This window comes from Marmota flaviventris, chromosome 20 (genome assembly GCF_047511675.1).
Source record: "Marmota flaviventris isolate mMarFla1 chromosome 20, mMarFla1.hap1, whole genome shotgun sequence".
NCBI classification, from domain to species: domain Eukaryota; kingdom Metazoa; phylum Chordata; class Mammalia; order Rodentia; family Sciuridae; genus Marmota; species Marmota flaviventris.
The window spans coordinates 10,440,083-10,501,030 of NC_092517.1; the positions used below are offsets into that span (position 1 = coordinate 10,440,083).

Genomic DNA, 60,948 nt, shown 5'->3' on the forward strand with positions numbered 1-60,948 from the left:
ATAGATGTCACCTTACAGAATTATTAGCTTTAGGGTTGGTGGAGGCTAGAAGTCAGCTAAGCTTAGTGATGTATTCTAAAATATTTATCTACTAATTACCAAATGATTCTTAGAGTCTAAGATAGCCTAAGATAATTTTGGCTCTTGACTTCCAACATTCCATCTCTCCACAATCCTGATGTTCTAGTCAGCCAAGTTCAGGCATCTGTAGGAGTTTAATAGAGCAGCTTCTTTGAAGAACTTCAGTTCCTGGTCCTAAATGCCAACAGTGTTCAGGATGTGGCAATCTGATCTCCACATTCCTTTCTCCCCCGTCCCCCTTTTTCCTCCCATCCCTATTTTCTACCTACCTCTCTCTCCTCCCTTCTTCTCCTCCTACTTCCACTACTAGGGATTGAATTCAGGGGTGCTTTACCACAGAGCTACATTCCCAGTCTTATTTATTTGTTTTGAGCTTTATGATATATTGTAGTTGTGTTTATTTTGACAAATTTATACATGCATGGATTCCCCAGTCCTTTCTATTTTGAAACAGGAGGCTTCAGCTGACCTCCAATCTGCAATCCTCCTGCTTCAGCCTCCCAAGTTGCTGGCATTACAGGTGTGGGCTACCATGCCTGGCCATGATTCTCTTTCCCATAAATATTTAATATCATAATGAAACCAGAGTTTTGAGATGGAATTTGATTCACTGCCTGTCACAAGCTGTGGGCTGTGTGTGGACTATGTTGCACATAGTAGCCTAATGAGGGGATAAGTCTGGCATTGGGAACCACCTATGGCATCCCCACAGGGATTGATTGCCTAATGCAGGTGAACCTCCCCCTTAAGCTCTGCCAGAGATCCCACACAGCACCTCAGATGGGTGTGACCTGACAAGATATCAATCAACCTGCTGACTGCAAGAAATCTTGAAGCAAGACTCTGCCCTGGAAACCTTATCCCTGTCTTTGATATTCCCAATATAAAAAAAAAAAAGCAAGCCCGGGCTCCATTTTGCCAGAGTATAGAAGCTCTATCCATATGATTGGCTATCCCATCCTGCCCCCAGTTTTTTAAACTACTTTCTGTGTCCTGTGTTTTTTTTTTTTTTCAACCTTCTATTTTTCTTTTATTTCTCAGCCGGTCCATTCCACTGAGGGGAACTCCATTCCCACCACCCACGTGGGATGCCAGGGAGAACTGCATTTGCTGGCAGGTGGGGTCTGTACAAACCACAGGCCTCTGTAGCCCAGAAGTGTTGCAGCACTTAATGGCAGGCCATGTCTGCCAGTGTTGCAGCAGATCCCAGCAGCCTCCCATCAGCTTCCTCGTTCAGGATTCTTACCTCCCGAATTGGAAGAAAAAAAACCCCACAGACCAGGATGAATCAGTGTAAGAGTAGGATTTATTAAAGACTAGATCCGGGGTTTGGGGTGTGCCTGCAAGGTCAAAGCCAGCCTCAGCAACTTAACAAGGCGCAACTCAGCAGGACCTTGTCTCTAAATAAGATATAAAAAAGGGCTGGGGTTGTAGCTTACTGGTTAAGGGCCCCCGGACTCAAGACTCAGTACCAAGGAGAAAAAAAAAAAAAAAAAGAAAAAGAAAGAAAGAAATACAGACCGAACTCTTTAGAGTGCAAAATGGAACTCCAAAGGGCCTCAAGTGTGGTTTATGTAGTACTTGGTTCTTGGCTATTGGTCCAAACTTATGCTAATTAGAGTTTGGAAATGTATTAACACTATGGTCATTTATCCAGTCTGAGTTCCATTCCTTATGCCCCATTTCATTTTCTCCAGGAAGTGGGAGGTTGAGGCCTTTGGATGGGGCTGTGTTGCTGCCTGGAGCAGGCTTTGTAGCAGGTGTTCATGCTGTGCCCAGGCTTGGCTGCCCGAGCATGACAGGTCTGTGTACCCTGGCTTGCCTTGGCCCTGGCTGGTGGGCCTCAGGCCTGCTGTGCCTATATGGCGGGCTCCGTGGGGTTGCAAGCTATGCTCGCTGCACACGTCAACCCACGCGGCTGCCACTCTGCTGCTGCCTCTTGCAGGGCCCAGGAGGCCAGCTCCATTGCTTTGGCAGCCAGGGAGCTGGGTTAATAGACTGTCAAAGATGAAAGCGAATTATGTCTGGAACCAACTACTGGAGTACAGGGGATTTCCAGGTCAGTATGATGTCACAATGGTAGATACTTGGATATTCTGCAGTTGACCAAACCCACGGACCAAACCATCATTAAAAGTGAAGGCCAGGGGCTGGGATTGTTGCTCAGTGGTAGAGAAGCATGTGTGAGGCACTAGGTTCAATTCTCAGAACCACATGTAAACAAATAAATAAATAAAGGTCCATCAATAACTAATAAAAATATTTTTTTTAAAAAAATGAATGTCAATGTGAACTATGGACCCGAGTTAAAACTATAACAGCATTGGTTCAATGGTAATGAGTGCAGTTGAGGAAACTGTGTTGCAAGAGGGTATATGGGAATTCTGTACTGTCTGCACAATTTTCTATAAATTTCAACATTCTCATATATATACGTGTGTGTGTATATATGTGTGTGTGTGTGTATATATATATTTTTTTTTCCACTGGTTGTTCAAAACATTACAAAGCTCTTGACATATCATATTTCATACATTAGATTCAAGTGGGTTATGAACTCCCATTTTTACCCCAAATACAGATTGCAGAATCACATCGGTTATACATCCACATTTTTACATAATGCCATATTAGTAACTGTTGTATTCTGCTACCTTTCCTATCCTCTACTATCCCCCCTCCCCTCCCCTCCCATCTTCTCTCTCTACCCCATCTACTGTAATTCATTTCTTTCCTTGTTTTTTTTCCCATTCCCCTCACAACCTCTTATATGTAATTTTGTATAACAATGAGGGTCTCCTTCCATTTCCATGCAATTTCCCTTTTCTCTCCCTTTCCCTCCTACCTCATGTCTCTGTTTAATGTTAATCTTTTCCTCCTGCTCTTCCTCCCTGCTCTGTTCTTAGTTGCTCTCATTATATCAAGGAAGACATTTGGCATTTGTTTTTTAGGGATTGGCTAGCTTCACTTAGCATAATTTGCTCTAATGCCATCCATTTCCCTGCAAATTCCATGATTTTGCCATTTTTTAGTGCAGAGTAATGCTCCATTGTGTATAAATGCCACATTTTTTTTTTTATCCATTCATCTATTGAAGGGCATCTGGGTTGGTTCCACAGTCTAGCTATTGTGAATTGTGCTGCTATGAACATCGATGTGGCAGTATCCCTGTAGTACGCTCTTTTAAGGTCTTCAGGGAATAGTCCGAGAAGGGCAATAGCTGGGTCAAATGGTGTTTCCATTCCCAGCTTTCCCAGGAATCTCCATACTGCTTTCCAAATTGGCCGCACCAATTTGCAGTCCCACCAGCAATGTACAAGAGTACCCTTTTCCCCACATCCTTGCCAGCACTTCTTGTTGTTTGACTTCATAATGGCTGCCAATCTTACTGGAGTGAGATGGTATCTTAGGGTGGTTTTGATTTGCATTTCTCTGACTGCTAGAGATGGTGAGGATTTTTTCATGTACTTGTTGATTGATTGTATGTCCTCCTCTGAGAAGTGTCTGTTCAGTTGCTGAGAAAAAACTTTTTAGTTTGAGTAAGTCCCATTTGTTGATTGTAGTCATTAACTCTTGTGCTATGGGTGTCCTATTGAGGAATTTGGAGCCCGACCCCACAGTATGTAGATCGTAGCCAACTTTTTCTTGTATCAGATGCCGTGTCTCTGATTTGATATCAAGCTCCTTGATCCATTTTGAGTTAACTTTTGTGCATGGCGAGAGAAGGGGATTCAGTTTCATTTTGTTGCATATGGATTTCCAGTTTTCCCAGCACCATTTGTTGAAGATGCTATCCTTCCTCCTATATATTATTTTAAGAGAATTATCTGCCATGAATGGTGGTACATGCTTATAATCCCAGTGACTTGGGAGCTGAGGCAGGGGAATTTTAAGTTGGAATCTAGTCTGGACAACTTAGCAAGATCTTGTCTCAAAATAAAAGAAAGGCTGGAGATGTGGCTCTTTGATAAAGCACTGCTGGGTTCCATCCACAGTACCAATAAATAAATACAAATACAAACATACATGAATAGAATTATCTCCTTTCCCATGCAGGACTCTATTCCTGAATCTTTCAATGAGGATGCTATGATGATAAGATTTTGAAACTAATAGGTGGTTTGGTTTGGTTTTGGAATTGGAGATTTAACCCAGAGGTGCTATACCACTGAGCTACATCCTTTAGAATATAGTTTCATTTTATTTATTTATTTATTGCCAGTAGAAATTGAACCCAGGGACACTTAACCACTGAAGCACATCCCCAGCCCTTCTTATTTTTTTTATTTTGAGGTAGAGTCTTGCTCAGTTGTTTAGGGTCTCACTAAATTGCTGAGGCTGGCCTCAAATTTGGGATCATCCTGCCTCAGCCTCCAGAGCCACTGAAATTACAGACTTGTACCACCATACCCTGCTGAAAGAAGAGGTTCTTCTCTAAACCTCTAAGAGACCTAAGCAACTGAGCAAGAACCTGACTCAGAGAAAGAGAGTCCCTGAGTTCAATCCCCACTACTAAAATGAATAAATAAGTAAACCCTTCATAGATAAAGGAAACTGAAACCCAAAGAGAGAACGTTACTTGCTCAAGACAACATAGTTATTTAGTTTTCAAAGACAAGATTTTTTTTTTTTTTTTTAGTGCTGGGAATTGACCCAGGGTGTTGCACCTGCTGGGCAAGTTGTCTACTTTCGAATTCAAGGTAAAACTTTTCATTCCTAGCAATATAACTTTTTTCATTCTCAGAGAGCAACCTTTATATAACACACATGTTATCTGTTTTCTACCTTTGGAATTCTCATCTGATTGGCTTTTCTTAAAACGGGGTTGACTAGTTCAGGTTTTAGAGGGAGGATATTACTTCTAAAGAGAACTGAGCGGGTTGGGGTGTGGCTCCGTGGTGTAGCACTTGGCGAGAGGTCCTGGGTTTAGTCTCCACAGGACAAAAACTGGTATGGTGGCACATGACTTGTAATCCTCCTATCTTAGTCTCTGGAATAGCTGAGGATACAGGTGTGCACTTCCACACCCAGCCCTGTTTTCTGATAGGTAAAACTTGGATGGTGTTCAGGGATTTATCCAGCTCTGATGCTGTAAAATGTCACAGTTCTTATATAACAACTGCATATCTCTTGCCCTGTCCTTTGTCATGCTCATTCCCATGGCTCTGGGATTCCCAACTCTTATCCATTCATATCTTGTAAATGGGTCTATGTATCTGAGCACCTGACTTTGAATTCCCATTCTTCCAATTTAAGCCTAGACAAAATTCAAAGGGAATAGTGTCTCTATAGGACTTTGTACACTACTGAAGTGGCTTTAATAGAAAGTGCTTCCTGATAGGAGCAGTGGCATATACCCTTGGGAGACTGTTGGGAGGCTGAGGATCACAAATTCTAGGCTAACTTGAGCAACTTAGTGAGACCCTGTCTCAAAATTAAAAATAAAAAGGGCTGGGGATGTAGCTCAGTGGTAAAGTATCCCTGGGTTTAATCCCCAGTACCTCAAAAAAAATTTTTTTTCAATTAGTGCTCCTAATTGAAAACATCAAATAAGGGTGGCATCCTTATCCCTGTTTTATAGATGAGAAACTGAGCTCCTAAATTGTGCAGTAATTGTCCTGAGTCACTGTGTTTCAGAAATAATAGCTAGCATTTAGTGGGTGTTGATGCCTTGCGTGGCTCTAAGAGCTTTATGTGGAGTCATTCATTCACTTCTTTGAATAGTCCTATCTTTATAGCACATGAAGTCCTGAGAAACCAAGTACTTGTACAGTTCACCCAGCTGATTGGTAAAGGAGCTGGTATTGGAATCAGTCATCTGACTATGTAAGCTGTACTCAGAAACTGTATCACCTGCCCCTTCTCTTTTGATACTGGGGATTGAACTCAGGGGTGCTCTACTACTGAGCTACATCCCCAGCCCAGCCCTTTTTGTGTTTTTATTTTGAGACAGGGTCTTGCTAAATTTCTGAGACTGACCTTGTACTTGCAATTCTCTTGCCTCAGCTGCTGGGATTACAGGTGTGCACCACTACATTCAGTTTTGTCTTTATTGTTAATAAAATGTATTTAACTATACATTAATTAATGAAGCTATACAGTAATTTTTGCAAGATGTTCCCACTTTTGTAAATAAAAGAATGCTTAAGAATGGGGTGCATTGGTGTGATCTCAGCTACCTGGGAGGATGAGGGAGGAGGATCACAAATTCCAGGCCAGACAGGTAGCCAGGGCAACTTAGAGAGATCCTACCTCAAAATAAATAAAAAGGCCTGTAGCTTAGTGGTACAGTCCCTGGTGGGTTCAAGTCCCAGGACCAAAAAGAAAAAGAACCAAAACTGATCACTTCAGAGGTACAGGGTTAAAAATGCTCAAAGATGGTTTACTTTTGTTTAAATATACTTCTCTATTTATTTAGTATGGGGGACTGACCCCAGAGGCATTTTACCACTGTGCTGTATCCCTAGTCCTTTTTATTCTATTTATTTCATTTATTTTGAGGTAGAATCTGGTTAAACTGCTGAAGGCCTTGCTAAGTTGCCCAGAGTTGCTAGGATTACAGTTGTGCACCGCTGTGCCTGACTGTTTTATTATTATTCTTATAACCCTTTGGTTTTTATGATAAAAAATAGTTTGTAATTTCTTCTTTTTTTTGTAATGCAAAATCAAATTCCACAGTTGAGCAGTGGATTTTCCATTGGCTAGTGATTTTAGAAGTGGAAAGAATTACAATAACTGTAGATGAATGTTCAATTCCTCATTTTAAAATTAGCTTGGGATGGGGATATAACTCCGTGGTACAGTGCTTGCCTAAAGTGCAGAGCACTGGGTTTTATATCCAGCATCTAAATAAATAAATAAAATGAGCTTTTTTTTTTTTTTTCCACTTGTTCATTGTCCGTCTCTCCCACTAGAGCAGAAGTTATGTGATAACCAACACCTACATGCTTCCAACAGCCCAGTCCCAGCAACATTCCCTAAAGCAAAGCCATAGCCTGCTTCTGCTCTTGCCCTCTATATTCGTTTGCTAGGGCTGCCATAAGGAAGTGTCGTAAACTGGGCCGCTTAAAACCTCAAATGTCTCACAGTTTTGGAGGCTAGCCATCTGCAATCTCAGGGTCACAGGGCCTTGTTCTCTCTGAAGCCTCCAGGAGAGGAGAATCTGTTTGCTGCCAATCCTTGGTGTTCCTGGGCTTACAGGTGCCACATTTTGATCCCTGCCTTCTTTGACACATGGCCATCTCCCCTCAGCTGTCTGGTCTCTTTTCTTATCAGGACAGGAGTCATAGAGTGTCACATGATTCCAGTAGGATCCTATATTTCCAAAAATGGTCATGTTCCTTTTTTGAGGGGGGATGTGCTGGGAATGGAACATAGGTCCTCTTGTCTACCACGCGGCCTGCGCAATGGTTTCATTAATGAGGTTCTAGGCATAAAGTTAGTTAGAAGAGATCGAAATAAAACACACAGACACAGTTACCTTATTTCTATTGCCAGGTCCGAGACGGCTCCCCTCTCTGGCTACGACCTCTAACCGCCCAGCAGGGCAGCAAGGATTACTCAGGGCTAGCAGGAGAGAGAGAGAGTGAACACGCCAGGGAGTAGCCTTTTATTGGGGAACAAGAAATTCAGGGGATAATTCCATCCAATGAAGGTTGAGGGGGGACTGCACTCCAAGGTCAGGGTCAGTGATTGGGCCCCCGGGGTCAGTGGTCAGTCACACCCCCACACGGACGGGTTCTCTCATCAGGAAAGGGCCGGGAAAATTCCGACACAGCCAGAAGCCTCAGACCCTTAACGGGAGTCGCCCAGTCACGTGTCAGGATGGCTTCCCACATATTCCCCCTTTCTATTCTTAAAAATGAGGCGGCGGTTCACTCTTTGGAGTTTTTGTATTCTTGTTCCGAAGACTCGCCATCCTATAATTATAACACAAAAGAGAATTAACAGCAAAGAGAATAATCCAATAATGTACCAGGCCGAGTGTTTAAGAATATTTCCAGGGTTGAATCCATTTAACTCCTTTAATATTTGGTTTGTCAGAGAAGAAGGATCTGAAAAATCAGCTTTATTATTTTGAATGTCTTGGATATGGTGATGAAGTTCCAGAATATCCAAGCTATTATTACTATTTTGTCAAATACCTAATAAATGGTTTTTAACCTTTTCCCAATCCCAGAGAGAAGCATTGTACTTGGCAGCTGTAACACAAACATACTTATAATTGGCATGGCATTTAAGCCTTTCCTTAAATTTTAAGGCTGAAAGTTCATTACCTATGTCTATAACAGTCGCCTCTAAGGCGTTTAATTTAGTCTCAATCCTTTCATCAATATTTACTTGATTACGCAGAGCCTTGGAAGTATTTTGAGCTAAATTATTAAGAAATTTGGCATGTTGAATATTTTGAGACAATGTCAGAGACGCAGAGACAGTTGAGGCAATAAAGGAGACTAGCGCCAAAACACCAACAATTATAACTCCAATAGCACGTTTTGGTCTTGCTAACTGGGCATGAATTTGCTGTAAGACTTGTAAACCAGTATCAGCATACCATGGCTCTGAAATATTAGCAGGTAATAAAACAAAAGAGGGCTGATGAAGTATCAGCACTCCTTTTCCTCCATTATATCTAGTAATACAATTGGTTAGGTTACATTTATTACAAGTAACAATATATCTGTCATCTATCCATTTAACTTTTACATTTCCAATAATTAAAACATAAGGAGATTGGACACAGGCTCGTAAGCCATAGCAAGATCCCTCTTTACAGTTCTTGCCAACAAATTTTGGTAAAGGTTTGTCTGTAAAATGTAAGAATTCTGAGGCAGCAATTAAACGCCAAACATCTTTCTGAACTCCTCCTTTACTATAAGTCAAAATATTACTAACAAATCCTGCAGGTGTCATAGCAGAATTTCTTTGTAATTGTCTTTTATCAATTTTTGGAGACCAGTCTAAAATATACCCACTATCTTTAGACACCTTATGTTGTACAGGAAAGGTATTTACACAATCCATCCATCTAGGAAAGGTGCCAATCTCAATTGTAGAACTATTTGGACAGTGGGGCATCCGTGGAGGTTTTGCAGAAATGACTGGCTTGTTATGGGAAAGTCCCATCTTAATTACTGATCTAGTATAAGGTCTTAAGTCCCCATAAAAAGAATTATTTGTCAGTCTATGTCTACCAATCGCTGTCTTTTCTTCGAATGATACTTTTAGACAGCCGGCATGTTTATCATGTGACCAACACAAAGGTAATTGGGCACTGTAGCCAGAATAATTAAATCTAGTCACATGATTGGGAGTAATATGGGTATCTGTAAATCCTCCCATCATGAATGAGTCATTAGTAAATACTGGAATAGATTCTCCAGTCCACACAGCTGGGTGTACCAGGGGTGGATCTGGGAAATATGTCCAGTAAGTGTCTACTTGATCCCCCTTTACCTGACAGCCCAACAGGGCAATTACTGTTGCTACCATCATCACTGGGGTCCTGTTCTCTCCTAGGTGTCGAAGTATTCGGGAAGCCTGGGTTGTTAGCTTCTTCAAGTCTTCCCATGAAATCAGCTTTTCGGCTGGGTCAATCTGGTCTTTCTTCATCCTTTTCCGATATCTCCTCCTTCTGGATAGGGCCTCCTCCTGGTCAATCCTCAGTCGCTTGAATCTGGGTTCTATCTCTTCCATGTCTGATAGCACGTTCAGGTACCCAAATAGGACGAAATGCACCTTCTGGGAAAATACAAGCATGACCTCTACCCCACATTATCACTGGGTCTGGGCCCTTCCACTGACCAGTCTGTAAATCTTTCCACAAAATTCTGCCTAAAGGGCCTGTTATTGAGGGAGACATTTGTCTCTCAGCAGCAGTGTGACCTTCTGCGTCACAGTTTAAAAAATTTAAAACAAACAAGGCATGATTAAGGCTATTTTGGGGAGTCATAAACCTATTCCCCCCCTTTAATTTTTGTAATTGAAGCTTAATAGATAAATGAGCTCGTTCCACAATGGCTTGGCCTTGAGGGTTATAAGGAATTTCTGTTTTATGATTAATTTTAAACTCTTGGCAAAATTGTTGAAAAGAAGAGCTTACATAAGCTGGAGCATTATCTGTTTTAATCTGTATAGGGCACCCTAAAACAGAAAAAGCTGTTAGGCAATGAGAAATTACATGTTGAGTATTTTCCTTAGTACGTGCTGTGGCAAAAATAAATCTAGAATAAGTGTCTACTATGACATGTACATAACATTGCTTACCAAATTGAGGAATATGAGTTACATCCATTTGTCATATTTGATTTGGTTTTAATCCACGGGGATTTACCCCTGATGGCAGAGATGGAGTGTGAATAACACACTTAGGGCATTGGCTTACAATCTGACGAGCTTGTTTTCTAGTAATATTAAATTTTTTACGTAAGCTAGAAGCATTTTGATGATGTAAGGAATGGGAAGCTAGTGCACAGTCATATGAAGACATCTGTTGACAAAAAGCTACTAATTTATCAATCTTGTCATTACCAGAAACTAAGGGTCCTGGAAGATTAGTATGAGCCCGTATGTGTCCTATGAAACATGGGTACTTTCGCATTAGCACTGTCTTTTGTAAATTATGAAATAACTCAAATAACTCTTGTGATGAAGTATACCCAATAACTGAAGTTTCAATATTTTTAGTAACTCCGACTGCATATAAGCTGTCAGAATAAATATTAATAGGCTCATTTGAAAAGTAATTTAAGGCACAAATCAGAGCTTGAAGCTCTGCTCTTTGGGCAGAAGTATAAGAAGTTTGTATTACCTCTGTGTGAACACGACTATAAAAACCTGCTTTACCTGAGTTAGAACCATCCGTGAACACTGATAAAGCTTCATCTATAGGATGTGCACGTACAATCTTTGGAAAAATAAGTGACGTTAATGATGCAAATTGTATAATCGTATCACGAGGATAATGGCTATCTATCTGGCCAGGAAAATCAGCAAAAGCTATCTGCCATGAGCTAGAAGTTTGAAAAAGCCAATTAGTCTGTTGAATAGAAAATGGAATAATTATGATATCAGGCTCAGATCCAATTAATTGTAAAATCCTAGTTCTACCTTTAATTACTAATTGAGCTATAGAATCATGAAAAGGAATTAATGTCTTTTGAGGAGAGTGGGATAAATAAATCCACTCAATAACTCCTAATCTTTGCCATATGGCTCCTGTTGGGGTATGTTCAGTTGGAAATATTAATAAATACACTATTTCTTTAGGATCAACTCTAGTAAGCTGTGCATTTTTAATTGCATGTTCAACTCTCCTTAAAGCCATTCTAGCCTCTAAGGTCAGCTGACGTGGAGAGGTTGGAGAGGGATTTCCTTGTAATATCTGAAATAAGGGACTTAAATTAGAAGTAGTTAGTTTTAAAGATGGCTTCAGCCGATTAGTATCTCTTAAAAGCCTTGAAAATCATTAGGGGTTTGTACGGAAACTGTTCGTTTCGCTCCGGTAAAATTAAAGATGGCGGCCCCCATGGTCGGCGTGATGACGTCACATTGCGCGACCACCTACTTCCTCATTTTCGGCCCGGGGGCGGGCCGACCGGAAGTTTGTGTTCCGGCCAGGCGGAAATGATGACAAGAAGGCGGGCTCATCCGCGCCATCTTGATCCGCCGCATGGGGCTGAGCCTTGCAATATCTATTATCGCCAGTAGATGGAGCCCTGAACTTAAAATTGCGCATGCGACACTCCCGCGCAAAATGATTATTTCTCCCGCAAATGTAACATTTTCCGCGGGGTTTTCGTACTAAATCCTGTGGTTTCAAAGTTTCTTTTATTGCTGCAGCTAGGGCCACTGTTTGTAAATGAGTAGAGTCTATGTCAGAACATAAGCGAATAAACTCAGAAACTGTCCCTTTTTTACGGTGCGGTCTAAGAACATCCTGACAGTATTTATTTGCGTTTTCGAATGCCAATTGCCTAACAATGAACTCACTCGCTCCCGAGTCCCCGATTGACCTGTTTGCAGCCTGGTACAACCGGGCTACGAAATCTGAGTAAGGTTCACTCGCACCTTGCCTGATTTTGCTAAGAACTAAATTGGACTGGTCCTTGGAGACAATCTGCCTCCAGGCCCGTTTTGCACAATCAGTTATTTGATTGTACACTACAAAATCATAATTTAACTGTCTTTCTAGGTCAGTAATTTCACCTGTCCCTAGAAACATTTCTACTGGCGTTTCTATATCCTGTCTTTTGTTCTTTTCTGCCTGTTCAGTACAGAAATCAGTCCAGTAAGTCCTCCAAAGTAAGAAATCTCCCTCGCTAGGAGGAAGGGGTTGTGAGCAAATATTTTCTATCAGGCTCTGTACAAAAGGCGAATTGGGACCATACGTCTCACATGCACTTTTTAGTTCCTTAATGGTTTTAAATGGGATTACAGCATGAACTCTAACTCTCTGATCTTGTTCATTAACTTGCTCAAAAACTGGAAAAAGTTGAAAACCGCTAGTATCCTCCCCATCTTCCTGTGCTTTCTTAATACCTCGCTGGAACGGGGTAAGAAAAGTCATTGTTAACCCAGCGTACCTGTTAAATTTTGTCCTTTTAGCAGGTACCGGCCGAATTCGAATAGCCTGGACAGGCGGTGTTAAACGCAGCCTGTTAAGATTCCTCTGTAAGTCCTGAATTTCCATGTCTGAATCTTCTCCCTCAGATTGCAAGTCATGGTCAGACTCTGTACTATCGTCATTTTGAATTTGGGTTTCTAAACCACGTGGCGGAGAAGAACTCTGAGCCCCTCTAGGAATCTCTTCCGGATTTTCCTCTGTAGGAAGATCCTCTACCTCTTCCTGAGGGCTTTCTAAGATCTCGGAGGTTTGTCCTCTATGATCTTCGTCCCTAGAATCTCCCTGCGGGCTAGTATAGTCCTGCAAGTTTAAAGTCACATTCCTAACCTTAGGTTTGGCTTTTAGCGTTGTCTTTGTTTTTAAACGGCCTAAGGGAAAAGGAATTAACTTAGCCTCAGGCGAATTTTCCATTTGAATAGACTTAATAGCCCTTTGCAAGCCTTTTAACAGGTCTTCAGGGGGCCACGAACTTTGACCCATATATTCAAAAAGACAAATTTCTAGAGCTGTCCAAGTTTTCTGAATACTTTCTATGCCTCCAGGTAGTTCATTAGAAAAATAAACTTTTTGTAACTTTCTTCCTAATTTCTCCCAAGTAGATAAATTTGGAGACTCTTGTTCACAAAACCAAGGACAATATTTACCTACAATCTTTAAGAATTGTAATAACTGAGCTTTCTTTATCTGTTTTCCTTTCTGATTAATTATACTGTCTAAAATACTCAGATACATTTCCTTATCCGTAGAAGTTGAATTTCCCATTTTAATTAATTTAACGTCTCTTTCCTTCAATAGCTCCAGGTACTTTTGTGACCCAAATTGTCACCTCTTCCTTTATCTTTATCTTTATCCTTATCTTTATAGCGCGCTCCCACTCAATCTAACTAATCTAGAATGCCCCCCTCGTGGGCGCCAATTCTACCACGCGGCCTGCGCAATGGTTTCATTAATGAGGTTCTAGGCATAAAGTTAGTTAGAAGAGATCGAAATAAAACACACAGACACAGTTACCTTATTTCTATTGCCAGGTCCGAGACGGCTCCCCTCTCTGGCTACGACCTCTAACCGCCCAGCAGGGCAGCAAGGATTACTCAGGGCTAGCAGGAGAGAGAGAGAGTGAACACGCCAGGGAGTAGCCTTTTATTGGGGAACAAGAAATTCAGGGGATAATTCCATCCAATGAAGGTTGAGGGGGGACTGCACTCCAAGGTCAGGGTCAGTGATTGGGCCCCCGGGGTCAGTGGTCAGTCACACCCCCACACGGACGGGTTCTCTCATCAGGAAAGGGCCGGGAAAATTCCGACACAGCCAGAAGCCTCAGACCCTTAACGGGAGTCGCCCAGTCACGTGTCAGGATGGCTTCCCACACTCTTGCATGCTAGTCAAGAGCTCTAGCACTGAGCTATATCCCCAGTTCTTCTGATTTTGAGACAAGATATCACTACGTTGCTGAGGAGCTCCCTAAAGTTGCTGAGGCAGGCGTTGAAGTTGCGATCATCCTGCTTCATATTCCTGATTTAGGGGGATTATAGGTGTGTGGCAACACAACCAGCAAGAGATAGGACTTAAACAAATATATATATATATATATATATATATATATATATATATATATATATATATATTTTTTTTTTTTTTTTTTTTGTACTAGGGATTGAATCCAGGGTACTTTAGCACTGAGCCATATCCCCAGCCCTTTTTAATATTTTTATTTATTTAGAGACAGGGTCTCACTAAGATGCTTAGGGCCTTGAAACAAATCTTTTTGAATGGAGGGGAGGCACATAATTCAACCCATGAACCCACGACACTCTCCCACGTTAATACTCCACAGATCTGCTTCAGTGAACATTTTTTTCCGGGGTGGGGGGGGACTGGGGATTTAACCCAGGGATGCTTAACTACTGAGCTCCACCCCCAGTCCTTTTTATTTTTTTGTTTTGAGACAGGGTTTTACGGAATTGCTGAGCTTGGCCTTGAACTTGCAATCCTCCTGCCCCAGCCTCTCAGGTTTCTGGGTTTACAGGTGTGCACCACCACGCCCGACTTGAATGAACTTTTAAACATATACAATTCATCTCTCTCCTGATTTCTCATTATATGGAACAACATCCAAACTAGAATCCCCGTTCTGTACTCCATCTGGTTCCTGCCTTTTTCTCCACCCACCTCTTTCCAACCTGGTTTTCCTAATCTCTGCCAGGCACATTGTCTTCATATGCCCCTAATGTTTCAGGCTCCTTCCCCTTCAGGTCTTTGCTCTTCCTTCTTCCCAGAATGTGCTTCTCCCGGAAATCTGCCTTGTTCTCTTTCTCACTTCCTCCAAGTCTTTCCGCCCAGGGTTCCAGATCTAGAGCATAGAGTTCACTCCTGCCCACTCTCTCTGTTCCTGTTCAGTTTTCTTTTTTTTTTTTTTTTACACCAGTGATTGAACCCAGAGGTGCTTAACCAGTGAGACACACCCCCATCCCTTTTTGTATTTTATTTAGGGACAGGGTCTTCATTGATTTGCTCTGGGCCTCACTAAATTGCTGAGGCTGCCTTTGAACTTGCAATCCTCTTGCCTCAGCCTCAGGAGTTGCTGGGATCACAGGCATGTGCTGCTGTGCCTGGCCTGTTCAGTGCTGCGCCTCATTCTATTCCATGTTTGTTTGTTTACTAGACTTTGTCTCCACTGGCAAGTAAATTCCATGAGGGCCACTCACACTGTCTAGCCACTGGAGATCAAGTTCATACATGCTAGGCATACGTTGTACTTCCAAGGTACATCCTCAGCCCAGGGGCACCTTTATTCCCTTACTGGAGAATGAACCCAGGAGTGGTCTACCACTGAGCCACGCCCCCAGCCCCTTTTATTTTTTATTTTGAGCCAGGGTTTCCCTAAATTACCCAGGCTGACCTGGAACGTTTGATCCTCTTGTCTCAGCCTCCCCAGTCAATAGGATTACAGGTGTGCCACCTCACCCAGCACAAAGGGATTTTTAAGAAATTCAAAATCCTTGCAGATATTTTTAATTAAATTCCTCCTCCTCCTCCTCCTCCTCAATTTGGTCTTGGAAATTAAATCCCAGGGTACTCTAGCACAGAGCTATATCCCCAGCTCTTTTTATTCTTTTTTTTTTTTTTTTCTGAGTCAGAATCTCACTAAGTTGTTGAGGCCTTAAATTTCGATCCTCCTGCCTTAGCCTTTCAAATAGCTGAGATTACAGGCATGTGCCACCAGCCCAGCTTAAAATACTTTCTTTTTTTTTTTTTTTTTTTAGTGCTGGAGATTCAACCCAGGGATGCTTTACTACTGGGTTACATCCACAGCCTTTTTTTATTTTTTATTTTATTTATTAAAAAATTTTTTAAAAAATTGAGTTGTTGATGAACCTTTATTTTTCGTTTATTTATATGCAGTGCTGAGCATCAAACCCAGTGCCTCACACATGCTAGGCAAGCACTCTAGCACTGAGCCACAACCCCAGCCCCCTTTTTTATTTTTTGAGACAGGGTCTCACTAAGTTGCTGAGGCTGTCCTTGAATTTGTGGCCCTCCTGCTTCAGCCTCCCAAATTGTTGGGATTAAAGTTGTGCCCCACTGCACACAGTTTAAATTACATTTTGAACAGGCAACCCACTTAGGTGGCTGAAAAATCAAAATGGTATGAAAAGGTTCCTGGAGAAGTCTAATTTCCATTCCTGTACTCCATGTAGTTCCCTCTACCCCCACAGGAAAATGTTTTTATTATTCTCCCAGGATTTCATTATGCAAATACCACATATTTCCTTATATATTCATATTTTCCTGTCTTATACCAAAAATACCATATATACATATATTTACATATATATTCTTTTTTCCCCATCTTACACCAAAGATATTATTATATACACAGTCAGAACCTTGAGTTTCTGTTTCTTGAAAGTATTTCCTGGACATCATTCCAATGGTTTAGAACTTTCTTCTTATTTTTCCTTTACAGCTATGGAGTGTCCCCCCAGAAGACACATCATTATTTATTTATTTTATTTTTCAATTTTTGCTAGTGGGGATGGAACACAGGGGTGCTTTACCACTGAGCCACATCTCATCTCAGCCCTTTTTCATTTTTTATTTTGAGACAGGGTCTTGCTAAGTTGTTTAGGGCTTCACTAAATTGCTGAGGCTGACCTTGAGCTTGTGTTCCTCCTGAGTTGCTTGGATTACAGGCATAGACCAACATGCTTAGCCACAGCATAGTTTATTTTACCAGTTCCCCACTGATTTAAACATTTGATGTTTCTCATCTTTTGCTATTACCAAAAACGTGGGTCAGGGTTTTTAATTTATTTTTTATTGTTTTATGTATTTATTTTTTTGGTACCAGGGATTGAACCCAGAGGCACTTAACCACTGAGCCACATCCCCAACACTTTTTTAAAAACACTTTTTTAGTTGTTGATGGACATTTATTTTATTCATTTATTTCTATGCACTGCGGAGAATTGAACCCAGTGCCTCACCACATGTGAGACAAGCACTCTACCACTGAGCCACAACCCCAGCCCTCCCCAATCCTTTTTATGTTTTATTTTGAGACAGGGTCTCACTAAGTTGCTTATGGCCTAGTTGCTGAGGCTGTCCTTGAACTTTTGATCCTTCTGCCTCTGCCTCCAGAGTTGCTGAGATTACAGGTGTGTGTCACCACACCCAGCTCAGAGTTTTTTTATTCTATGCTAACTCTCCACTGCTCAGTCTTTTTTTCCCCCACATTTTTTTTATTGGTGCAATATAGTTTACATAATGGTGGGATTTTTTGTGATGTATTTGTACATGCACACAGTTACCACCATATAATTTAAACCCCCACAAATCTTGAAGTCTTCCCGCAGAGTACGTTGTCGACGCACACTCAGAGAAAACTTGAATAAGTGTATAGACGAGTGGGTGAATGCATGAGTGGACGAATGAAGGGCGAATGAACCATCAATGAGCGAGCCAAGGAAGCACGCAGGATGCAGGCCACTGAAAGCAGTTCAGGTGCAGTCGGCCTGTGTGCTGTGCTGCGGCGAGACCCCCGCTACGTGGCGCTGCAGGCGGCGGGCGCGCCTGGCCAGGCGGGGATGGTCGCTCTTGCCGTGCACGCCGGCTGCGGCGCGGGGGCCCAGCGTGGGGGGTAGGGCGAGTCATATGACCCGCTTGGCTTCCTGGCTCCGGCCGCCGCCGCCCGCCCGTGTCCGCCCGTGTCGCGCCGGGGCCCCGAAGAGCCGTTGGCGGGGTCCGGGCTGAAGCCCGCTGGTGTGGAAGTCTTCGTCGCCGTTGTCTCCCGCCGGCCCGTCCGCCTTCGCTCAGCGCCGTCATCATGCTGGCGCTCATCTCCCGCCTGCTGGACTGGTTCCGCTCGCTGTTCTGGAAGGAGGAGATGGAGCTGACGCTGGTGGGGCTGCAATACTCGGGCAAGACCACCTTCGTCAATGTCATAGCGGTGAGCGTCCGCCCTGGTTCGGCCGCCCGCGGGTCGGCGGGCTCCTCCCCTAGGGCTGGGGTCAGGTCGCCCCCTCTGGGCGCGGCGGGACGGGCGGGGGCCTGTGACCTGACCGTCCCCTACCGGGGGTCCGGAGGCGGCTTTTCGCGCGCCGGCGGCCGAGGTCGGCAGCGGCAGGGTTAATCATGCCTTTGAACGCGACCGAGGCCCGGGGACAGGGTCGCCCGGAGCTTGTCACGTTGTTTAAAGTGCTGTTGTTGTGGGGCTGGGAGGGAGTGCGGAGTCTCTCGGTTTGGCTCCGTGTGGAAGCAGCTCAAGGGTTACACTCCAGTCCGTCACTCTCCCTTTAGGGTGGGATTTGGCGTCGAGTGAGCGTAAAGAAAGAAGAGCCCTTTTTTTCAAGTTGCTGCTTGGGACCAAGTGGCCCATTGTTGAGGCCAGGAGAGCGGTGTGGGCGCCCTACAGAAGAATTCTGAGGGCCGCTTGACCTCTCTCTGAATTCACTTACTGGTTTCCACTGGTCTTCCTAAGGTCGAAGATTCAGCTGGTGGCAGAGGGGAGGGACAGTTCCACCGACTCCAAGGTAGTCCTAGTGTTTATGAAGCCAAGGAGTGGGGTGTGGGTGTGTTTTGCAGAGCTAATTGTCTTATTAAACGAATGGGCAAGATGGATCTTCTGCAGTCAGCGTCACGTTAACTGTCTTGCAAAAGGGGATTTGTCTTCTGCGTGTGCTTCTCACTTGAGAAGGGAGTGCCAGGAACCGAACTTATGCCAGGCCCAGGGAATGGGTGTTAGGGCGGGAAATGGCTCTGAGAACTTACATACAATGCGGTGTTTATTCAGCAGTGGTTAAGTAGGATGGTTATTCGGTTGTGCGTTTTGGGGTTGGGGAAGGAATAGGAGTGAAGGATTTCTCCTCTGTCTTTACTTGGAAAGTTGCTGTGATTCAGTGTTGTCTGGTAGGGGCTTGGACTTGCCAGGGATGAGCTTTAGAACTGTTCTGAAGAGAGATTGTGGCAGTTCTTTCGCCTTTTAGATGACTGTTGAAATCTTTATTTAACTGGCCGTCCAACTGGTTTGGTTACAGGAGTGATTCAAACACTTGTTGGAGAAAATACGTAGCTTGTGACTCTTAGTCCTTGCAGTATAGAGCAACAGGGGTGAGTAAGACTTGGAGGAAGCAAGATTAGTAGAAATCAAATGTCTTTTGGAGAATATTGCATATAAGTATAAAGGAAAATTGCCAACTGGTTTTACTCCTTTTGTAATTTATTATTTTTCTTAAAATGACTGTCTTTTAAATATCTGGTGTGACTAATAAGGAAAAACAAACTTTAGGTCATGTATTCATATTAAAACTTTAATATAATATGAAAAAGGTGAGGCTTTAGCCTGAGTGGCCTAAATTTTCTGATATTTACTTAAATCAAACTTTGACAAGGTTGATTTGTGCAATCAACTGCTTCTTGCAGAAAAGTAGTTGTGCATGGAAAATATTAAAAAGTTGAGTGAATATTTGAGAAACTTGTTGATTTAAGTACTTATATCTTCAGTAAACATTATAACTTAATATTATAAGCTTGAACTTTGATGTCAAGGAACCCTGATTTTGAAATCTGGATCTGCCACAGCTTCCTTGAGTCCTTGCTTCTCATCAATTAAAAGCAGATAATAATATGTTTCTTATAGAATTGTTCTGAGGATTAAATGCAGTGGAAAATGTTCAGTGACTAGCAGTATGCCTTCCCATTTAAGGGGTAGCTAAATGGCAACTATTGTTATTATTTGTAGTGTCTCTATCTATTTAATGCAGAAACAATGAAAAATACTGAGACAGGCACTCAGCTGTGATTGTTTCCTTTGAATCTCAGGTTGTACCTAAATGCCAGCTACAGTAGTAGATTTAAGGCTGTTGTAAAGTAATCACATCATGCTCTCTCCTTTCACATTTGTTTATTTTAGTTAACAACAGCATAACTTTTGCAGAGATGTTGAATTCACAGTGACACAGTGGTTCTAACTATTAATCTTAGATATTCTCTGAGGTAAAATGGTGTGGAGAGGCTTTGTTAAGAAAATCTGTCATCACAAAAATGATTAGGATATATCAATTAACTTGATGTAATCATTCCACATTATATAATTCATAAAAACAATTCTGATTCATTAATTTAAAATAATATTAGTTTTAGAAAGGAGTAAAAAACCTGTACTATAATTGACATTGGCCTTCAGAATGCTGAAAGAGGTACCTTATAAACCTTAGACTCTGATTTTTTTAACCTTTATTTTATTAATTTATTTTTATGTTATGCTGAGGATCAAATCCAGTGTCCCACATGTGCTAAGCAAGTGCTCTACCATTGAGCTGTAACCCTGACCCCAATCTGTGATTCTTATAGAATATATTGAGGGTGAAGAAAATGTTAGTGATTTAAAGGATTTTTAGATAAAAATGATGTATCTAAAGTATTAAAACAATCCAGGTGTGGTGGCTCATGTCTGTAATCCCAGCAGCTTGGGACACTGACACAGGAGGACTGCTACTTCAAAGCCAGCCTCAGCAAATGTGAGATGCTAAGCAACTCAGGGAGACCCTGTCTCTAAATAAAATACAAAATAGAGCTAGGGGTGTGGCTCAATGGTCAAGTGCCCCTGAGTTCCATCCCGAAACACCTCCCGCCGCCCCCCCCCACAAAAAAAATTGAGCCTTATTAAAAATATTTTTTGAACAAATTATTAACTAATCAAGTATAGATTCATCAAATTTAAATATCACTGTATCTATCTTAAAAGGTAAGACAGATTTAATAGATATAATTTATCTTACTCAAAAGGTTTGTGAAGCTGAACTACTTAAAAGTAGGGTTTGGTTCAATTCTAAAAGATGAGGCTGTTAAGTTAAAGTTACAGAGATGTTTAGTCTTCAAATACTTACTCATAAGGTTGTGTTTTTTTTTTTTTTTTTTAAGTTACGCTGGGGATTGAACCCAGAACCTACTACATGCTAGGCAAGCACTCTGTCACCCCGCCCAACTCATAGGGTTTTGAAACTGAAACGATACCTCATTTTATCTAATATTTTATGAAGGAACATTTGATTTACATAATGTTCTCTTTTGTTTTGAACATTGTAAAAAGAAACACCTGTGGACTTTAATTTTATGTTTGTTTCAGGGAATGAAATAAAGCCCGTTGTTAACTATTCTGGCAGTTATTGCATAATAAGTCATGTGTGTTTTGTGTGTAGTGAATATTGAGTAATCTTTGGAACTCTTACAGTTTATAGTATAGTTACCTAGAAATAACGAGTATGAATTTGCCAAAACGTTGTACAACAGATTTTTATAAATGGATAAAATGGATATTGTTATGAAAATTTATCTATACTTTAACAGATTTTGCTAATCAGGAAGGTTAGTCCATGGAAATTAATTACTACTGAGCATTAAGAAAAGAAAATGTGTGGGAAGATTGTAGATATCTGAATCCAGAGTCCTTTTTTTGGGAGGGGGTGATACTAGGGATTGAACCTGTGGTGCCAGCCCTTTTTATTTTTTATTTTGAGACTGGGTCTTGTTAAGTTTCTGAGACTGCCCTTGAACCTGTGGTCCTTCTGCTCAGCCTCCCAAGTTGCTAGGGGATGACAGGCATGCATCACTGTGTCCATCTTTAGTGTCTTTTAAAAAAAGAGTTTGTAACAGCCTTCCTTATTCTAACTTTACCCTTATTTCAAAGAGTGGCCAGGAAGTCCAGAGAGGCAAGTGAAATTCCAAAGTCAGCAATGCTAGGAAATAGCAAGGATAGAGTTATAACCCAGGAAAATGCACTTTCTTCTTTTTTTCACGGCCTCTTTGGATCCAGCTGAGGTTAGAACCAGAGAGCTTATAGTTGGAAGATTTTAATTGTTTAAAAATAATTTTCATGCCTGGTGTGGTTGGTTGTGCACGCCTGTATTCCCAGTAGTTCGGGAAGCTGATCTGATGCAGGAGGATCAGAGTTCAAAGCCAGCTTTAGCAAAAGCGCTGAGTAACTCAGTGAGACCCTGTCTCTAAATAAAATACAAAATAGTGCTGGCGATGTGGCTCAGTAGTCTAGTGCCCCAGAGTTCAATCCCTGCTAAAAAAAAAAAAAAAAAAAAAAAAAAAATCATTTTTGTGTGCTGGTGATGTTGGGCAGTGGTAAAGCACTTGATTAAAGTATGTAAGATCTGGGTTTAATCTTCAGCATACACACACAAACGCAAAAACTCTTCTCACATATAATATGCTCATCTATTTAGCAGAGCTGGGGATCAAACTCAGGTCTTCACACATGCTTTGCAAGTGCTCTACCAATGAGCTATACTTCCAGCCCTCCAAATTTGCATGGCATTTTTATATTCAGGCACTTTTCTTTCCTACCATACTGGGGATTGAACCTCTGGCACCCTGTCACAGAGCTACATCCTCAGCCCTTTTAATTTTGAGACTGAGTCTTGCTAACTTGCCCAGACTGGTCTCCAGCTTGCCTCAGCCACCTATGTACCTGTGCTTACAGGCCTGTGCCACTGTACCTGTCTGCGTTTAGGCATCTTAAGCATGTGTGTTTGCAAACTATTACATGTAAGGACTTGAAGTATTTGTGTGTATTATATATGTTATATATACACTCATGTATATGGACATTAGGGAAAGGAGTGAATGATAATCAGTGGAAAGGAAGAGTAGTGGAAAACTATGTTGACATATTTAAATAACTGGCTAATAGGCATTGTTGAGTTTTTTGTTTTGTTTTGTGCTGGGGATAGAACCCAGGGGAGCTTAACCACTGAGTTACACCCCAGCCCTTTTTAAAAAATATTTTTATTTAGAGACAGGGTCTTGCTGAGTTGCTTATGGCCTTGCTGAGTTGTTAAGACTGGCTTTGAATTATAATCCTCTTGCCCCAGCCTCCTGAGCTGCTAGGATTACAGATGTGTGCCACCACTCCTGACTGGACTACTTTTAATATATGAAGATTAGAAATATATATGTATATATACACATACACACCTACACACACACATATATGTGTGTGTGTATGTGTGTGTGTGTGTGTGTGTGTGTGCTGGAGAGAAAACCCAGTGCCTTGCTTGTGTTGACCAAGTGCTATACATTGAGCTATATCCCAAGCCCTAATTTTGGGTTTTATAACATGATTTGTTTAATTATTTTGGGGATAAGAATGGCAAAAATCATTTTTAAGGAAAATGTGCTATGGTTCAATTTTACATGTTTAATAAATCTGAAATTTTGAAAGCTAATCTTCCCATGATGTGGTCTTCAAATATAGATTCAGAATGTTGGAACATGAGACATCCCACCACAGATGGTCTCTTTAAAGGGTTTTTGTGTGTGTATGTGTGTGTTTGGTGGTGGGGGGGGTTGCATGTGGTAGTGGGAATTGAACCCAGTACCTCGTGTGCTAGGTAAGCCCTCTGCTCCTAAGCTACATCCCTAGCCATTTATTTTTATTTTTTGTTTGGGACAGCGTCTCGCTAGGTTGCCCAGGACTTTGAATTTACAATTATCCTGCTTCAGCCTCCCTGGTAGCTGGAATTACAGGTGTGTGCCACTGTGCCTGGCCATAGTTTATATATTTGGTTATTTCCTCGTTATTGGACATTTGAACATTTTCCAGGATGTTGCTGTTGTACATCATCAATTTGATCTGCATTTCCTGAGGATGAGTTCCAGAGTTGACATCATTAGATTAAAAAATTTAAAAATATTTTGTGTCAAATGGCCAAATTGCTTTCTAGAAAGTATGTACTCCCACTGAGAAGATGTTCTGAACAGTTTTCTTATATAAAGTTGAACATCAGCTAAATACTTCATCCTTTGATATCTGTAGGGCAAAGCACATTTAGTTTTGTTGATGAGATAAACTAATATTATGGGAGCAGGAGTGCCAGGGATTGAACCCAGGGACACTTATGCACTGAGCCATATCTCCAGCCCTATTTATTTATTTATTTAGAGACAGGGTCTTGCTAAGTTGCTTAGGCCTTTGCTAAGTAGCTGAGGCTGGCCTTGAACTTGTGATCCACCTGCCTCAACCTCCTGAGTGGCTATGATTACAAGTCTGCACCACTATCCCCAGCTTAAACTAGCAGTATTTTTAAACTATTCTGCTAGCTCTGTTTCTGTGTAATATGTCTTTAAAAGTTCCTACTTAATGTTTCAGCAACTTCCAGGACTGAGGCTTGACAATTCTTTTTCCCTTATCTTTTATTGAACTCTATCAGCAAGTCATATGAATGGAAATTCAGCTTATCCTCTTTTCTTGTCACGATACTGAATTTGTTGTAAACTTATTGGTGAATTATATATTCCAGAATTCTGACATGTTTCTTTGTATTTCTCATTAATCCGTTGGACCTATTACATTGGTCCTATTACATTTACCCACCCCCCCTTTTCCCTTTTCCTTACAGATTATCTTTTCTGTGTCAGAAGTTTAAGAAAGTTTGCCAAATAGACTGCTTTTTTGCCCCCACCCCCTGCCCTGTAGTAGGGATTGAATCTAGATGTGCTCTGTCACTGATCTTTTTCAGTGCTGGGGATCAAACTCAGGGCTGCTAACATTGTTCACTTAGTATTTAAAATCAGGTGATAATTTAAAGCATTTAGTTTTTCTATGATGTGAAAAAGCCAAACTCTTTAATGGAGTAGTTTCTTCAAAGTCAAAACCACAAGCCATACCTTCTATTATGCTATTTTTTTCAGGTTACACTATTTCTTAAATTAGATATGAGTTTTGTATTTGGATCCAATTTCATAGTTTGCTTGGTTTTATATACCAGAATGACATTCTTATTTCCTAAAAGGAACTTTTTCTTCTTTTTTAAAAATTTTACTTTAAATTTATTTATTTATTCTAATTTGTTATACATGACAACAGAATGCATTTCAATTCACAGTACACACATAGAGCACAATTTTTCATGTCTCTGGTTGTTCACAAAGTAGAGTCTCACCACTCCTGTTTTTATACATGTACCTAGGGTAATGATGTCCATCTCATTCCACCATCTTTCCTACCCCCATGTCCCCTTCCTTCTTATCCCTCCCCTTGGTTCTATCTAAAATTCCTCCATTCCTCCTTTGCTTCTTCCCCCATGCCCATTATGGATCAGCATCCGCATATCAGAGAAAACATTCGGCCTTTGTTTTTTTGCAATTGGCTTATTTCACTTAGGGTAATATTCTCTACTCCATCCATTTACCTGCTAATGCTATGATTTTAGTCTCTTTTAATGCTGAGTAATATTCCATTGTGTATATATACCAGAGTTTCTTTATCCATTCATCTACTGAAGGGCATCTAGGTTGGTTCTACAATCTAGCTACTGTGAATTGTGCTGCTGTAAAAATTGATGAGGCTGTGTCCCTGTAGTATGCTGTTTTTAAGTCCTTTGGGTATAAACCAAGGAGTGGGATAGCTTGGTCAAATGGTGGTCCCATTCCCAGTTTTCCAAGAAATCTCCATACTGCTTTCCAGATGGGTTGCACCAATTTGCAGTCCCACCAGCAGTGTATGAGTGTGTCTTTTTCCCTACATCCTCGCGGCTGGGGTTGTAGCTCAGTGGTAGAGTGCTTGCCTAGCATGTATAAGGCACTGGGTTTGATTCTCAGCACCACATTAAAAAAAATAAAATAATTAAAGATACTGTGTCTGTCTACAGCTAAAAATATTTTTTAAAATTATCAGAGCCAGGTATACTGGTGCATACCTGTAATCCCAGTTGCTCTTGATGCTAAGACATAATTAAAAGTTTGAGGCCAGCCTGAGCACTTAGTGAGACCTATTGCAAAATAAAATATAAAGGGACGGGGACATAGCTCAGTGGTCAAGCGATTGCCTAGCATGTGTAGGGCCCTGTGTTCAACCTCTGTCGTTGTAAAACAAAACAAAAAAACTCAACCAAAATAGTTTAGGACTTATCTCTAAGAATATATATTTCTACAATGATTGTGCTGGCAAAATAAGATTTTAGATATGTAAGAAGTGATATTTAAGTTTGGAAATGGTGATCTTTTCTCCTAAACTGGGTTAGAAAGGTAATTATTTATTGTAAAAAACTTGGATTATAATTGGCAAAATGATACTAATATTTTTTGTATCCATGTACTTTGTAGCAGTTGCTTTAGGATCTACAAAAGTGTTATTATGAGAATATATTTTGAGCCAAAATTTGGTTGGCGTATGAGTGTGATATGTTAATTTGGAGTATGTTCAAATTAAGTGACTATATGTGTTAGAATGGCATAGAGGTTAAGACTTGAGCCAAACTCTGCAAGTTGTGTTATCTTTGTCAAGTTGTTAAACCCCTCAGTGTGTTTCCTTCTGTGTAAAGTAGAAATAAAGTACTATCTATCTTATAGAATTGTTAACAAGTTAATGTGCCTAAAACACTTTGAACATGTTCAAAAAGAGCCCATCAAAAGTGCCTAGCATGTGTAGGGCCCTTAACTGCTAGATTACTATAGTATAATCTTCTTAAGGGTGGGGATTGCTGTCTCTTTCACTGATGGATTCCAAGCACTTGGCACAGTGCCTGGCATGTACTAGATACTCAAATATTTGTTCAAATGGACAAATACTATTCAAAATATAAGCAAAAAATGTATTTGTGAACTCATGTTCATACTGCATCATGCAAAGTATAGCATATTGATAAGAATGGTGTTCTGGATTCCCACAGATTTGAATATTGATATGTCCATATCACTTAAGTAAATATTCTCTGGTTTATTTTTTACTTCCATAAAATGGAGGTCATCACAAAACTGGTCTAGAGTAGTGAGAATTAAATAATTAACATATGAAAGTGTTTAGCACCATGCTAACATATAGAATGAATTCCTCTAAGTTGCTGAGGGTATTGGTAAGTTGCTAAGGCTGGCTTCCAAGTTGAGGTCCTCCTGCCTCAATTTCCTGAGTTTTTATTGCTGGGGGTATGCACCACCACACACAGCTGTCACAAACCAAGATGCACATGTGTATTGTTTTGTTTTCATGGTTTGTTCTGTGGTTCTCACCGAGCTATAACATGGCTTGTGAGACCTGACCAAACTTGCCACACCTGTGTGCTGTGCCTTCTGGGAGGAAGAATCTTCCTTAGAAATTCATGCTTCTTCTACTGAAATGTCCTGCTCCTGAGGGTCTTCCTCATGTTCTAGTCAGTGTCCACAACCTGCACCATGTGCGTCAGTGCTGCCATTGCCATAGGTCACATAGGGCAAAGCTGCCTAGGTTAGTGGTTTTATTTATTTTTGCTGGGGGGAGAGAGTACTGGGGATTGAACTCAGGAGCACTAGACCCCTGAGCCACATCCCCAGCCCCATTTTGTATTTTATTTACGGACAGATTCTCACTGAGTTGCTTAGCTGCTCGCTTTTGAACTCAAGATCCTCCTACTTAAGCCTCCTGACCCACTGGGATTACAGGCATTTGCCTCCCCACCCGGCGTAGGCTAGTGATTTTTGATGGACCTAGTTATGTAGTTTTTCCTTTGAAGAGGTGAAGTTGGATCTGATCTATTTCTTGGTTAGAATAAAATTGCAATTTTATTGTAGAAATAATTCTAAACAAGGATCTGGAAATATGACTTGTATTTTTTTTTTATCCAACCATTAACTAATGTCAGGAGCCCAGACAACGCATTTAACTTCTGTTCTTCAGTTTTGATGTTTGTAAAGAGTGAATAATCATTCTGAGAACTTCATGTTCTTTGAGAGTGAGTGCTATTAGTTCTTACACCTAGAACTCTTAGGCATATATCAGAGAGTTAAATAAAAGTATAAAGACTCCAGTATTAGATATTGGTTGATGAAATTTCAGTCTCTTGGCAGAAGGAAACAAAAAAGCATCATGCAGCTTTATGGCAGGGATATGGAAAGGTAGACCCAACAGGAAGAGCAGCGTTTGGCAATAGTATTTGCCCTCTAGTGCTCTGTGCAAGTGTGTGCTTAGAGTGTAATTTTAAATTTTAACCAGGATTTAAGATGAGAGTGGGTTTTTTGTTCATGGCTGCAAGTTTGTAAACCCCAGTAGGTATTCTGCTGTGTTTGGGTTAACTCATTCTCTTCTAGGTGAGAAGTGGCTTCAATGGACTGCATGCAGACTTGCCTCCAAGATATAAAGGGATTTAGTGTCATGCGACTGTTTGCAGGCGCTCTCTCTGTGTCTCTCTCTCCTTCCCAGCTAATGCTTTTTTTTTTTTCTTTACTGTCTTCTTGAAAGCTCATTTTTTCTGTAGATTTTTTTTTTTATGCCAGTATATGGACTTCATCATTAGTAGTGCTAAAGACTGAACCCAGGCCTCACACATGCTAGACAAGTACTCTACCACTGAGCTATAGCCCCAGCCCAATGGAGACTCATGTTTTCCCTCCATAATTAAGCTGTTTCATTCTAATATTTTTGGACTTCCTTATTTTAATCTCATTTGTTCAGTGACTGAATTAATAAATTAAAAAAAATGTCTTTCTTAAAAACAATCAGGCTGTGCATGGTGGTGCATGCCTGTAGTTTCAGCGACTTGTGAATCCAAGACAGGAGGACCATGAGTTTGAGATCAAACTGGGCAATTTAGCAAGACCCTATCTCAAAAAGTATAAAGGGCTGTGAGTGTAGTTTGGTGGTAGAGTGCCCCTCACTTTGTAATGCCAAAGGGAGAAAAATCAATTTTGTTTTTGAGAAATAGAAAGTACAGATACACAAAAATCTTTTTAACATGAAGATATATTTATTACTGTTTAGTTGTTTATCCTTTGAGGTTTTTTTGTCTTTTATATTTGCAAATATGTTTTCTTGGTAACAGAATCTTGGTGTACATAGAAAGTAACCTACTTAATTTATTCTCTTTGATAGGCAATAAAATTCAATCATATTCAAAATGGAACTCTTGATCCCTTCCTCCCCTAATCCAAGGGATCATCATCTGTCTATTTCTTTTTCATTTTTTTTTTACTTTTCTTTTCTGGTTCCGAGGAATATACCAGGACCTCATACCTGCAAGGAAATACTGTATCACTGAGCTATATTCCCAGTTCCTATTCATTTCTTGAAAATATTAAATCAAATAGATGTGATAGCCCTTAATAAATGAATCTTTTGATTATAGCTATTGTTTTCCACTTGTTAATTTTAGGATGTTGGATTAAATCAGGGCTTCATGCGTGCTAGCTAAGTGTTCTACTACTGACCCAAAACCCCATCCCTTTTTCACTTTTATTTTGAGATTAAGTTACCTAGGTTGACCTCAAACTTTATCCACCTGCCTCAGCTCCCCTGTAACTGGATTTATAATGCTTTGAAGTATTCAGAGATACAGTTCATTTCGGAACATGTAGACATTTACCATAAAACAAGTTAGGAAAACTATCTTTGCTGTGTTATTCTTTGGGATAGCACAGATTGTTCCTAAACATCCTACAATTGCTTAATCATCCTTTCCCCCATACACAGGGAGCATTCAATAAAAATTTCTTCTATTATTTAATTAATGAAGCAATTGACTATTTTATAAAATGTCTTCCTATAACGTGTTTCCCTTAAGTAGGTGTTCATTGGCTTTTTTTAAATTATTTTTTTTAGTTGTAGACAATATCTTTGTTTATTAATTCATTTTTTATATGGTACTGAGGCTTGAACCCAGTGCCTCATATCTGCAAGGCAAGTGCTCTACCACCAAGCCACATCCCCAGCCCATGTTCAGTGGCTTTTGTAAGGTAAAGCTTGGTCAAGTGACACAGTTGTAAATGGTCTGGAGTTCAGTTCCAATTCCTAAGAGGTGATAAATCTGAGCTCCATACTTGGAGACAAATCCTTTAGGATCTTGCTTTGCAACTTGATAAGTACAACTCTTCCACTAATTGAGACTCGAGACTTGTTTGGAAATTGTATATGACCTCTTAAATGTTCCAGATTCATTTTTAGCTTTCTTTGGCTTTTTGTAGCTAAATGTCACATTAAGTATGCCCTCCTGGCTCTTTAGCACATGCCTCTGCTATCGTTCCAGGAACCCTTATACTTTCAATACTTATTTTGGAAGCTTTTGGAAGAGGGGATTAAATTTGCCAGTGAAAATTAGCAAATGGGTGTGGGGAGAATGGAGGAGGTAGGCATTTGAAATACAAGTTTGACTGATAATAATGAAAAATGGGGCACCTAAAATGCCAAGCCTTTTGCTTTTCTTGGTCTGCTGGTGCTCCTTGCCATTAGATGGCCTACTCCTATTGTTCAGATTCCAGATCTTTGAAGCCCCGCCTCAACTCTTCTAGTCAAAGTTAATTTCTCTTTGCTTTGTTATTTATTTATTTATTTATTTTAGTTATACTTGGACACAATACCTTTATTTTCTTTTTTTTTAATTTTTTTTAATATTTATTTTTCAGTTTTCAGTGGACACAACATCTTTATTTTATTTTATGTGGTGCTGAGGATCGAACCCAGTGCCCCGCGCATGCCAGGTGAGCGCGTTACCACTTGAGCCACATCTCCAGCCCCCTTTATTTTCTTTATTTGTTTTTATGTGGTGCTGAGGATCGAACCCAGGGCCTCGCACGAGCTAGGCAAGCGCTCTACCGTTGAGCCACAACTCCAGCCCCTCTCCTTGCTTTGTTTTTATAGTGCAGGCCCCAAATTGCATTTCTCTGTGCTAATTACCTGAGTTTTGGGGCCCTTTTAGTTTTCTCATTGGTGATATGGAAATAAAAATTGTGGCCCTGTGGGCTTACAATGAGCTAAACAATCAGCACAGGGGTTGGTATAGAATGAAGGCTTTTTAGTTGTCAGTTATCATGGGATGTATTATTTGTGGGGTAAACAGGAACATGTGCTCCACCGATATAAAAGAAAGATAAAATGGAACCCTTTCCCCTCAGGTGAGCTCTGAGTTAGGGACTCAGTTTCAGAGGGTGGGGTTCAGGATAGAGGTATACTGGGCACAAAGGACCATTTCTGATTTCTTGGAATGGACTTTTAAAAAATGTGACACTGGGAATTGAAGTAGGGCCTCCTGAACACTAGACAAGCACTCTACCCCTGAGTTACATCCCCAGCCTTTCTAATTTTATTTTGAGATGGGTTTTGCTAACTTTGCCAACCTGGCTTGGTACTTACCATCATCCTGCTTCAGCCTCTTGGGTAGGTGGGATTACAGGTGTGTGCCAGTGTATCTGGCTGTTTAAAATTACTAATTTTTAATTGACACATTCTATTCATAAACACAGCATAAATTGGTCCCCCACCATGACTTTTCTCTACTGGTCACTTCTGTTTTCATAAGGTCCCTTTTATTTCCTTTTTTTTTTCTCCCTCTCTTGCTACTGCATATGAGACCCTTGATTTTCTAAGTCTGGCTTATCTCACTTAGCATGATATTCTTCAACTCCATTTTCCTGCAAATGCCGTAATCTCATTGTTCCTTATAGTTGAGTAAGATACCATTGTGTGTGTATACCATGTTTTCTTTATCCATTTATCTATTGATGGACACCTAGGTTGATTCCATAACTTGGTTATTGTGAATTATGCTGCTGTAAGCATGGGTATGCATTTACCGCTATGGTATACTGACTTTAATTCTTTAGGATAAATACCAAGGAGTGGCATAACTGGATCATATGGTGTTTCCATTCCTACTCTTTTGAAGAACCTCTGTACTGATTTCCATAGTGGTTGTACTAATTTACAGTCCAGCCAATAGTGTATGAATGTTCCTTTTTCCAGCATTTATTCTTTGTATTTTAAATTAATAGCTCAGGGGCTGAGGTTGTGGCTCAGTGGTAGAGTGCTTGCCTAGCATGTGTGAAGCACTGGGTTTGATCCTCAGCACCACATAAAAATAAATGAAATAAATATATTGTGTCCATCTATAACTAATATATTGTGTCCATCTATAATAAATATTTTTACAAATAAATTAAGAGCTCAGGGTTTTTTGTTTGTTTGTTTGTTTATTTTAAACTGGAGATTGAACTCAGGGGTGCGTTACCACTGGATTGGATTGTTTCCTCAGTTCTTTTTATTTATTATTGTGAGACAGTCTCACTAAGTTGCAGAAGCTGGCCTCTGAACTTGCCCTTCTCCTGCCTAAGCCTCCTGAATAGTTGGGATTACAGGTTTTCGCCACCATGTCTGGCTCATCTCAATTTCTGATTCTTGATGTTTTCTGTCATTCAGAGAAAGAGAGAAACTAAAATAATAGTTCTTTGCCATAACCCATTATAGATGTGCTAGGATGTTAGGGATATCTAGTTGAAAAATTTATTAGTCTGTTTGATTTGTTTTCTTGTTAATAAATTTGGGTTTGGTAGAAGAGTTTGCTTGCTCCAACTTGAATTTTTTTACTAGTCAAAGTAGAAAACTAGCAGTTATCTATTTACAGTCTCTCCATTGACCATTGAGGTTTTTTTGTTTTTGTTGTTGTGGTGGTGGTGGTTGTTCACCTAACATTGACTTCATAACTTCTCTACAACTAGACTCTTGCTTATGTTGCCTGCAGATAATCCTCAAATGCCTTAGGCATTGTACTTAAATAGATTAAGTATCTTTAGGGCTTTTAAGTTTAGCCTTGGATGTAAATTCCAGTTTTGTTCCTATTTTGCTTTGTTTTTGATCTTGATGTCAGGTTTCCTTTTCTGTAAAAGGAGGCCAGGAAAGTGAATAGCATGTTGCTATTGTCATCATTATTATTTTTATTAATAGAGTTAGCCAGTGATAGGTATCCTAGCTGCTAACAGTGATATATTCTTCATGCAGAAATCATGTGTAACTGGAAAACATCATTGTTACCCCATCTTCTCTGCACTTGTAATTCCCTGCTAGACTCCCACCCTAATGGTAGTAAGTGGGATTATAGACAGCTACTGAATAAATAATGTTAGTATCTAGAAGAAACTGCAATTTGCAACCTGAGCAGCATGCAGTGACTCAGTATTTCATTTAAGAGCTGAGTTTCATTGTGAAACAATGATGATAACACTGATCGGATTAATGGAGTGGTATTATAGTGCTTAGTGTTTCTTCAGAGACACACAGAGAGAGCTAGACTGTGAAAAAAGAGCATCGAAAGAGAATGTATTTAAGTTCCTGGCTTTTTCTGTTGGCAAATCACATAACTACCAGAGAAACTGTGGATGCAGAGATGACTTAATGAAATATAAACAAAGAAATAGCCAAAGGTTTGGTGCTTTTTAGTTTAGAATATTCTTAGCAAATTAGGAACTGCTATTTAAAAAGTAAATGATGTTACTAAAAAGTTTACAGTGGGGAGAAAACAGAGCTAAACTCATATACTATTAGTGGAGGCAATACCACTGTAAATTCACAGGCAAAAAATAATTTTTAGAAGTAGGCAATAAAGAATTAATCAGTTAAAATCTAGGTGGTTTGTTGATTTTTTTGTTTTTGTTTTTATTACTGGGAATTGAACCCTGGAGGTGCTTTACCACTGAGATATATCTCCAGTCCTTTTTATTTTTAAATTTTGGGACAGGGTTTTAATAAGTTGAGGGCATCACTAAATTTCTAAAATTGGCCTTGAACTTGGAATCCTCCTGCCTTAGCCTCCCCAGTGGCTGGGATAACAGGTGTGCAGCACTGTGTCCAACAAAATCCAGGTTTTAATGTACCTTAATAAGTGCCAAGGTTTGCTTCTCTAGAGTCTGATGGGCAAAATAATGTTTCTCAGCATTTTCTTGTTTCTGTTACTGTTGTCAAGAATGCATGTGCAAGCCTGGTGTGGTGTTGCACACCTGAAATTACAGCATTTCAAGAGACTGAGACAGAAGGATCGCAAGTTAAAAATCAGCCTCAGCAACTTGGTGAAGCCCTAAGTAATTTATCGAGATCTTGTCTTAAGATTTAAAAAGGAGTTGGGGATGTGGCTTAGTGGTTAAGCATCCCTGGATTAAAAAAGAAGAAGAATGCCTGTACTAGTCCATAAAGTTAAAGGGAGGATTGCTTACATGTTTTATAATATACAGAGAGATAGCTAGTAGGGTTTTAGTGGCTTCATTTATCTGTCTTGTAGAAAAAAGAGAACTGACAAGGGACCATGCAGATCCTGCTATCTGGAGTGATATACTATAATTCTTGGTCAGTTTTAGAGGATTTTTTTCATTCTATTTTTTTTTTAATGTGTTACTGGATTGAACCTAGAGTCTCATGTATGCTAGGTAATTGATTACTCATAATACTGAGCTACAACCCCAGCCTGAATTTTTAATAATTATAGGAGATACTATACTTAATTGCTTCAACTTTAGAGATTTTTTAAAAATCTATTTTGGAAGTGGGGGGAATAGGGTCTCCCTATATTGCCCAGGTTGGCCTTGATCTTAGAATCCTCTTGCCTCAGCCTCCCAAGTGGCTCATTTTAATTTTTAAAGATTCTGTGTGTCAGCAGGAATTATGGGCTAAATTGTAACCTAGGAGACTGTTTCTGGGTAACTTCTCAGTAATGTCTCTGACATTTGTTTAATTGCAGACATAAGTAGCCACTAATGGACGTTGCAGTTTCGATAAGCAGTGAAGTTTATTTTCCTGCAAGTAGAATGAGGCAGAATTAGAATATTTATAAAGTGCTTTTCACTGGCTAAATATCTTCACAACTCAGAACATCTCCCGTATAATTTCCCTTCAAGAAATGGAGCTGAACAGGAAGCAAAAGTAGTTAATGGATGATATTGGACCTGAGAATTCTGAATGAGTCAGTTCAATTCTGCTGTTGTCCTGTCTCAAAGAAATTAGGACAGTATGTGATTCAAGACTTGAAGGGTTCCCAGTGGTCTTTCTAGTTATCTATTTTTCATAGGTAGCAATGGCCAGTGTAGCCTCCCTAGGCAAGATATGGTTGGTTTGTATTCCTCACTTTGGGAATTATGTGGCCATTTTAAAAAGTAGTGCTTTCTTATTAGTTGTTCATCAAGAATGATCTCCCCCTTGGGGTCTGAGGTTGTAGTTTAGTGGTACAGCACTTGCCTAGCACATGAGGCACTGGTTTTGATTCTTAGCACCACATGTAGATAAATAAAAACCCATCAACAACTTAAAAAAAAAAGAATGAACTCCCCTTTCTGGGGGCGTAGGGGGCTAAGTTCCAGTGCATTAATATTATCCCTAATTCTTTATTTAATGAATGTTGGAACAGGTTTCCAGACAGTTTTTCTCTCTGTAATCTGAGCTACTCAGAATCCTAAGGCTGGAGGATCTCTATTTAAAGTCAGACTGAGCAATTTAGTGAGACCCTGTCTGAAAATAAAATTTAAAAAGGACTGGAGATGTAGCTCAGTGGTAGATTGCTTGCCTAGCATGTAAGGCCCTGGGTTCTTTCACCAGTACTGCAGACAACTAAAACCAAACAGCAACAACAAATGGAATCAGGAATATGATCAGAATGGAAACCAAACTCTGAGAGAAGCAATTGTATTTGTGGAGCTGTGGTTTGTCATATCCTGAAAATTCTAGGCTGGAGTAGTGGTTCTGAGAGGTAATGGTTTACCCTCAGTAACCTCCTGTGGGAGGTTGATATATTTTAATACCCCACCAACCTTTTGAGGACAAAATGACAGTGTAGACTGTTCTCTTTCTCTCTCCTTCCCCACCCCTGTTTGTTGTGGGGATCATACATAACTAGGGCCTCACTTGTGCTAGGTAAGTGGTCTTTGCTGAGCTATATCCCCAGTCCTATAACTATCTCTTAATCAAGGGCTGTTGGTCTGTCACACAAACCCATTAGTTTATAGAAGTTTTCCGTGAATTGGCATGAATACTATAGCTGTCATGCTATCCCTCTTGCTGTTGTTACTATGTTGTATCTTTGTACATGTTTTAGGAACATGGATCAGTCTTTTGACTACTGTGAACCTGCCTATAATACCCTAAACATGTGCGATCTTGTCTGAATATGTGAACTACTTTTTGGTAGCAGTGTAATGCTGGACTCATAAAATGAATTGGGAAATGTTTCTACCTCTTATTTTGGGGAAAGGTTTATGTAGAATTGGGGTGATTTCTTCTGTATATATTCGGTAGAATCACCAAGGAAACCACCTAGGCTGATTTCTTTTTAAGAAGAGTGGAGATTTTATTAAGTTCATTTCTTTAATAGGAAGGGAACTATTCTTTCTGGGAGTATTTTGGAAGGTTGTGGCTTTGAAGAAATAGGTCTGTTTTGAAGTTGTTGATTTTCTGAGTATCATTTATAGGGTTTTCTTATTCTCTCTTTAATATCGATGGGTCTTAATAATGTCCCTTTTTTCATTGTTGGTATCGGCAATTTTTATCTCCTGCTTTTCATTGTCAGTTTATCAATTTCATTTATCGTTTCAGAGAAACAGTTTTTGTTTTCCTTTATTTGCTTCCATTGTTTTTCTGTTTTCAGCATTACTAATTACTACATTTATTGTTTCCTTCTGTTTTTAGATTTGTTTTGCTCAATTCCTAACTTATTTATTTCTCTTTTTTCTTTTTGCAGTACTGGGTATCAAACCCAGGTCCTTGCACATGCTACGCAAGCAGTGTATCACTGAGCTTCCCACTTTCTTTTACTCTATTTTGGAGAGAAAGTCTCAGTAAGCCCAGTTTGGCTTCGAACTTGCAATCCTCCTGCCTCAGCTTCCCGAGTAGATGGGATTACAAGTGGGAACTTGTTGCCCAGCTGTCCTAACGTCTCTGACCTGAGAGATGAATGAGACCCCTCAGAGTAATTCCATTTACCAGAACTCTGTACTGAAGTGGTGTGGGCATGGAGGGATTACGCTTGTAATCCCAGCAGTTTGAGAATTTGAGACAGGGGGATTATAGTTTGAGGCCAACCTCAGCAGTTTAGCAAGACCCTATACAATTTAGTGAGACCCTATCTCAAAATAAAAAATAAAAATCTCAAGGTAGCTTAGTGGGTAAGTGCCCCTGCATTCAATCCCAGTATCAAAAATAAATAAATGAATAGTATACTGAAATGTTTACATATTTGACTTTACATTTTTAGAATGGCTTTAAAAACAACTTTCAAATTTTTTATTATTCTAATTCTACCTTACTATAATAGGTCTTAATGAAGATTAGGCTTTTTTTGGGGGCGGGGGGGGGGGGCTGGAGATGTGGCTCAAGCGGTAGCGCGCTCGCCTGTCATGCGTGCGGCCCGGGTTCGATCCTCAGCACCACATACAAACAAAGATGTTGTGTCCGCTGAGAACTAAAAAATAAATATTAAAAATTCTCTCTCTCTCTCTCTCTCTCTCTCCAAAAAAAAAAAAAAAGACTAGGCTTTTTAAATTTGTTTTACTGAGTATGAAATTAATTTTACTGTATGTAGGTTAAAAATTTGTAGTTCATACTGAAGCCTTTTCATAGGGGAGTCTTTGTTAAGATTAAAGAATTTATATTACATGTATCATTTACTAATTTGGATCATTGGGGTTGCTCTAGGAATCCCTCTTTTTTTAAGTTCACTAACAAAAGTCTAGGAAGGGATTTGAAAGGAAACTTTATTATTATTTTTTTTTTTTTGTATTTTGTTTTTTTTAACAGGAAGCATATGAATATGTAGAAAGTCATAACAGTGAAAATAAGTCTACTTCCTACTACCCTAAGTACTCAGTTCTCCCCAGAAGGAAGGAAAGTTTTAAATCAAGTTACTTTAAAACTGATTTTTGTATGTTTTTGTGGTGCTGGAGGTTGAGTGCAAGCCTCCTATATGCTAGGCAGGTGCTATACCAGTGGAAATATTTGTTAGAAAGAAAAGTAAAATCAGCAAATGTTAGAGAACAACCACTAGAATGACATTTAGGCCTTAAAATGCCAAGCTGAATTGCTGTCTCCCCCCACACCCATGCTTCTGACTTTAGAATCTGTCACATCCTAAATAACAGCAGTTTTTTGTTTTTTGTTTTTAAAGCATGTAAAGATACAGATGCTTAGTAAAGATTTGGTGTACCTTTAATGTTTATGAGAAATATGCCTGTATACTTCAATAATTGACGGGATAACCAGTACTGTATTTGTTAGAGCTCTCTAGCACTGATTTATTTTTTTCTTTTAGTTTTTTTTTTTTTTTTTTTTTTTGGTATTTGGAATTGAACCCAGGGGCATTTTACCACTAAGCTACACTCCCAACACCCCCCTCCTTTTTTTGGTACTGGGGAGTGAATTCAGGGGCACTTAACCACTGAGCCACATCCCCAACCCTTTTTTGTATTTTGTTTAGAGACAGGGTCTCACTGAGTTGCTTAGGGCCTTGCTAAATTGCTGAGGCTGGTTGGTTTTGAACTCATGATCCTTCTGTCTAGCCTACCGAGCCACTGGGATTATAGGCGTGTGCCACCATGTCTGGCTCCCAGCTCTTTTTTTCTGATTTTGTTGTTGTTGTTGTTTTGTTTTAACACAGGGTCTCGTCAAGTTGCTAGGCTGGCCTCAAATTTGTGATCCTCCTGCCTTAGCCTCTTGTCACTGGGATTACAGGCCACCATGCCCAGTTTAGTGTCCATTTTTGCATTGTTATTGTTTTAGAGTTTCTGAATACCTATGTGAGTAAAAATGCTTCACTGCCACTTGGTTGCTGGGTGGTTGATTGAGGATGCTCACTAGCAGATTAATTCATAGACTACTAAGTTTTTAAAATTTCCTTCTGGTTTTGAGGCATGGATTTAGTAATATCATTATTAGGGTGCTATTAAAGAAAGGCATAGTAAATATAGGAAATAGTCGCTAAGAGACCTTTTGAAATGAATATTCTTCAGGAGAAGAAGTTAGCAGGAATGAGATTTTTCAGACTTCTAATTGAAATTGCGTTTTGATGAACATTTGAATCCTCAAGAGTTGTCTTTGTAAAGGAGGTTACTTCAAAGTAGCTCCATTGATATTAGCAGGCAGTAAGAATTAATTAGTTATTTCAAATGAGTTAGAATTAGATTGACAATAAAGAATTTAATTAGTTGGGTACTTCCTATACCATTATGTTTTGTTTTGTAGGACCTAGGGCCTCCAGGCAGCTACTGCTATTTTCCTTTTACTTTTTTCCTTGAACTTGGGTTAAGCCCAAAGGTGCTTTACCATTGAGTCACATCCCTAGCCTTTTTTATTTTTTAAGACATGCTTTCAGTAAGTTGCTTAGGGCCTCACTAAGTTACTGAGGCTGACCTTGAATTTGTGATCCTCCTTCATCAGCCTCATGAGTTGCTGCGATTACAGGTGTGCACCTGGCCTACCATTATATTTCATAGAAAAGTTGTTATATAAAGAATTTTTGTCTGTTATATTCATTTTTTAAAAACTTGATTGTGTGTGTGTGATGGTTGCCTGCCTGTGGTCTTACAAAGTTGGTGAGACTGTCCTTGAATTTGTGATCTTCCTGCCTCTCAAGTCATTGGGATTCTAGGTATGCAACACCGTGCCTGGCTGATATATTTAGTTTTTATAGCCAAATGCTAAAGAAAACACAATGAGTTTTTTACTCAGTTTTAATTGCCCTATTCAAAAAGAACTATTTGAGATCCATATTGCTGCTATTTCGAATGTTCTGTATCCTGACAATGTAAGTAAAACTTTACACTTCCAAAATAAACTATCCAGCCTCTGTTTTCCAAGGCAAATCTAACTGCTTGTGAAATTACCATAAACATAATCACATGGAAAAAGCACATCAGCCTGGTACATGCCTCCCAGACTCAGGAGATTGAGGCAGGAGGGTGAAAGTTTGAGGCTAGTCCGGGCAATTTAGCAAGACCTTGTCTCCAAATATTGTAAAAGGGACTTGGGATGTAGCTCAGTGCTAGAGCACCCTGGGTTCAATCCTAGTACTGTAAAAGAACAACAGAACACCTCACATTTTTAATGCTAAAACATGGAGACTTGCCTTCTGGAATCTTTAGGTTTCAGGAGTGACCCTCAGACTAGAAGTTTATCAAGAGCTCCCTTTGATTTTGCAGAGAAGCAGTGCTTGAGTGGTTTGTGTGGAACAGCACAATAGTAAAGAGTTAAATATTACATCTCAACAAGTTTGAGTGGGTAAGTTTGTCTCATAGATGAAAGGAGACAAACATTTAGCACTGTTAGGCTAGAATTTTGGGAGCAGAGATTTTTGTCTCTGGTGACTTGGGAAAGAAGAAAAGCAGAGGCAGGTATGGTGGTGCACACCTGTAATCCCAGCTAATGGGGTTGCTGAGACAGGAGCATCACAAGTTCTAGGCCAGCCCAGCAATTTAACGAGACCTTAAGTAATTAATTAGCAAGACCCTGTTTCAGAATATAAAGGACTGGGGATGTGGCTTTGGTAAAGTGCCTCCAGATTTAATCCTCAGTATAAGAAGAAGAAGAAAAGCAGAGAGAAGAGGATAGTAAACATTTTAAGTGTTGAAGGAGATAGATTAGCAATAGGCATTTAAGAGAGGCAGCCAAAAGGAAAGAGGAGAAAGAACACCCTTTCGTTCTTAAGGTTAACTTGTTAGAGTGCTCTGTTAGTGACATAGCTGAGCAGATACTTGATACCCTGACTCATTTTCAAGCAGCACAATAGGTAGGTAGGTGTTCTTTTTGGAATTGTTTTGTCCTATTTTAAATTTCATTTTAAAAATTATTTTTAACAGATACATATTATGTGTATTTATTATACCCAATAAAATTACAGAATAAATATACATATTTATGGGGTATGATGTCATGATGAATACATGTATGAATTTTGTAATGTTAAATAAGGGTACACCTGTCTCTTTATTTTTTCTTTATGGTGAAAACATTCATTCAAACTCTTCTAGTTTTTTGGTTTTTTTTTTTGTACAAGGAATGGAACCCAGGGGTGCTTAATCACTGAGCCACATCCCCAGCCACTTTTTATATTTTTATTTGGGGACAGGGTCTTGCTAAGTTGCTTAGGGCCTTGCTAAATTGCTGAGGCTGTCATTTGAACTGCTCAGCCACCCGAGCCACTGAGATTACAGGCATGTACCACTGCACCCAGCTTCTTCTAGCTTTTTGAAATATATAGAACATTATCATTATGTACAGTCACCATACAGATTTTTTTTTTAGCTGTAAATGGACACACTACCTTTATCTGTCTGTCTATTTATAGTGGTGCTGGGGATCAAACCCAGGGTCTTATACATGCTAGGCATGTACCAGGGTCTTATATATGCTAGGCAAGCCGCTCTGCCACTGAGCTACAGCCCCCAGACAGATTTTAAAGTATCTTTAAGGGCTTAAATGTTACTATTTCAGAGAGGCCTTACTAGACACCCAGTCATCACCTGATTGCCTTGTTTTACACAGCAGGTAGTTAATGAACACTATTTTTGATTCTTAATTTCCCTTTCCTTCTGTTGAAAACTGAGATAGTGACTAAGTGAATGTATAAAGGAAGAGTTACAGTAGCCTTATAGGCTTATAAGGCCTCTGAGGAAAGAATGAAAAGCAGTAGGTACTTTTACTTTAGGATGTTACAGATTCATCATCTGTGTATGTTGTCACAGGCACACAAAGATAGGGTGTGGATTAGTTGCCAATCATTGCTAGCAGTTTTTAAATTGGTCTCCCTGCCTTGGAGCACCTAGGTGACAATTCATGGATAGTTAGTATGAGTGCCCCAGCTGCTTCTCCTTTGTCTGTGCAGACACCCCAGATGAAAGAACCTATCACTCATTGTGCGGGTTGAAGCCACTGCCACTGGTTTGTGTTGGTAGACTACATGAAACCTGGGCATCCAGACCATAGTCTGCACGAGGGGCCATCTGTGGCAAGAATTTAAAATTGCCTTCACTACCTTTCTGGCTGTTTTTTTTTTCAAGGAGTTACAAGATTGTTTTTGAGTCCATATTATTGCACATTATTCCGGTTTTGAAAGGATAATGTTGGAATGTTATGACTGTTGGGAAAGTTTTGGTTTGCTTTAGAGAAATACATTTCTGAGTAGATTTCTCTGAAGTAATGGTTATCTCGTGGAGAATCTGAGCCATTCAACGTAAGGAGAGGCCTTAGAGACTGAGGCAGGAGGTTAGCAATTTCAAGACTAGTCTCAGCAACTAAGTGAGACCCTGTCTCAAAATAAAAAGTAAAAAGGGGCTGAGGATGTAGCTTGGTGGTAAAGTGCCCCTGGGTTCAATCCCTAGAACCAAAACAAGACAACAGCAACAACACAAAACAAAACAAACCTAAGGAGGCTTAATTGGTTTATATCCCTTATGACTCAGAAATTATCATTTAAAGTTTTTGCATGCTAGTTAAATCTAAATACTGAGCAGAATTCTTCCTTTGAACAACAGCCCATTAGAATTTTGAGTTGCTCTAGTTTTTTATAAGATTTAACTGTTCAAATGAATTTTTTAACATGCTTTTAAAAACTCTGTTCTGTGGGGAAAAATTATGTCTGCATTTGGTAATAAATCCAGATTTATGCAGAAAATTTGAGAATAGGTCATTGTCTTATGAGGTTTTAAGGTACAGTTGTCCATAGTGTTCTGAAATTAAAAGAAAATGAATGCCATATGATCTTTGAAATGTTATGGTGTAATCATGTTATTGAAAGATTATGTACATATTTTCTAGCCCCTTAACAAGCGCAGTCAGATGTGGTAGTATGTTCCTGTAATCCCAGTGACTTGGAAGGCTGGGGCAGGATCACAAGTTTGTGATCATTCTAGAGCAATTTACCAAGACCCTGTCGAAAGTGGTAGAGCAACCTTGGGTTCAATCTCCAGTACTGCAAAAAGAAAAAAAGAAAAAAAAAGTGAAGTAAGGGGAATATCACATTTGAATATGAGGTGTATGTTCATAACTATAACTAATGTAAAGAAGAAGAAAATATATTAAAAATTTCCCTGAAACTAAGAGGAGCTTAGTCTTGGGAGAATGTACTCTGTAAAATTCACTTTCTAGTTTATAAATATTAACACATTAAAGTAGCTTATAATCTTTAAGAGGAAAACAAATTATAATTGCAATTTTAAAGCCAAGAGGTCTTTTCCTTATACCAAGTCTTAAGGTTTTCCCCATATTCTAATTCCATATGTACCTGATGTAACATAAGAGATGGTGGTGTTTGATTATTCCAATTTTTAAAATTATTCAAAATGTTTTATTTGGAAATTATTGCAAATTTATAGAAAAGTTGTGGGAATAAAAGCATTGTGAGGAACACCAGTATGCCTTTAAATTTTTTTTCATTTTTATTTGTTCTAATTAGTTATACATGACAGTATAATGCACTTTGATATATCGTATATAGATGGATTATAATTTCTCATTCTGGTTGTAGAGGATGTAGTGGGTCATATAGTTATATATGTACATAGGGTAATAATGTCTGATTCATTCTTCCATCCTTTCTATACCCATACGCCCACCCCTCCCTTTAATTCCCTCTACTTAATCTAAAGTAACTTTATTCTTCCTTAGCCGTCCCCCGCTTATTGTAAGTTAGCATCCACATATCAGAGAAAACATTTGACCTTTGGTTTTTTGGGATTGTTTTATTTTACTTAGCAAGATATGCTCCAGCTGTATCCGTTTACTGGCACCATAATTTCATTCTTCTTTAAGGCTGAGTAATATTCCAGTGTGTGTGTGTGTGTGTGTGTGTGTGTGTGTATACACGCCACATTTTCTGTGTCCATTCATCTGTTGAAGGGTACCTAGGGTGATTCCATAGTTTAGCTATTGTGAGTTGAGCCGTTATAAACATTGGTGTGGCTACATCACTGTAATATGCCTTTATCTTATTTTAAAAAAAATATTCATTTTTTAGTTGTAGTTGGACACAACGCCTTTATTTCACTTGTTTATTTTTGTATGTGGTGCTGAGGATCAAACCCAGGGTCTCGCACGTGCGAGGCGAACACTCTACCGCTGAACCACAACCCCAGCCCCTACTATGCTGATTTTAAGTCCTTTGCATATAACTGAGGAGTGGGCCTTTTACCAAAAATCAAACTACTGTCAACACATTTTACTGTTAATGTATGTATGACCTGAAATCATTCATATTTGTGAAACATTTGAGGATGAGAAATGTGCACCTTGGCTCTTTATAGTTTAATGTGTATTTTGTAAAATTAGGGATACTCCCTTACATGACTATAGTTTAAGTTGCCAACTTTAGGACATTTAAAAATGCTGTATCACAGTTTTTAAATTTTCTTTAAATTTTGAGACAGTATCTTGCTAAGTTGCTGAGGGTCTTGATAAATTTGCAGTAGATGGCCTTGAACTTGGGATCCTCCTCCTTTAGCCTCCCAAGCCACTGAGATTACAGGCCTGTACCACCACACTCACCTGCTTACCTCTATGATTTTTTCTTCTTGTTTTGTTGGTTGACCCAGTGATTTTATAACATTTTGCCCTGGTGTAGAATCTATTCTAGGGTCAAATACTTCATTTGGTTGTAGTGTCTCTTTAGCTTCCTTTACTGTGAAATATCTTCAGCCTTAAAACAAGACCACTGTACTTGGCACATGAAAAGAAGTTTTTTTTTTTTCAGGCTAAAAGCAGAAATTTAATAAGAGATTTTTGTGGTGTTCCTTATTTCATTCTGTTTTTATAATGCAGCCTGATAACCAGTACCTTAAAAAAAAAATTCTTGGAGAAAAAAAAAACTATTATGAGTTGTTTGTCAGAGAAGGTACTTTTCCACTGTCTTTTAAAGTTTATTATATCATATTTGATTGCTAGTATAGATATACAGGTCAAACAGAGAGAAACTTCTTTTCCCATGTTGTTAATAGCATGCTTTCTGAATTAGTTCATTTAAAAGAACAATTGTAAAATCTAGTCTAGTCCATTTAGAATGATCCTACTTTAAAAGACTGAAATGTGCTAGGATTTCATTCTGTTCTCAGCAGGGTCAGATATCAGAGTTTATAAGTAATCAAAGCACAGCACATCTCTACACTGAAACACAAAGTTGATGCCTCCCCCATCCAAATTGTTTTGAAGTGTCAGAGTGTCTTTGGTGAAATTCTTTAACTAATATAGGTTCATTGTCTCATGTCTTTTGCTTTCCTGGTGTTGACTTTACGTTGGTTTCTCTCTTCCCTTTAATTTTTTTTTTTTTTTAACCCTTTTCCATTTGTCTCACTTCTGAAATCTCTAGTAGTAAATTCTGCATGATGGAGTTGGCATTGTTTTTCCACTGCTGTAGGCATTTATCTGCTTACTTAAATATATTTTAACTGAAAGACCTATGGTAAAACATAAAACCATCAATGTTAAGAACTTTCTGTGACTTTGGAGATAGTATTCCAATTCCTTCTGGATATGGAAGCTGAATTTCAAAGTGGGTCTCATGACTTACTGATTCCCTGACTTTGAGAATGGTCTCTTTACCGTTTTATTTTGCCCAACCACGTTTTTTTGTGCCAACTAGGCAAGTGCTGTACCGATGAGCTTTGTCTCCAGCCCTGTAAGTACTTTATTGATAGAAGAGTTTCAGTATTTTCCTCCTTTGTAGCTTAATAATTCTTAGTGTGTTCAACACATGTTTATGGGAATCTTGCTGAACGCAAGATATTTTGAATAAAAACTCAACTATACTTGCTTACCTAATTTTCAGTTGTTCCACATTATCAACAGTAACTAAATTATAGGAAAATTATTGTTAGCACCTGCTGTCTGAGAAATAATGAAGAGATGCATACCCCAGTAAACTGCAGCTCTGTACATCATTTTATTATTGTAATGTAGCATTATAACGTTTATAGTCACAAATTTTTACTGCCAGAAGGTACTTGGAAATCTATTTCCTTTTTCTATAAAATGGTAATGATTTGCCTCTTCCTATGTCATGACTTTTTTTTTTTTCTTTTTTTTAAATGTGGAAAATATCTTAACTTTTTTTTCCCACTTCACAGTATTAGAACTTGAATCTGGGGTTTGGACCCAGTTCTGTGCTAACCCTGACCTATATTCCTGGCACTTTTTGCTTTGTTTTGTCTTGCTAAGTTGCTCAAGCTAACCTTGAATTTGCCATCCTTTTGCTTCAGCCTCAGTTGCTGGGATTACAGGCGTGTGCCATGGTGCCTGGCCCCTTAACCATTTTTAGGTGTGCAGTTCCATAGTATTAAATACATTTTGTGTGACCAACACCACTGTCTATCTCTAGAAGTTTTTTTTTTTTAATCTTTGTGTTCACTAAAGGGAGTTCCTCAGTGTCTCTTCCCCCAGCTTCTGGGAACCTTCATTTTGTTTTCTTTTTCCCCAGTGCTGGGATTGAACTCAGGTTTTGCTACATGCTAGGAATGTGTTCAGTCCCCACCATTCTTTCTGTTTCTATGGATTTGGCTCCTTTTAGGCACGTTCTATAAGTGAAATCAGAAAATGTCTTTTTTTCTTTTCTTTTCTTTTTTTTTTTTTTTTTTTGAGACTGGCTTATTTTCACTTACCATGATGTCTTCATGGTAATCCATGCTGTAGCTATGGAATGTATATATCACATCTTGTTCATTTTTGCTCAAGGACATTTGGGTTGCTTCCACCTTTTGGCTATTGTGAATAACAGTGCTGTAAATATAGGTATACAAAATGTCTTTTTAAGTCTCTGTTTTCAATTCATTGGGATATGTACCCAGAAAAGGAATTGTGGGATCTTATGGTCTAGACTGTTTTCTGTTACTGTAATAAAATACCTGAGGCTGGTAACTTTAACTATACAAAGTCTGGTTGTGCTGCCATCTTTAGAGAGCCAATAACTTTGAGAGGAAAATGTTTCATTAGCAATAAGCCTACATCAAGGGAGATAGGAGGCTGTTCCCCTGTCTTCCTTACCAGGAACAAAAAAGGTTTATATTGAATCTTTTGTGGAAATGTCTCAAGTCTCGGGTAGATTGGCGCCATGGTAGTTTGTCTTGAGAGGTGACCAGTTCTGGAATGTGGGTTGTGAGCAACTATCTTGGTCTGGAGGTTACCAAGTGTTACCAAGTGTCCTTATGACCCTAAGAAAATGTGATTGTTCAGTCTTGTGGTTTGAAGGTCTGTGCATCTGGTTTCAGTCACAGACATTCTCTGCTTTATACTTTTCTGACAGTTACCTCTTTGACATTTCTGTAACCTAGGAATGGGGAGTGCCCAGGGAACCTACTGGTAGATTTTAACTAATTGTCCCTGTCCCCTCCCCCAATCCTAGGGATTAAACCAGGGCCTCATGCACATTAGAGTTCTCTACCACTGAGCTACATACCCAGCCCTTTTTATTTTTATTTTGAGACAGGGCCTTGCTGAGGCTGACTTACAACTTCTGATGCTCCTGCCTCAGCCTACTGAGTTCCTGGAATTATAGGAATTTGCCATCTATACCAACCCCTTTTGTTTATATTTTTAGTAGCCATCTTAATGGGTGCTATCTCTTTATGGTTTTGATTTGTGTTTCCCTAATGGTTAGTGACATTGAACATCTTTTCATGTGCTTATTGGCTATTTGTATATCTTCTATTATGATTAGTTTTTTAAATATCTTTATTTTTGTTTTTATGTGGTGCTGAGGATCGAATCCAGTACCTCACACGTGCCAGGCAAGTGCTCTACCACTGAGCCACAACTACAGCCCTATTATGATTAGTTTTGATATATCTAGTTTTGATTCATGAATAGATTGTCACACAGTTCATATATATGAAAGTTCTGAGAATTAATGTCTAATATAAGTGAAATTAATGATTAGTTGTGCTAACATTTTTTCTCAACCAAAACACCACTGAACAGGAGAGAATGAATGAACTTTTGGAGTTCTATAAAATGGGAATTTAGTTTGCTTGGGACTTATAGTGGCTAGCTTAAGTTATACAAAAAATTGGCTAGGGTTAGGGCCTTGAAAATAAAAATTGTCTTATTTATTTAACCAGTCCTTGAAACTAGTCTTATTTGTTTAACCATTTAGGTGTTGAGATACTCATTACTCTTAGTATGCTTACCTAAAAAGGTTAACTCATTAACCTTTTTGCCAAAGCAGCTGGAATATAAATACATAAGTCAGTATTTACTATGGCTCATTAAGATGTCTTTCACAATAGCTGTCAAAGAATATGGCAAGAAATTTGTAAGAAATTATGCCAATTTTGATACTTTTCTGAAAGGTATAAGATTGGAATGACTCAGTAGATAACCACATGCCTGAGACCACATAGTGGTTAGATATTAAGAGTTGATAAAGGACTGTTCTTCTTAAGTTAATGTATTTAGTATAATTCTAGCTGATATATTAAAATTATTAATTTCTACAGTTTACTTGGAAGGTGGGAGATGCAGGAAGGCAATTTGAAAATGCTCCAAATTCTTGATCTACTGTGTACAATAATACATAGAATAAGCTTTGATTAAAAAAAAAAACAACACACAAAAAACCCTAGTGTTTACTCAGGAATAAACAGACTGGTGAAAATTGAGAACCCACCTTTCTTTGTATAGTATTTAGCAGATCACTCTTAATTAGTTGGGCAAAGTGGACCTTTTCTCAGGTTTAATTTAATAAAAATGTTTATCATAAATTGCCCATTTTTCTTTAGGTACATTTTTACAAGGTATGCATGCTTCACCCAAATGGAAAACATAAAATATTATGTCTCAATACCTAGTGATGACTTTAGAATAAATCACTTGCTCTTATTTGTGCTTAATAGGTAGCCTATTCCTCACATCAACCCATAGGAACCCAGGAAAAGTATTTATAAACATATAAAAAAGCTACAATATTTGCTCAGTAGATCAATAAGAAGTTCAATAATTATTTATACAATGAAGTGGTAAATGTCAGGAAATTCAAGAAGTAAATTGGAAAATTGGATATATCTTTCATCCTTAAATGTTTACATGAAGCACCTAATTTCTATCTTACTAAATGAAAGAGTAGATTTTTAAATTGATGGTGGGATGATTACAGGTTAGTCATTTGGAAATAGAATCTTCCTTTAAGTATATAATCAAGTTCCAAACTGATGAATATTTTAAATGTGAAAAAGTCATATGAATACTATGACAAATATTTAGTTGTAGTCTTATGATATCGAGAATAGAAGCCCAAAAGGACAGTTGATTATGTAAAAGGAAGAACTGCTATATGACAACATTTTATGAGCCTTATTATTAAAAGACTAACTCATAAAAACTATTCAGCAATGAATGTTAACATTTATTGTCACACTAGTTTAATGAAAATAAAAAACAGAAGTTTTTCTTCTGGTTTTCTTCTACTTTGTGAAAATATGTGTGGGAGAATTTATAAATTTTTATAAGTGTTTGTAATGTAAGATGCCTCGTTTCCAAAGTGTCTTTTTAATGGAAGAATATGCTTTTATATGAGCAAAGTAATATTCTTCTTTAAGAGCTGGGGCTATGAGGAACATTTTCTTAAAGTAGTTTGTTAGCACCACTAAAATATGAGTTATTTGCTAAAATGGGTACAGACGTAGTGTTGATGCTAGAAGATTATTCTCTTTATAAATACTGATTCATCTAACTCCAGACATTTTGTTTGTTTAGTCAGGTCAATTCAGTGAAGATATGATACCCACAGTGGGCTTCAACATGAGGAAAGTGACTAAAGGTAACGTCACAATAAAGGTACGTCAGTTTTTTTCTGTAATCCATGGTTAGAATACACAGCTTGGAAATTTTCCCTGTTTCTCTGGTTTTGCTTGAGTATTTTGCAGTTCCTAGGTAATGAATGGGCATGTAATCATTTTTGTTTCTTCATAAAGAATGTATAAGAGTTGAAATGTTGGGCTGGGGATGTGGCTTAAGCGGTAGCGCGCTCGTCTGGCATGTGGGCAGCCCGGGTTCAATCCTCAGCACCATATTCATACAAAGATGTTGTGTCCGCTGAAAAAACTAAAAAATAAATATTAAAAAAAGACACATAAAAAAAAAAGAGTTGAAATGTTAAGTGCCATTAAAAATTAGCATATGGATTAGTAGAAGTGATATTTGGGATCTAGGTATTCCCAAGAAATAAAGATCTCATCTTCAGCATGTTTGGATTGTGGCATTACATTGTTTCATGAATAATATTTTATACTGAGAGGGAATTAATTATTTATAATATTGATACTTTGATATTATGTCTTTGGCAACAATACCATCACCCAGTTTTTCTTCTTCTAAGCCTAAAATTGAAACTATAAAATAGGAAAAAGTTAACTAGTTCTTTAACATGATTTTCTTTTCAGAATGAGTTTAATAGGTTTATATCCTGAACCATTGTTAGGGATAATATTTTAGCATTTTCATTGGTTTTTTTTGTTTGTTTTGTTTTTTAACAGTTACTGCCTTTTTTTTTTTTTAAGTTGTAGATGGACATAATACATTTATTTTATTTATTTACTTTTATGTGGTGCTGAGGATTGAACCCAGTGCTTCAGGCATGCTAGGCAGGTACTTACCACTGAGTCACAACCTCAGCACCTCATTGGGGTTATTTTTGATGCTTTGATTCAATCTTTCATGGACATTTATTTCTAAAAATGGCCTGGACCATAATGACTGTTTTGCCCAGTTCTTGTGATTTGTAGAATCTGTTCATTAAATTCTTTGGCTTTTCTGGATGAAACTCCTTATTTAGTCATGTATATATGTCTCTTTATACATTTTTCTGGTACCTGGCTAAGTTGGAAACCTTGAAAGTAAATACCATGACTTAAGAGTTTTATGTAGCTCAGTGATCAACATGGTTCTGTACAGAATAGGCTTAATATTTATTATGAAAAACACCTACGTGGGAATGGTGGCTGTATTGTTCATAGGATAACTTAAAAAGATTGGGCATTCAGACAATTGAACTTTACAATAGCTTCTGAACTGTTGTTTTCTATCTTGGGATTGAAATCTGGCTGATTCATGGTTCTGTAAATTTTGAAATTGTTACATTAAAGACATTTTTAGTATTAGAAGTGTATGAGTTAACAGGAAAAGGAAGAAATTATGGCACATGAACCAAGTATTTGCTCAAGCAGAGTTTTAGATCTAATGTTAGCCTATTAAATATGGACATCAAGTTTAGAAGTGCCCCAAAGAATTCCCAGATTAAGAGCTTATTTGAGCTTAAGTTTTTAGGAGCACTTTGACACACTGTGAGATTAAATATGTCTTCCTGATCTCTCTCCCATTCTTCCTTCAGTGAAGTATTTGAAATACCTTTATTGAGAATTGTTTTGTCTTAATTTAAAGATCTGGGACATAGGAGGACAACCCCGATTCCGGAGCATGTGGGAACGGTATTGCAGAGGAGTCAATGCCATCGTGTAAGCTTTGTTAAAAATTTAAATCAATTTAGGCTTCTGAGGAGAAGGTTGTTTTAATACTTCCGAAGTCTAGGTCTTTATGTCAGGCAATAAAAATCTTTCTTTTCTAATTTCTTAGTGTAATTTCATTAACATGAGAGTTTAAAAAAAATCAACTGTAGAATGAAAGCTTTATTTATGTTTGTTTGTGTAGCTAAGAGCTACAGGACATAAATGCTAGCATGTATTAAGTCTCTACAAACACTTGCTGAAAGCGTTTATAAATGCTGAGCTTTTCTTTATCTAGGACTTTTAACAATTTTAACAACATTAAATCTTAAGAAAATTAAAAATCTATGTCCTAGTTGTCATCATCAAGGCACATGGAAAAGGCATATTGATCATTTCTTTTTTTTAAGTTACATGATAGATGCTGCAGATCGTGATAAGATAGAAGCCTCTCGAAATGAACTACATAATCTTCTAGATAAACCACAGTTACAAGGAATTCCTGTAAGTATGGGTTATGTGTTACTTTACATTTATAATTATAGGATAATAGTTGTCACTAAGGATCCACAGAGATCAGTTCTGGGGCCTTCTATGGATATAAAAATGGCCTATTATTTATTATTTATTATTATTATTGATATTTTGGTACCAGGGATTGTACCCAGGGGTGCTTAACCACTAGCCACATCCCCAGCCCTTTTAAATATTTCACTTAGAGACAGGGTCTTGCTAAGTCGCTGGGCTGACTTTGAACTTGCAAGCCTCCTGCGCCGCTGGGATACAGGTGTGCGCCTCTGTGCCTGGAAGTCCTTATGCAAAATGGGTATTACTTGCATGTACTCTACATACATCCTCCCATGTTGTTTAAGTCATCTCCAGATTACTTATAATACCAATACATTATAAATGCTATATAAGTAGTTAACAGTATTTAGGGTTGACGACTATAAAAAAAGTCTGTACATGTATATTAGTTTCACTTTTTTAAAAAATTAATTTTGATCCTCATTTGTTTGAATCCATGGATGTCAAACCTGTGGATTTAGAGAGCTGATTTCATGTTATGTTTGAAATTAGTAAAATGTCGTCTTTTTAAAGGTCTGAAAGATTTATATTTCCTGAGTTATCTGCCATGTCCTAGGCATTGGCTAAACTCCTAGCAACAGGGATATGGTGTTGCGTGGAAGTGAGTAAAAACATACTGCATGCGCTCATGGAGCTTGTGGCTTAGTGGGCAAGATACATGGTCTGTAAACAGCTAAATAATGCTTCTCTGATAATTTCTATGATGACATTTAGAGGGGAGGTTTTATATAGTTTTAGGATAAGAAGAAGGAGTCTGAGGAGGTGATGTGTGAACTGAGAGCTGAAGGATGTATAGGAGTGTGTGGGGTGTGACAGCTGGAGGGGAAGGACAAGGAAGGCCTTTTGGTGGTAGGAAGTAGGCCCTAGAGCTCAGTTGAGTGGGGAGAATGGGGTAGAGCATGGCCTGCAATGTTGGAGCTGGGACACTAGAGGCCGCACTGAGCAGGACTGTGGGAAATCACTGAAGTATTTGCAAGGATCAGATTTAGTATTTGAATATATCACTCTGATTATAGTTACAAATGAATCGAAGTGGTCAAGAAGGAACTATGAGGAGGACAGATTTAGGAAGCTGTTTTAGTAGCCCTGACAAATTGTAGGATGTTGGATTAGGGTAGTATTGTGAATGACATGGGGAGAAGGAAATAGATTTGAGAGACATGTAGGAGTATAGTCCAACAGATGAAGCAATGAATTAAAAGTGAAGGATAAAGAGGAATTCTGGCTCCTGGCTCTTGCAGTTAGATGGAAGGTGGTGCCATTAGTTGGGCTAAGGGATGCTGGGGAGGACCAGCTTTAGCCTCTCAATAAAATCATGAGGGCCTGATACTTCAGTTACATTACCTCCATTAATCCTCGCAACATACTGAGATTAGTGTTTTTTTCCCCATCTTCGTAGCCGTCATTAGACATTTATCACAAGGCCAGGTTTGAATCTGTTTCGGACTTCAGGTCTTACTCTTTTTCTTCCATATTAAAGACTAATTCTGTATACCATAAATAAAAATCAGTTTTATTTGGTCATCATAAGGATTCTCACTTTCAAGCAGTAGAAAACTGATTTAAGATTGGGTGTGGTGGCCATGCACACCTGTAATCCCAGTGACTCAGGAAGCTCAGACAGGAAGGTCGTAAGTTCAGGACAGCCTGAGGCAACTTAGTGACACCCCTCTTAAAAAGAGGTGGTGGGCTTTTGGGGATGTAGATCAGTGGTAGAGCTACTTGTGCATAGCATGTGTTAGTCCCCAGTACCACAAAGGGAGGAAGACAAAGAAAGAGGGTAGGAATGAATGATTTAAGGGTATTGGGGAAAGTTAGAATGGTAATTGAGAAGGTTGTTTCTGCTTTCTTTTGAAAGCATATTTATATAACAGTCATGATAACAGAGTATATAATTACTGTATTCATCCTGATGCCTACACTTATCCATTGTCTTAGAGTATTCATAAGTGTATAAGTATACACTGTATAAGTATATTCTATAGAATGGACCCTGAAATTCTGTTTTATTATTTATGTAGCTGCTACAGATTACACCCAGGGCCTTGTGCATGATAAGCATGTACTCTATCACTGAGTCAAATCCCCAGCTCCTGGATACTGGTTTACTAAAATTCTGTTTCTATGTTCACACGAAGTATGATTGAGATTAAAAAATGAAAGAAAGAAAGGCTTTCCACCCTTGCTTAAGATATGTTCCTATTTTAGTTTTGGTTTATTAAGAAACAGCAATGTACTTGGGGCTGGAGTTGTGGCTCAGCGGTAGAGTGCTTGCCTACCATGTATGGGGGCACTGGGTTCGGTTCTCAGCACTACGTATATAAATAAGTAAATAAAATAAAGGTCTATCAATAACTAAAACATATTTTTAAAAAAAGAGAAATAACAATGTACAACATAAACTTAGAAGGTTTCTTTTTAGAGCTGTGGATTGAACCCAGAGCTTTGTACACATGTGTGAGCTCTACCACTGAGCTACACTTCCAGCCCAAAACTTAGAATGTTTTAAATAGAAGTTGCAGTTGCATACCGAATTAAAGGCATCTATGAGGTAGGCATTAAGTGAATATCAATATGAATAATTGAATGAACGAGATAGGCCACCAGTTATGCAAATATGCTTTAGTATTGAGGTATGTATTTACATTAATTTTAACATCTTCAGATATAAAAATGATATGCTTCTGTGATATTTTTGTATATAAATGTTTATCCTTAATATCTTTTCATTTTAAAGGTACTAGTACTTGGAAACAAGAGAGATCTTCCAAATGCCTTGGATGAGAAACAGCTAATCGAAAAAATGTATGTCTAAGAATGAGTTATCTTGTTTTAAAAATTTAGTTCTAAATCATACATTATGCCCACTGTGCTGTTTAGCATCATTACATTATCCAGGAATTATTGTAGTCCTGTTTTTTTAGTAAATAAACTTGGCCTACGAGAGAAGTGAATCCCTAAAGTTTTAGTAGTAGTAAAATAATTTCTTCAGTGTACTAATGAAAATAACAAGTAAAATCAAGCAGAGTGGTCAGTGTGACAGCTATTTTAAGCAAACATTTATTCTTTGAACTGTTTCTTACAGGAACCTGTCTGCTATTCAGGATAGAGAAATTTGCTGCTATTCAATTTCTTGCAAAGAAAAGGATAATATAGGTAAGAAATGACTGATATTTTTGGAAGGAATGGGTATCATTGGAAGGAATATTTAATACTTCTTGCTGTTCATTTTCCCCCATTTCTGATTAAGTGACTTTACAGAGTACTATTGCTTTTGCCTCAAGATAAAGCTTAGACATTATATGTTTTGACAACAAATGTAATATTCTAAATCTTATATACTATTTAAATAAATTCAATAAAGTCATGAGATTAAACATTATGTAATACCAATTTATTGTATTAATTTTCATAGATCCAGTATCCAGCAGTGCTTTACAACAAAATGAGTTTTGAAATAAGACTTTACAAACAGGCATTGTAACAATTTTTCAGTTATTAAGCCAGTATATTACTGTAATGTGTTACCTCTCTACTGGAAGCATAAGCCAAGAATACCCTTTACCTACATAATATCTGTAGTAATTTCTTAGAACTGTCACAACAGAGTACTATACACTTGGTGATTTCTAACAACAGACAATTATTTTCTCATGCCCAGAAGATTAGATGTTGAAAATCACAGCTGTTGGCAGGCTCATGCACTATCTGAAGGCTGGGAAGGATCCAGCCTTGCCTCACTCTAGTTTGTGTTGGATGCCGACTGTGCTCGCCGTTCTTCAGCTTATAGATGCATTGCTCCTGTCTCTGCCTCATGGTCATGCTTCACATGGCTTTTTCCCATGGTGTGCACATAATATCTTCTTTAAAGGACACAAGTTGTTGGATTAGGGCCCACATAACCAGTATGATCTTATCTTAACTAATTACTCCTACAGAGACCCTGTTTTCAAATAAAGTCACATTCTGAGATTCTAGGTGGACATGAACTTTTAGGAGGACACTGTTCAATTTAGGTCTGTCTTCTCAAGGCCTTACATACCTACCTGCTTACATACCATACGTGCATACATATATAATTACTGCTCACTTCAGTCTCTTAACTAATTTCATGAGGGATTATTGAACAAATATGTATTCAAATAAATGTAATAAATAGTATATAAAAGTACATTTAAAAATAATTCTAATGTTTTTTCCCCCCTTGGGCTATAATCCAGCATGTGTTGGATCTTATCACACTTAATGTTTTTTCAACTTAATTCCAGTTTGTCCTCCTCTCCCCTACCCCAACCCCCTAACCCCAGTTCCAGACATGTTCTGATGAGCTCTTAGTGTTGATAGCTATTCTGACCATTTCCTTTAAAGATAACCTAAAAGCAGTGTAATCCCTGATAGACACAAATTTTCCTTTATTAAGTGGATACAATAAGTGACTTGTTATATCAGGAACATTCAGTTAATTTGAGAACAGACACTACAAAGCCTCTACAAATACTTAGACTATATTTTTAAAAAATTCTGTTATGTGTGAGTGGAGAAAACTCTTGTTAAATTTTAAGGCATGCTCCTAAGGGAGCATTTGTTCTACCCCTGTGTTTGTTGGTGGGGAATTTTCCCCTCAGGAGATGGTTTGTTTGTTTGTTTTTTTTTTTTTTTTTTTTTTTGGTTGTCACAAATAGGAAAGTGATGCACGCTTTTGAGTAGAGACTGGAGATGTTGATGACTTGATCCAGACCCCACAGCAGAGAATTAACAGCATAAAACATCAATAGTTGCAAGGGTGAGAAACCTTGCTCTATAGTAACTGTAATTTTTAGTACATCACACTATTCTATAAAGACATTACTCCCTTTTATTTTCTTAAGTGTTTCCTAAAATAGAAAACAACAAGAACTTTGAAGGGAGACAAATGATCTTTTATTTTACTAATGTCATAAAATAACTAAATTTCCTGTGGAGGGGGGAGGGGTCTCTTGAACCCAGTTATGCAGGAGATACAGCAGAGCTGGTGAGAACTTATGCTGTTTGAGGCTGGATGGGTCAGTAGTCATCATGTTTGTAATTTCAAAACTGTTGATTCACTTAAAGTGTTACCAAGTCTGTGTTACCAAGTCTAAGGAAACTAGAATCAAAGTGAGTAGTTTGTAAATCAGAATGTCTGTTTTTTGTTTTGAACAAGAAATAAAACTAACAGTGACATTAGATATTTGTGTTGCACATGAAATACCTCAGTTTCATTCAGATCACATGGGGGACAGATTACCTCTGGGAAGATGATCTTTGCAAGGACCCTTTATACTGTGACTTTTTTTTTTTTTTTTTCTTAGAAGATGAGTCTCCATCTGTATAGAGCACTTCTTTTCTGCATTTTAACCTGGCCTCAATGATTCATCTGTCTATAGAGCATTATTGCCTGTCCAGTGTCCACAGAGGTTTTTGTTTGTTTTTTAATGAATTTCTTAAACATGTATACTTGGTTGTTCACTTCAGAGTCACCTTTCCTCCTTATTACTGCCTCAGTAGGGATGTGAAGGACCTGTTTTAACAGTTGTGTTAAGTCCTATTCCCGTGAGCAGGTCATATTTGTTCATATCTCAGATCTAGACTCTTCTTTATAGTGTGCTGCTTACATTTTCTCTAATGCATGTTAGTTGGGAAACTGGAAGATCAAATTTATACTTTTCTTTTAGGCTTGGGGCCTAAGAGAATATAATTACTTCTAATAGTTTCTCACATCCTTTAGGTGGGCGACACCCCCCTTTATTCTTTATTTATTTTTGTGGTGCTAGGGATTGAACTTAGGGATTCACACTTGCCAGTAAAGTGCTTTACATTGAGCTCTCTCATACCTAGGCCCCTGCTCCTTTACTATGTTACTTTGAGGGAAAGCCTTGCTAAGTTACCCAGGCTGGCCTTGAACTTTTTTTTTTTTTTTGTAGATGAGCACAATACCTTTATTTATTTATTTGATTGCTTGTCTATGTATTTATTTTGTAGTTGTTGATAGACCTTTATTTATTTATATGTGGTGCTGAGAATTGAACCCAGTGCCTCACACATGCCAGGCAAGTGTGCTACCACTGAGCCACAACCCTAGCCCCTTTATTTATTTTTATGCGGTGCTGAGGATCAAACCCAGTGCCTCACACATGCTAGGCAAGTGCTCTACCATTGAGCTACAGCCTTAACCCTGGCCTTGAACTTTTGATCTTCTTGCTTCAGTCTTGGGAGAACACAGAACAGTAATTCAGCATCCTAACTTACTGCCTTTTCTCCTCAGTCTGTGTTCTTTTTCTCATTGATGTGAACTGCGGTAGCTTTATCTGCCACCTATGTGATGAGAAGACCTTGCTAGTCCCCATGTCTTCTCTTATCTGCGGAGCTACCTCACCTGCTAGACACCTTGGCATGTGGTTCCCCACATTGTAATGTGTCCGCAGCTGCATTCTTTGTCTTTTTCCCTCAGAGCTGTTTTTGAGCTACTGCCTTACTTAGCAGGGACATGACAGGTATTCATTCAGGCCAGAAGATTCTTTCTCACTTAATACCTATAGTCACTTACCATCTCTTGTCAGTTCTCTGTCTCAACCTGTTCCTTATTCCACTCCATCCATACAGTGCTTGGCTTCCTCCAGGCCTTTATATCTTTCCTGTTCCGGTTGGAATGCTCAGCCTCCATCTTGGCAAACCTCCACATTGTCCTTTTGTTGATATTGCTAGCTTACTAAGTAAAGTAAACTGATAGACCTTCTCTGCTGATAACTTTCCAGTGACTTCCTGTTGACCTGAGACTACAATCTTGATTTGTTAGCACATAAGACTGGAGTACAGAGTTATCTGTCCCCCTCTAGTCTAGTGGTTTTCAACACAGGATGATTTTGCTCCCCAGAAGACATTTGGCAATGTCTGGAGATGTTTTTGGTTGTCACAGTGCATGTGGGATGATAAGGGAATTGTAGTGGTTAAGCCCACAGATGCTGCAAAATATTCTACAGAGCACAGGAAAGGCTCACCCTGCAACACAGGAAAGTGTTAATGCAGCTCAGAGTGTGAAAAGGGCAAGGCTGTGGAACCCTTGCTGTGGCCCATAGTGACAGCCCCTCCTCCAGACCTGTGCTTTAGCCACACTTGTCACTCACAGTCCATCCTAGTTGCACACTGGTTTGTGCCCTTTTTGATTCTTTGGCTTTTGCAGTCTCTTGGCTGACATTCTATAAGGTACCACAAACCCAAATGATTACTTGTGTCTTTTTATCATACTTAAAAGTCTTGGGATACAGGAGGCTCTCCCATATCTTTGCATTTCTGTCAATTTACATGCAATAATTGATGTTATAGGCAGTGAGTAAAAGATGGCTTCAGTTATTCTTTACACAATTTCATTTTTAAATGAGCAGACTCTCCATCTCCAGTCTCTGATAATTTCTCATATTATCCTCATGAAGCTCAGGTAATGGAGTACAGCTACAGTGAAGCAGAAGAGACCGCCATGTGCCTTGAAATGGCTGCATGTTAAGTATTGTCTGTTTGACATTTAGTTTTTTAATTTTGGTATCTTGACACTTTCACTTTTCCTTCTGTCTCTAGATATCACACTTCAGTGGCTTATTCAACATTCAAAATCTAGAAGAAGCTGAAACATCTCCTGAAGTCTTCCAGTCCTTCTTGGCTATAATCCTAGAATTATTGTCCGTTCCTCTGAAGTACTTCCCAGAATACGGTCCTTCCTAAACCCAAGAAATTGCCTTTTTCAGAGTTTATTTCTCATGTGCACTGCTGAAGATGTGTATCCCTAATCCTTCATAAAGAATCAGCTAGAGTTGTCATGATAAAGTCGGCATACATGAAAAGGCTTCTCACACATAATTGTCTTAAACAGTGTGTAGAGCTTTTTAAACACACACACACACACACACACACACACACACGACCATCTTAAATCAAGAAAATCGCATATTTCCCAGACTGGTCTTTCTGGGCCAGTGTTTTATATTGGTTTTCAGTAAATATCTATAATATTTCATTATAGAGTCCAGTAGCTTAATATTGATATGGACTTGATACAGCATGAAATTTCTAGTGCCACACACAGTATTTAGAAAACCTTTAAGCCTGACTCATGTGAGATATAAACATAATGTTTATCTTGTCTCACAAATGCATGTGAAATGTATAATTACACCTTAGGAATTAAAAAATGGTCTGCAAAGCAGAGGCACCAGATCAATGTTGGTTCTTTATACTGCAGACATCCTACCTGGTGAATTTTAAGAATGTTCTGCTTTCTGAGAATCTTATCAGCAGATGGCAGTGGGGACGTGGGAAGAAATGAGCATGCTGTTTTGTATCTGTCCAGATCATTACTATTTTTTTTTCCTTTGAACACACTTTTTTAAGGGGTTGGGAATTGAAGATTTTCTCAAGCTTTCGTGAATTTAGAGCATTCCAACCAATATAATAAAATCTGTTAAGAATGTCAGACTTGTTCAAACACCTGTTTGTTCTCCTGTCTCCAGTCATTGACTCAGTGCTGCTGCGTGACACTGTGACTCCTGATGTTTCATATCCAGTCACAACGTTGACTTTCAGCACAAGAGATGCTTATAAACAAATAAAATTCCTATTTTTCTCTTACCAATATAAGGTTCGGCACTCTTTTGTCTGGTGCCATTAGACATCTTGATTATTGTGACAACTCTAGACCTGCCTGCTTTATCTAATGTAATCATGCGCAATGTCTACAGGTTGTTTAATAATCATACAGAACTGAGGAACTGAGGCTGTCTTTTGTTTGCTTCTATGATACAGAAACGTATAAAAACTGAAAATGAACATGTTTTGTAGCTTAGTGATCTCCATATACATAAAGGGACATATTAATACTGGTTAACTTGTAAATCGTTACTCTGATATTGTGTACTGGATAAAGCTCTGTGCTACACCTGCTTCTGTGTTGCCTCACA

The 60,948-nt window shown here is 38.7% G+C and overlaps 2 protein-coding genes across 3 annotated transcripts; one reads left to right on the forward strand and one right to left on the reverse strand.

Annotated features, from left to right (window-relative positions):
• Window positions 1-7,610: 7,610 nt before the first annotated feature.
• On the reverse strand, window positions 7,611-12,946 carry LOC139703024 (endogenous retrovirus group K member 113 Env polyprotein-like). Of its 2 annotated transcripts, none has more exons than XM_071605907.1 (2): window positions 12,666-12,946; window positions 7,611-9,822 (listed from the first exon to the last, which is right to left on the reverse strand). In XM_071605907.1, the coding sequence occupies exon 2, from the start codon at window positions 9,775-9,777 to the stop codon at window positions 8,218-8,220; it is 1,560 nt and encodes a 519-aa protein (XP_071462008.1). In that variant the 5' UTR covers window positions 9,778-9,822; window positions 12,666-12,946; the 3' UTR covers window positions 7,611-8,217. The 2 variants fall into 2 exon arrangements, with proteins under 2 accessions (XP_071462008.1, XP_071462009.1); XM_071605908.1 differs by lacking the exon at window positions 12,666-12,946 and having other exon boundaries at window positions 7,618-8,000; window positions 9,538-10,140.
• A 4,913-nt stretch (window positions 12,947-17,859) lies between these two features.
• On the forward strand, window positions 17,860-60,464 carry Arl8b (ARF like GTPase 8B). Its single transcript, XM_027931858.2, has 7 exons — window positions 17,860-18,155; window positions 49,650-49,730; window positions 51,333-51,406; window positions 51,805-51,898; window positions 54,720-54,787; window positions 55,068-55,138; window positions 59,573-60,464. Exons 1-7 carry the CDS (start codon window positions 18,033-18,035, stop codon window positions 59,620-59,622), a joined length of 561 nt encoding a protein of 186 aa, XP_027787659.1. The 5' UTR covers window positions 17,860-18,032; the 3' UTR covers window positions 59,623-60,464.
• Window positions 60,465-60,948: the final 484 nt, after the last annotated feature.

Coding starts and splice junctions, on each gene's coding strand:
- LOC139703024 (XM_071605907.1), bottom strand. CDS start 9,777: ATGGAAGAGATAGAACCCAGATTCAAGCGACTGAGGATTGACCAGGAG.
- Arl8b (XM_027931858.2), top strand. CDS start 18,033: ATGCTGGCGCTCATCTCCCGCCTGCTGGACTGGTTCCGCTCGCTGTTC. Junction 51,407..51,804: donor AGAGGAGTCAATGCCATCGT/GTAAGCTTTGTT, acceptor CTTTTTTTTAAG/TTACATGATAGATGCTGCAG. Junction 54,788..55,067: donor AAACAGCTAATCGAAAAAAT/GTATGTCTAAGA, acceptor TGTTTCTTACAG/GAACCTGTCTGCTATTCAGG.